Source organism: Lycium barbarum, chromosome 1 (assembly GCF_019175385.1).
Source record: "Lycium barbarum isolate Lr01 chromosome 1, ASM1917538v2, whole genome shotgun sequence".
NCBI classification, from domain to species: Eukaryota; Viridiplantae; Streptophyta; class Magnoliopsida; order Solanales; family Solanaceae; genus Lycium; species Lycium barbarum.
The window spans coordinates 169,608,819-169,679,682 of NC_083337.1; the positions used below are offsets into that span (position 1 = coordinate 169,608,819).

The 70,864-nt window shown below is 36.0% G+C and overlaps 7 protein-coding genes across 20 annotated transcripts; 3 read left to right on the top strand and 4 right to left on the bottom strand.

Moving 5' to 3' along the window:
* The first annotated feature begins 6,251 nt into the window (after positions 1 to 6,251).
* On the top strand, positions 6,252 to 12,457 carry LOC132607423 (uncharacterized). Of its 3 annotated transcripts, none has more exons than XM_060321393.1 (5): positions 6,252 to 6,408; positions 7,453 to 7,610; positions 8,481 to 8,547; positions 10,709 to 10,810; positions 12,106 to 12,457. In XM_060321393.1, the coding sequence occupies exons 1-4, from the start codon at positions 6,277 to 6,279 to the stop codon at positions 10,805 to 10,807; spliced, it is 456 nt and encodes a 151-aa protein (XP_060177376.1). In that variant the 5' UTR covers positions 6,252 to 6,276; the 3' UTR covers positions 10,808 to 10,810; positions 12,106 to 12,457. The 3 variants fall into 3 exon arrangements, with proteins under 3 accessions (XP_060177376.1, XP_060177385.1, XP_060177370.1); XM_060321402.1 differs by having other exon boundaries at positions 12,110 to 12,457; XM_060321387.1 differs by having other exon boundaries at positions 12,128 to 12,457.
* A 9,371-nt stretch (positions 12,458 to 21,828) lies between these two features.
* Positions 21,829 to 28,866, top strand: LOC132607440 (probable pectate lyase 8). The gene is made up of 8 exons (XM_060321413.1): positions 21,829 to 22,093; positions 22,546 to 22,599; positions 22,761 to 22,835; positions 26,928 to 27,098; positions 27,206 to 27,677; positions 27,801 to 27,904; positions 28,094 to 28,232; positions 28,373 to 28,866. The coding sequence occupies exons 1-8, from the start codon at positions 22,005 to 22,007 to the stop codon at positions 28,592 to 28,594; spliced, it is 1,326 nt and encodes a 441-aa protein (XP_060177396.1). The 5' UTR covers positions 21,829 to 22,004; the 3' UTR covers positions 28,595 to 28,866.
* A 5,454-nt stretch (positions 28,867 to 34,320) lies between these two features.
* Positions 34,321 to 34,692, bottom strand: LOC132617991 (uncharacterized). The gene has a single exon (XM_060333064.1). It carries the CDS (start codon positions 34,690 to 34,692, stop codon positions 34,321 to 34,323), a length of 372 nt encoding a protein of 123 aa, XP_060189047.1.
* An 11,368-nt stretch (positions 34,693 to 46,060) lies between these two features.
* On the bottom strand, positions 46,061 to 49,735 carry LOC132607445 (B3 domain-containing transcription factor ABI3-like). Of its 5 annotated transcripts, XM_060321448.1 has the most exons (7): positions 49,215 to 49,734; positions 47,549 to 48,867; positions 47,009 to 47,101; positions 46,819 to 46,922; positions 46,644 to 46,690; positions 46,472 to 46,548; positions 46,061 to 46,374 (listed from the first exon to the last, which is right to left on the bottom strand). In XM_060321448.1, exons 2-7 carry the CDS (start codon positions 48,806 to 48,808, stop codon positions 46,252 to 46,254), a joined length of 1,704 nt encoding a protein of 567 aa, XP_060177431.1. In that variant the 5' UTR covers positions 48,809 to 48,867; positions 49,215 to 49,734; the 3' UTR covers positions 46,061 to 46,251. The 5 variants fall into 5 exon arrangements, with proteins under 5 accessions (XP_060177431.1, XP_060177400.1, XP_060177408.1 ...); XM_060321417.1 differs by having other exon boundaries at positions 47,549 to 49,735; XM_060321425.1 differs by having other exon boundaries at positions 46,819 to 46,919; positions 47,549 to 49,733.
* Positions 49,736 to 52,842: 3,107 nt separating this feature from the next.
* Positions 52,843 to 56,797, top strand: LOC132607478 (B3 domain-containing transcription factor ABI3-like). Its single transcript, XM_060321459.1, has 7 exons — positions 52,843 to 53,339; positions 53,505 to 54,973; positions 55,713 to 55,805; positions 55,890 to 55,990; positions 56,124 to 56,170; positions 56,267 to 56,343; positions 56,442 to 56,797. The coding sequence occupies exons 2-7, from the start codon at positions 53,549 to 53,551 to the stop codon at positions 56,568 to 56,570; spliced, it is 1,872 nt and encodes a 623-aa protein (XP_060177442.1). The 5' UTR covers positions 52,843 to 53,339; positions 53,505 to 53,548; the 3' UTR covers positions 56,571 to 56,797.
* A 367-nt stretch (positions 56,798 to 57,164) lies between these two features.
* Positions 57,165 to 59,050, bottom strand: LOC132607486 (uncharacterized protein At4g13230-like). Of its 8 annotated transcripts, none has more exons than XM_060321532.1 (3): positions 58,854 to 59,050; positions 58,572 to 58,685; positions 57,165 to 57,582 (listed from the first exon to the last, which is right to left on the bottom strand). In XM_060321532.1, exons 1-3 carry the CDS (start codon positions 58,989 to 58,991, stop codon positions 57,388 to 57,390), a joined length of 447 nt encoding a protein of 148 aa, XP_060177515.1. In that variant the 5' UTR covers positions 58,992 to 59,050; the 3' UTR covers positions 57,165 to 57,387. The 8 variants fall into 8 exon arrangements, with proteins under 8 accessions (XP_060177515.1, XP_060177508.1, XP_060177499.1 ...); XM_060321525.1 differs by having other exon boundaries at positions 58,572 to 58,688; XM_060321516.1 differs by having other exon boundaries at positions 58,848 to 59,050.
* A 1,354-nt stretch (positions 59,051 to 60,404) lies between these two features.
* LOC132626688 (uncharacterized protein At4g13230-like) lies at positions 60,405 to 62,635 on the bottom strand. The gene is made up of 3 exons (XM_060341636.1): positions 62,485 to 62,635; positions 61,678 to 61,824; positions 60,405 to 60,921 (listed from the first exon to the last, which is right to left on the bottom strand). The coding sequence occupies exons 1-3, from the start codon at positions 62,551 to 62,553 to the stop codon at positions 60,715 to 60,717; spliced, it is 423 nt and encodes a 140-aa protein (XP_060197619.1). The 5' UTR covers positions 62,554 to 62,635; the 3' UTR covers positions 60,405 to 60,714.
* Positions 62,636 to 70,864: the final 8,229 nt, after the last annotated feature.

Below are 70,864 nucleotides of genomic sequence, written 5' to 3' on the forward strand. Positions count from 1 at the left end.
ATATATACGATGATGTTCGAAGCATTCAGTTGGTATATTCCCGAACGAGGTTCGAAAACAAAGCGATATGACTCAAGTCTTTGATAAACAATTCGATAGGTACATATGGTATTAAAGTCTCCATTTGGTTTGACCCATAATGATATCAGAAAGTTACCTAATATGTTTGTTACCTGAATTTCCAAACACGGCTTACGAGATGTCATTAGGAGGCCCCGTACTTCAAAGGTTCTATTTAGTAAGTCCCGAGATTGTCAACGATCTCTATTAGCATAGGGACACGAACATACGTAGTATGGTTAGGATTATGGAATAATTGAGTAATAAACTAAGTATAAGAATTCATGACTTTAAGATAATTTTGTAAGTATTAATGTCTTTAACCTTGTATACAATTTCGGCACTAATACGTTAAATCTGTGGATCGGGCTGCACGTACCGCAGCGCTGTATGATATCCTATGAGTATGCATGTATGAATCTGTTATATATACGCGTATATGATATATGATATCGGTATGTTGATATGACTAAAGTTTGATTATTGAATGCTAGCATGTTCGATTATTCCACAAAGGCTTTGACATACTTCGATTCGTACGTATGATTCCATGAGTTCTATTTGGTGTGACCCATATCCATGTCTAAAAGGTAGTTAACCTGATTACAACTTTGATTTTTCCAAGAAGAGCTTCCGAAACGATGGTAGAGCGTTCTGTACTTCAAACGCTCGTAACTTTTGTATACTAATTCCGATTGACCCGAAACTTGTTTTGGACCTTCATATGTCGATAAGTATGTTGTATCTCGGGTCTTGATTTACGAGTATATGGTTTCGTACTATTCTGTTCGTGCAAGCTTGATATGTCTATTCACTGAGCCCGGGCCAGGACATGTTATCGTGCGTACTTCTTTGCATTATTCACCGAGTCCCTCTCACTTGCGGGTCGGGACACGTTATATGTATATGCATGTGATGATATGATGATACAGGGGTGGTGGCCAGGATGGCACGTGATGACTTTATCCACCGAGACCCGCAATAGAGGGCCGGGACACGTTATGTACATATATATGACATATGACTCTACCATGCATGATTCTATCTACCGAGTCCCTTAGAAAAGGGCCGGGACACGTTATGTATACATATGATATATGACTCTGCCATACATGATCCTATGCACCGAGTCCCTCACAAAAGGGCCGGGACACGTTATACGAATGTATGGTATGTGATGTTGATATGGCTGACCTTATTCACCGAGTTCCTTACTAAAGGGCCGGAACACGTCGTATATATGCAATTATGTATATGTATGTATATGTATATGATTCATGACTTGCGAGATATTACTCCGTTACCTAAGAGAAAACGTAATGATGCTTTTATACAGTTTTACCGGTTCTGTAAAGTTTCCATTTCTGACTATGTTTCTTCGTTCTATACTTCATGCCTTACATACTCGGTACATTTTCCGTACTGACCCCCTTTCTTCGGGGGCTGCGTTTCATGGCTGCAGGTACAGGCACAGGTGATCCACCACTGTAGGCTCCACTTCCTGCTATTTTCGGAGTACTCCCTTTTGATCCGGAGTCTACTTTTGGTACATACATCTTTCGTTATGTATATATTTCTGTATATCTGACTATTTGGGTACGGCGGGGCCCTGTCCCGTCATATGATTCTGTCGGTCTGCTTAGAGGTCTGTGGACATGTTTGTGGGTTTGGGTCTTTCTGTTCGGATGTGTGTATATGATGTGTTTGGGCGATCCCATTCGCCGCGGCGGCCGGTCCGCATATGTTTACATGTTGCCTTGTTGGCCGGCGTGGCCTTTGCTGGTATTTTCTGTGCGCAGGGTTATTTTGGATAGCCTGTAAAACAAAGGAAACTCTGCCGAAATTTTTTTCTGGAAATTATCTAAATTTAGAATATAGCCTTGTCGGCTTCTGTTATATACTTGAATGCATTTGATAGATGGGTTTGGGTGCCTAGATCGGGCACTAGTCACGGCCTACGGGGCTGGGTCGTGACATTTTTATACAAATCTATAACATCCGCTCTACAATTACTTCTAGGAATACCCTCAAATAACGGATTATAACAACGTTGAATGTAAGTAACAAACCCCAAACCCGAGGGAAAGGAAAATGGTAAACAATCATAAGCTACCATTTTAACTATTTCTACACGCTCTTTTTTCTTGTCATACTTAAAATTTCTACCGATTCGTGGGTCTATCGTCATTTGAATACTTCTCACATTTGAACCCGTTTGCTCTCCCCAAACATCCATATGTTTCTTTCTCATATGACCATTTAGTGTACCCGTTCCACCATTCTTACTAGTTCCTTACTTAAAAGTAAATACTTGTCCACATAGGGTACATGTAGCTGATTGGTTTTCCCTATCCTTAGTCATAAATTTCCAAATTTTAGCGGTTGGCTAACGAGTTCTAGGCGGTTTGTCTTGTGTATGTGATTGTGTAGGACATGTATCTCCTATGGGATTTTCGTGGGGTTATGTTTCATCATCAATTTCATTAAAAGTGTCGGTAAAATGTTGTTGCGTTGCCTCATGACCTAAAAGTGGATTATTTGCACCAACATCAATACCTAAATTAAGTGTTTCTTCCACAAATGTTTCCTCATTAAGCCCACCTCTAACAATACCACTACTACTACCGGCACCAAGTCTAAATCTCTTTGCCATTATTAAATATAATTAATTTAAATCACAATCAAATAAATCAAAAGAAAATAAATTGCAACAAATTAAATTGCTAGAATTAAATTGCGAAAAATAAAGATAGAGTTGGAACGAAGGTTCCAAATTCCCGGATTAATTTCCAACAAAGTGAAGGCGGCTAGAATTGCAAATCCACCAAAGCTACTTCGGATTGTTGCAAAATCACCAACTCCACCAACAATCTTATAATTGAAAAATTAATAATTGAAACTAGAATAAGACTTTATAATATTTATTTGAGAGAAATTTAAAGTGACTAATTATTGCAAAGTAATTATAATTGAGAGATTGAGATTTGAGAGAAAGAGAAGAGTGAATTGGTGTGGATTAAAATGAAAATGAAGAAGGGTTTATATAGGGGTGGGGAATGGGTTAAAGTGTTAAAAAAAAGTTTGGGGGGTTGGGGCGGGGGGGGGGGGGGGAATGAATTTATGGCCGTTTGGCAACGACCATTTTTGCAAATGGACTGTTGCCAACGGTCCAATAACGGTCAGCAGCCCAGCAACGGATATATCTAATTTTTTTTTAATTTCACCGGTTTAACCGGTCCGGTTCCAGTTTCAAAAAAATCAAAACCGGACCGATAAGAAATAAACGGTTAACCGGTTCCGGTTTTACCGGTCCGGTTACCAGTTTGAACCGGTTAAACCGAACCGGTTGACGGGCTTAGGTGGCTATAATTGGTTTTGGAAAATGAAAATATCTTATATCAATAGTATTGGACCTATGGTTACTGATACGCTCAAATTACACCTATTAATGGCGTAAAGCGGATGTTGTCAAATACAGTAACCCAAACAAGGTTGGGGTCGAATACCACAGGGAATATGGAGAGAAAAGGTTACTAATCGTATGCGATACTAGTCTTTAAAGGCTTTAATCCTATTCCTGATAGTTTGAAATATTTGTTGAATAATGTAATTGAATACTTTGACTTGAAATGTACTTAATGCGAGATAGAGACTAAGGTTGTGTTCCCCAACTTGATTAGATATTATGCTTCAGGTTTCAATGTGATATATTTCTAATGGTTGTTCTATGAATATGCACTTGATCTCTTAAGGACTTCGTCATGTTTCCCAACAGTTAAGCAGTATTTCCTCTTTATGATTCTTCCGATTATAAAAGAGTTGCAATCGAAGAGCGACCAATAATGCCAATTTAGACTTGTTCTTATTCCTAAGTTAGTCTATTAAACGAGGGTTAACGCCTCGAGTTATTGTTATTCAATCTTACCAATATTGACTCTCTTTTCCAAGAAAAGTTAATATAATGGCTTCGGCTAATGCTTGCAATCATTACCCAACGCTAACACACAAAGATAGAATAAATAATAACAACCATTATGCATATATCAATAGTAGAAACCCATTCACATAATATCCATCATGGGACTCACAACCTTAGCGTTAAAATTGGCTACTCATAATTTTGGCTAACAAAGAAAGCTTAAAAGTTAACATAATATACTTACGATGCGAATACAATATGGAATGAAAGTGAAGTTGTTGCTTTAAATGCTCCAACCACTTCTAATATTAAAGACCTAGAGTTAATGCTCCCAAGAGAAATCTGAATAATGAAATTAAAACCCTACTTTAAGTATTTATAGGGACAAAAATCGCGCCAAGTTTCTGGACAAAAACACCCTTACGCGGCATCGTTACGGACCGTAACCTGTGTTACGGTCCGTCCTTCGTTCCGTCCCTTTGTCAGCATGCTGTCACTGCCACCATGCGACGGACCGTAACACAGGTTACGGTCCGTATCTCCCGACGGATCATGGCCTCAATCTTCAGTGGCCAATGCGTTACGCCATGACGTTATGCCCCGTAATTTGAGTTACGGACCGTCCTTCTGGGGCGTAACCTGTGACACTACTTGGCAACTTTCTGGAAATTTGAGAGACGTTACGGTGAGGGTTACGGTCCGTAACATGCGTTACGGACCGTCCTTCATAGCGGCACGTATCCTCTCTGGTACGGATCACGTTACGATCCGTAACATGAGTTACAGACCGTCATTTAGCTCCAAGTTGTCCGTTTTTCAGCATTTCTTATCATTTCCGATCCTTATTCGACCAACCCTATAAAACACAAAAATAACATAAGAAACGATGTAAAAACATTTAAAAACAAGCAACACTTCTTGTTACAAAGACATAAAATGTGCCGAAATTCACGGCACATCAGTTACTTGTTAATTTTTATGCTCAACTTAATGATTACTCCTCAAATGTACTGGAAGGAATGTAAATGAAGTAGCATGTTGGTTAAGAACCACGAATTTTAGCAAAGGTTAAGTTTCCTCCTCATGTGCCCTGCTTTGCCTTTTTATATTTGTGGTTGTAGTATTATGTATTATATGGGTTACTGATTTGAAGAGAATGCATGGTTGGTATGTAGAGATTGCAAACTCTAATTTATTTTTTAAGTAATCGACGTAATTATTTAAGTTCGAACGAGTTGGGTAATAGCTTTTTATTAATTTGTCTCCACAAGTTGAATCCACAGAGATTTATCATACGATTGGATTAAAATATGTCAAATATTGTAACCCAACGAATAAAACAACTTATACAAGATTAAATTTAGAAATTGCAAATTGTGTAAATACTCATCTAAAATTTCGATGGGAGTACTACTTATAAATTATATAGGCGTTATAAAGGAAAACTAACACTTCCACAGTTCCACTCCTCAAATATCGCTAATTTCTAATTTTGATCCTTATGTTTTTGATTAAGTATACTTTAGCTTTCAATTAATTTATATGTGCAGTGTTTATCCTTCTTACTATGAATCTTCACAAATTTAATGAATTATTAAGTGTTAGTATTTTAGTAACACAATTTTAAAAACAGACTAAGGGTGTGTTCGGTATACGGAAAATGTTTTCAATTTTCTCATGTTTGTTTGGTAAAAAATTTTGGAAATTTTTTATTTTTAGGAAAATAAGTTCCTTAAAAATGAGGAAAATGACTTCGTTAATGAAAGTAGGAAAAACAAGTGCCCCAAGTGGCACCCCACTAACCAACCACCACTACATAACCTCCCCCCCCCCCCCCCCCCCCCCTCTGCTAACTAACCGAACATGAGAAAATAAGTAAAAAATTCACATATTTTTCAATAACATATTTTTCAATAACACATTTTTCTCCGTACCGAACACACCCTAAATTCACTTTATAGGAAATTTATTACATAGATTAAAAAAATGAAAAATATTATGATTTAAAGAAGTAAAAAAGAAGACAAAAGTTGATAATGTAAGGGTAAAATAGGATTTAAAAGATTCAATTAGAAAAAAGGGTGAGAATGTCTATTGTTCAAAGTTGAGAGGGGGAGTTTGATTATTAAAGCAAAATTGAGGGGTGAAAATTGTTTCTAGTATCATAAAAGGACCAAATACACATATTTTAGCTAATTGAAGGTTAAAATAAAAATTTAGCAATATTTGAGGGACTGCAAATGAAATTATCCCGGTAAAATGTAAAGGCGTTTGTTTTGCGGTAGCATTTGGGCGTAATGGAGTACATATTGAGGACACTAACGAAGAAGGAAGAAGTAGATTCGATAATAACGGACACTATCGACAAAGTACTCGTCCTCCGTTTTGGCCGATCTTCTGATCCTCTTTGTCTCCAGCTAGACGACATCGTACCTACGCCCTTTCTTCCTCTTTCCTAACCTTGTTTTTTTTATTTGGTCCTCTTTTCTGTGAAATGCAATCACACTAATCAATTTTCTTCCATTAATTTCAGGGAAGTTAATGTTTAGTTCAATCTAGTCACATCGAACTAGTATAATATATGGATTTAAATTATATACACTGAAAGTATAAAGATTTATTTACACAATTAATACATTTTTATCAGATATTAATGATTATTGTAGAGATTTGCCGCTAATTACCTTATAAATGACATAATTATGTCAATAGAGTTTACAGTGTGAGTTCATAAAACTTAGGGGTCGTTTGGTGCGAATACAAGTTAGGCTGGGATTAGTTATGCTGACATTATTTTTTATTGACGGTTTGGTTTGTTGTATTAAAATAACATGCATTGCATAATATCTGCAATAGTACTGAATAGGGTGTATAAGTATAAGAATAGTACTGGTATTGTTAATGCCATGGTTTACTAGGTATGAGAGTGGTACTAAGTAGAGTGTATAAGTAACACTGGTATTAGTTGTACTAGATTTAAATTTGCAACCAAACATTGCACTACAATTTTATACCAGAATTATTCTACCTAATACACCCCACCAAACGACCCCTTAAAGTCTAACAGATATGCTCGAGGATCAACTGATCAAATGTCTAGTAGAACTACAAGTTATAATCTTTTCTTGGAGAAACTTTGTTTTTTGGGAGGAAGACTACAAGTTATAATTTTATAGTTAAAAAATATGTAAAGTGCAAAAGCTTTAGTCAGGAAAAAGTCTTTTGGCTCTGTATATAGCAATAGTTCTGAACAAATTTAATCAGAGGGAGTAAATATTTTAAAAATTACATCTAATATTTATATAGTTCTAGTTCCAAGCTATAGGTAGCTGTGGAAAGGTGGATTCACCCCTTATGCATTAGACACTCGAATTGTGTAGAAGTTGTGCCTTTTTCACTGTTGATTTGACATTACATAAGTTTCATCTTTTCTGGAGTGGTTCGTTTACTTTATTGCTTCTTGTTGGCTGCAGCTGTATAAATCTGTGAGAGAGGTATCCAAGTTTGCAACTGTGGCTTTAGTGGATATTGATTCAGAGGATGTTCAAGTTTATGTCAAGTATTTTGATATAACCTTAATACCATCGACCATTTTCTTCTTCAATGCTCATCATATGAAGATGGACTCTGGGTATGCTTTCTCACTGATCAGTTTTTCCAAGTGTTGTGCAATAGGCATGTTCGTTATGTTGTAGATGTAATTAAAGAAAGAGTTATTCGTGGTCTCATATCCCTTTGCATCTCGGGAACATCATGTTTTTAGTCCTTTTAAGACTGTAATCAATAATCTTGACCATATCTCAGACGCATTTTGTTGGCAAATTAAACTAATTCAAAATGCTGGAAGTTTTCCACAGCAATTTGAATAACTAGTTCTTTGGTCCTTCAATCAAGGGAAATCAAATGACATTGACCTGGCTCAAGCAGCTACTTGCAAGAGCCATATCTCTATTTATTTTATTTTTTCCGGGTAGAGGGGGCAAGAGACAAGTGTGAAGGTGTAACATGGTTTTTGCAAGAAGAAATGGGAAGGAGAGGCTATTTAAAAGGGAAAAAAGAAAGGAATGTGTTTTTCTATTGACTAAGTAAGATAACCTTCTCGTTGCCATATCTTCCTACTTGCCTCCTCTCTCATTGGAGGATATGTTATATTCTAACATGTTCAAGGCGAGTTTGCTAATTATTTGCTTCTCTATTTCTCCCTCAACCACTCGCTATGCTACCCTAATGTTAAACTTTTATCTCTCACTCTAATATTTCAAAAAGAAAGAAGCCGTTTTATCTCTCAGTCTGCTAATTGTATAATTATACTGCAAGAATTATCTATATAGCAAATTTGATAAGGACACTGCAACGATTATTAATTAATTACATGTAAACTCAGTTATGCATATGCTTAAGTACAGCTTGATGTTGTAATTCCATTCCTGTAATAATGTTATATCTTATGGACCTCTGTCGAGATTGAAGCTCTTACTTTTCTGAGATGGATGTTCTCCAGGAGTGCAGATCACACCAAGTGGGTTGGAGCATTTCAGAGAAAACAAGACTTCATTGATGTTGTAGAGGTATAGAATAATACCAAATTTTCTTTCTGGACCTTAGTATTTTCCCTGTGATCTGGATATATATCTATGTTGCAAAGTGCAGCTTTTCAACTACCTTATTCAACTGTAAATTAACTTTGAGTAGCACTTTCTAAACAGGATTGTTTAGTTAAAGTGTAAAATCTGATGGTACCATAACAGCCAACAGTATTGAGTGACTAGTATGCTGCAAATACTTGCATGAGGTTGATCCAATTTATGCCATGACTCTTTGATGAAATATAAAAGCCAGGAAGACTATTTGGCATAACAATTAATTAATATATGTGATAGTAATCTCGCGGTTGTGCCTTTGAATTAAAGTGATGTACTTTGGTTTATGGAGAATGGCTGAGATATCACAAGCTTCTAATTTCTTGATTCAAACTTCTGGTATATGTATGGAGGGGTGTCCAAACTTTGCTGATTAAGCTAGTTGATTTGATTCTGCACTTCTCTGAACATTAAGTTTGAACAACAGGAAACTTGATTAAATTTTTGGAAGTTGTGGAAGGGAGAAGATGCTGGTTATTAGTTTAAAGCTTCAGCTTGAATTAACTATAGCTGGTTACTAAGAGTTCTCATTCATTTTCTGGTGGATTTCGTCTTCCTGCCTTGGACAATAACTTAAACTTCAATTGCATGACTCTTTTGAACCTCCTCTATATGGATTTAAGAACTTTTTTTGGCTCATCTTTGAATTATGTGCAAGCATGACACGAAGAGATATGTTGTATAATTGTTGTTTTTACATAAGTTACTGACTTAGAGGGTTTCTCTGATTCTTCCTTAAAAAATAACAATACCCAATAAGACAGTGTTTCTGCCATAAATATCTGAAACTAGCCAATTGGTTCTTAATATTATTATAAAGCAGTACAACCAGATCTGTCAAAGAGTCAAAGGTACACCGACAAGCATATCTTGCAGCAACATAAGTGAAGATAAATGTTAAAATCTATAGTTTGTGATGGGCTTTGTTCTAGTTGTAAGAGCGCAACGCGTGATGTGTGGGCTAGGTGCACATGAGGGGTTCATGTACTGCCTCAGACAAAAGCCTGGTATTTGGGTGGAGAAGGGTAGAGGGGTGCGGCAGACCTACTATCCTCTGAGTTTCAAACTGTACGCCATTGGCCCTCAAGAATTTCTGGGTATCAAATAAAAGAGATAGTTGATATCCTTTTTCCGTAAGGTAAAAAGAACATATTTCTGTTTTCAAGGAGTTTGTTCCTCTAAGAAGCATAAAAGTCTATGCATCCAATTTATATGCATAGAAATCCTGAGATAGTTGATATCCTTTTTCCATAAGGTAAAAAGAACATATTTCTGTTTTCAAGGAGTTTGTTCCTCTAAGAAGCATAAAAGTCTATGCATCCAATTTATATGCATAGAAATCCTTACCTTGTCTTAATACTTGCATAGAGGCAAATACAATATATCATGGCACAGTCTTCATAAATGTCATCCTCAAATTTTGAGATTCTCGGATTTTTTGAATAGATTTTCACCTCCATAGAGGCATCGGGTGTCAAATAAAGCTCGACAAGTTTGGTTGAATCTAGTTGTGTCTCCAGGTTGTAAAGATTTCTAACTTCTTGACATCTGGAAGGGAGATCTCCTAATTTGCAAAGAGTGGCTTGTGAGTCTAGCAACTATTTCGTGTATCAACTTAAACCATTAGAGAACGAGTTTAGGTTCAGATAGATTTGGTAGATTGTTGGAGTTTTCTCAGTTAAATCACAATTGATAGAAAACCTGATTGTTACTTCAGTTTGCGTCTATGAGGTTCATAAGATTATGTTCTAGCCGGCTGTTTATTTAGGAACTAGTATACTAAAGTTTTTGGTGTACAACAACAACATACACAGTGTAATCCCACAAGTAGGGTCTGGAGAGGGTAGAGTGTACATAGACCCTACCCCTACCTTGGGAGGTTGTTTTCGATAGACCCTCGGCTTAAGGCACACAAATGAAAGCAGTTCGAAAAAAGAAATAATGAAAGTGAAGAAGCCAAGACACAATACTATAGTTTTTGTTGTATTTTCTTTAAATCTGCTGAGCTGATACATTGCTCTGATTATTTATTTACAAGTCTTGGATGTGAAATCCTTTTCAATTGCTTGGCATCCCTGTTTGTAAGCAGGCAATATTTAGAGCAGCGATGAAAGGCAAGCTCATAGTGACTTGTCCCCTTCCCCCAGAGAGTATTCCAAAGTTTCAGTTGCTATACAAAGATGTTTAGCAGGTATGTCTGTTTGTAATTTTGGGTTGACTAGTTCCTAGCTTGACATGTTTTCCAGCTTGATGAGCAACCCTTCCTCTTCATTATTCCTTGTGCTTGTTTCTCTTAATTATTGTCCTATTTTAGTGAATTATCCCATATAGTTGTATCATTGAAATATTTCTGCCACCAATGAGATTTATTTTATCTTCCTCCGGAGAGAATTCCTAAGGAGCCGTTTGGACATGGTTTGAAACCATGATTTGAAACCATGTTTGGACATGCAATTTGGATTTTTTAAGTTGTATTTTTTCTTAGATATAAAAACCCCACAAGTTGTGAAAACTATTAAAATATTCTCAATTCTTATACAATCTTACCAATGAGCAAGTCATAGTTCATAACAAAATTAATACGCTACCAGAAGACCTTTCTAAAAAATACAACATCAATTGATCAAACTTTAATTCAATAAAAAATAAAATTTAACATGAATAGTAATGTAACTACTCTTTAATATAATCCTCCCACATGGTAGACATAAATAAAGGTTTGTAAATGGTTGGTGGGAGTAATTGTTAAAAATATCTACCAACTTATGGGTCTTGTTTTTACAAAATATAAACTTATGGGTCGAGTTTTATATTTAAAAATTTCGAAACCATGTTTGAAATCTCAAATCATGCCTTTTTGGATGATTTGGGATTTGAAACCATGAAATGAAATGCGTGTCCAAACGCTGATTTCATCTCATGGTTTCAAATCGCATGTCCAAACGCCTACTGAGTTTCAATAGCTATACAAATGTGTTAGCTGGTATCTCTATATTTCTATTTTTAAGTTATATTTCTATTTTTAAGTTAACTAATCTGAAGTGACATGTTTCCTTTTGTGCCTTCTGCTAGTCTCTTTTTATTTTCTTTTCCTGTGTGTGTGATTTAGTCCATTAATTATGCCATTGGAATATCTCTTGTACCATAATGATTAAGCTGATTTAGGTTTTTCACATGGCTCATATTTTAGTTCATGAAATATGCAACCTTTGTTTAGTAATCATGTTCCATAACGATTAACATCAGAAGAATGTTTTAGGCTTTTAGCTACCAAGGAATCTAATAGGTCTTTTAAGTTTATCTTCCTTCAATTTCAGACATCCTAATTTTCTATGGGTTAAGCACCTATAGCTGTTGTGTTTTCCTTGAACTATCCTCCGACTTTGTTTTGCCACTTTTTCGTCAACAAAATTGCATATTACCAAAGTCAAGTGTCTCAGATTGATGTGGTCTATTTTTTTTCCCGAAATTATCTTCTTATTTCAGACAGTTGATCGCTGAACTGCAGGATAAAACTCAGCATCTTGAAAGCCGTTATTTCTGGACGAGTATATGACCATTATTAACCTGTAGAATGAAGATGAGCGGGTTTCAGATTTTCACTGAAACGGAGAAACTATATGATTAGTTTTATACGTGAGGAAGAGGATGGCAACAGACTGATGTAGGAGTCGAATGTACATGCATGTCTTGTTGAATTAATGTAGAATCAGGACATTTTACTTCCTACAGCTGTGTAACGATCAGAAAGCATCAATTTCTGATGGCGTAGAACAGTGCAAGTGATAAACCTGAAGAACTTTTCTCCACTGCTAATAAAATTGTTTTTAGACATGAATTTTACTTGGAAAAACATTGAAAATTTGTGAGGGAATATCATTATTTCACTTGAAATGCTCCTAAAACAAGTTTTTTTGATATCTCATAAGGATTTCAAATGCTGAAATTTATTAGCCTAGTATTGCTGAAACTCTTGTTCCTTCAGAGGAAATGACTTGCAATGATCTCATCGCTCCTATTAAACTCATATAGACAGAGGAAAAAAATACTCAAGAGACGAAAATCATGTTATTATTGGTCTGAATTTATGTGTGCTATACATTGATCGTATAAAAACTACATTGTCAGTGTAGTAAGATAAACTCGATTATAAAAAATGTTCCACAGAATTTGCGTCTTTCTTTACTCTTTTAAAACAGTTAAATGTATTGCTTAAATGATTATGGAGAAACGAAGAACACGAGGAAACATGGATTCAATGTATCATCACATGGAGGTTTGTATTCCTCTCCATGCAATTATATATGCCAGAGAGTTTCTGTAAGGAAGAACCCCATTTGGGCTTACATTAGTTATAAATCAATTTATGGACAAGTCATCCTTTTTCCCTTTTCTCAGAAAAGGGCAAAATAATAGACATACAATCATGCAAATCATAGACGCCAAGAAGCACATCATTATCATCTATTTCCACGATAATTAATCTTTTGTTTATTTATTTATTTATTCATCTTTCCCCTTGAATTCGAACTTCAATATTTTATTATCATAATTCATATTTTTGGCACGAGACAGCTTGAGTTGTACAAACTGGATATGACAAAGTGTTAAGTCAAATAATTGAATAAACCATTATGTATATACTTGTTAGCATTCCTAAATCTAGTTGGGGTGTTGAATTCAATGACTTTGCAGTTTTATTATATTGTTCAATTCCCACTGTGCTTTCTGATAAATACTTATGCGCACGGAGTGTTTATATAAATGAAGTAATTTAACCTTAGAAGTTAAAAATTAAGAATAATGCATATTACTCAACCATAGTAATGTAATGAATGTGTAGTACACTTTTTGTTTATTTATTGACTTGATATAAACACCAAATACAAGTAATTTTTTGCGGTGCATACCAAGACATGTATACTGATTTCATTTGGCGCACACACATATTCCCAATGAATTATAATGCTTTTAAGTTTCATCGCCACATTATTTCTCATTAATGGCTTATTCCACTAATTATTTCAGCACTTAGGCTGCATTTGTTTTCATTTAAATTAAGACGTCTGAATTTAAATGCACATCTGAATGATTAAGATGTTATCACTACATCTGAATATTACGTAATTAAGACCGTTTGTTTTTAACATCTGAATGAAACTAATGTTATTTTTATTTTTAAATTATACTCCATTTGTCCCAATTTATGTGGTATAGTTCAAATTTTAAGAGCTCGATTTCTTAATTTTGATCATAAATTCGAACACAGAATCTCTAACTTAAAAAAAAAATTACATATTTAAAAACTACGTAAAAAGTACTATACGTCACAATAATTAACAATTCAAAAAATTTAGTAGGCATATTGAAAAAATTGCACAAAAAAAAACTTGTTTAACTCTCGAAATTCGAAATGTAACACATAAATTGGGATTGAGCAAGTAATAAACTTAATTAAAAAAGGTGCTTTGAACTATCTTCAAATTCCACTAAAATCCTTTTCTAAACTCAAATTTCAAAGAGGAAATTGATACAATTTCTATTTGTTTATCTTCTCAATTTCCAAAATTCATTCAACAGACCCATCATTTTTCCGTCCACTGTCAAGGTGGGTTTTCTAAATCTTGTTCATGATCGTTTTCCATGTATTGATATTTGGTTATATATTATTGGTAATTTTTGAATTTCAATTTTTTTTTTTTTTAAGTCAGTGGAGGAGTGATGAGCGGGAAGAAGCAATTTTAACAATGGAGATTATTTCTTGCTTCCTTTGTTTTGGGTAATTTATTTTTTCCACTGCTCCGATAACAGAGGAGAGAAATGAGATGAAGAGGCAGGTCCAGAAATCCTTATCCATGGTTTCTAAAATTGGAGGATAAGGAAAAGTTTAATAGTAGAATTTAATAATATAAAATTACACGAGCAAGAGAAGGGTCTGAATGATTTTCAGATGTGTCCAGATGGATTAAGTGGCCAGATTTCATTAAAAACAAATGATTGAGATCTGAACCATTCAAATTAAAATCTTCATTAAGTGTAAACAAATGGGATCTTAAAATATATGCGTTTACATGTGTTTTATCGATCAGCTACCTTTTGAAAATGTACGTTATTGCAATTTAGCGCGGAATGTTAGAGCTCCTTTTAATTACATGATCTTTTTTACATATAAGAGAGAGGTAAGTAAGATACAAGTAATTTTTATAGAGTTATTTTCTTCAATTCGAATTTTAATTGATTATAGAGAATCATTTAATTTTCTAAAAAATGCCCCCCATTCAAATGTCTGACCAGTGGGACGTAGATATGCACGATAATTAAAAAGTGGAAAGTCAAATACAGAATAGTAAATTCATTAAAGAGATGATGTTGACTTAGGTCTGAGATTGGAACATATTTGCACTTTATCTGCCAGAGTACTTGACTTTTTTGTAAGTAAAATGTGAGCGACAGTAAATTACACCAGAGCAAATGAGTTTTTGTCGACGTGTAGCGAATGTATAATATAATTTACGGGTTCTACTGAGTTTATTACCTTTGACACTGATCATAAATAACATGTATAAATAATATATCTCAAATCTTGTAAGGTATCATGTTCTAAAATTTTAAAATCGTATAGTTAAAATTCTGAATCTGCCTCCATTTTGAACCATATTGTAAACCAACACCCTTAAATTCAACCTTTGCTACAACAATTACAGTGTAGATAGCTTTTGAATTGTATTGACTTGTTGTGGGGCATTAATAAATAAAACGCTTCTTCGGACTAACTAAAAATAGTTCAAAACTTTAGGCCCTTTGTCCCAATAATGGATCACATTGTACGTACACTCTTCAGCATTTAACAATGTTTTGTACATATATGCACAATAATTCAACTGGTGCGTGATTTTTGAACTTTGACTGCAATAATAAAGTCATATTCAGCTGGTAAATAATTTAGGATTTAAGTTATAGGTATAATAGCACTTTGGTCCCTAAGTTATTAATAAAATTTTCTTTTAGTCTTTGTAATATGTGACTCAACAAATATAACCTTTAATTAATTAAAATATTTGTTACGGGTCATTTCATGTAGAATATATGTTATATTTGATTATACATAGAACTACATTATCGTTAAATATGGAGTCTAATCATACAAACTTAACGTAACACATGGATAATTAAGTGGTGGAACGGTAAATAATTAAAGTAAATTTGTGCAAAAGATTCACAAGTAATGAGGTCAAAAGTACACAATTTAATTGAATATTTAATATGCTTAGTCAGATATCGTAGGGATTAGAATCAAAAGTTATCAATAAATGAGATACCAAAAGTGATATTAATCCTAGGATTTTTATACTAACAAATACTCATTAATTGATCTATTCTAGCAGACCCTTTACCATATATCTCAAGTTATTGTTAAATGTTTATATTTTTTTAACCACCGTTAATCATAGAACTCATTAATTTATGTAATCAGAATATTATTATTTTTTTTGGGGGGGGGGGGGGTTGGGGGGGTTGGGTTGTTGGGGTAGATGGGGTACCTCCTCCCTTAGTATCGTGCTAACCCATATTGCAAAGCATGGTAAGAATTAAATTTAGCTCATAGAAAAAAGAATGAGATGATTTTTCCAAAAGTATTCCCTCGTAGGTTCGTCGGTGACATTCACTAATGGATACTCCATCTTAAAGAGATAAAATATTGGTGTATTGATGAAGCTGTGTCTCCACTTTATGCCTGAATTATTCATTTTCTACTCTCAAAAGTTTTGCTTTTAAATTCTTCATATTTACCCTTGAACCATGAAAATTTGCTAAAGATTCATATTTGTCCTTGAACTTACAAAAGTCTAAATTTACTTTTTATGCTACTGCATTAGCCCAAAAGGGCAAAATTAAGCCATTTTGGTAACTACAAAAGGTAAAAGTTTAGAAACTTTTTTAACAGAGGGTAAATTTATTCTAAGTTGTATAGTTCAGGGGTATATTTGGTTCTTTTCCTTTCAAAAAATATATAATGTTTTTGAATGTTATGAACTTAAATTAAAAATGTATGTTATATATCATAATAGTCTTTCAACCTTATAATCTTAAGCAAGCTCGGTAAACTATTGAAATTAGAGTAACTGCATACATAAAAAGAGATATTTATTTTAAAATAAAATAAAAAAATTAAATTAAATTAAAACGGAGTAAGTATATTTTAGGTATCAGGGCAAAAAAACATCTATGTACATAGTAAGAGGATATATTTACAGAACATGACGATATTTTTCAGTTTACAAAATATGTCAATAGATTTTTTACAAAATCTATACGAATCAGGTAAATTAAAAAGAAGTAAATAAAACACATTAAATAAACTATTTTTTTATTTTATCCACTTTTCTCTCTCCATTCAAAATTAAGAGATATTATTCCTGATTTTCTCCAACTTTTGCTCTTTTATTTCATCCACTTTTCTCTCCCCATTCAAAATTAAGAGATATTATTCCTGATTTTCTCCAACTTTTGCTCTTTTATTTCATCCACTTTTCTCTCCCCATTCTAAATTAAGAGATATTGTTCCCTAATTTTCTCCAACTTTTTCAAAAAGTCCATTTTAATCGGTAATTTTTATGTACAAAGTCCATACATCAGAAAACATATATGTATAATCTTTGTATGCAATATGTATCATTGTATAAATTCGTTATAATTTTTATATATGAAACATGTATAAAAATCATATGTGTATTTTGATTATGATAAAGTACATTTAAATTGTATAAAATATAATCAAAGTATTTTATAAATTTTAATCAAAGTATGTATAAATTTTGAGAAAATATGTATAATAAATTTGTAATTGATACAATCCAGATTTCATACAAAGTCTATACACCACAAAATAAATATGTATAAATTTTTGTATGCAATATGTATAACTGTATAAATTCGTTATAATTTTTATGTATGAAATATGTGTAAAAGTTGTATGTATATTTTGATTATGATAAAGTACATATAAATTGTATCAAAGTATGTATAGATTATGAGAAAATATATATGTATAATAAGTTTTCTGATTGATACAAACCAGATTCCATACACATTTCATACATTAAATCATATCAAATTTATTCGCATTTCATACACATTGTACCGCATATATCTAAATGATATATAGCTGGTTTCATACACATTTTATACATATACTAGTTTTCAAAGTTTTTGAAAACTACAGTTTATATAATATATAAAGGTTTCAAACACACAATGATCACACATATCTCAAAATGATACAAACCAATTTTTATATACAATTAATACACAAGTCTGTAATAAAAAATACTTTGTAATATTGATTTGAAAATTTATTCTAGGAGAGAGATGAATTTTAGATCTGAAAATGGTGTCTAACATAGAAGGAGAGGGGGGGGGGGGGGGGGGGGGGGGAGAGAGAGAGAGAGAGAGAGAGAGAGAGAGAGAGAAAGAGAGATATTTAAAAAAAAAAAAGAAGTTGATTGTAACTATCCTAAAATTAAGCCCATATTCAAAATCAGATTCTTTTCCTTAAAAAAAAAGCCTAAAATCGTGGGATCCCATTAAACTCAAATCTGGTATACTTTGTAATTTTGTTGGTATATTTTGTAAATAAAGAAAAATATCCTTATGTTTTATAATATAGAGTCTTAAGTAGTATTATTAGGTCATTTGCTCTATATTTTTTGTGTGTAAAATATTTTCTCCGCCACTATCAACCAAATCTCAACTTAATACCAATTTAAACAAGTTACTCCCTCCGACCATTTTTACTTATTCTATATATTAAAAATAGTTGTCAATTTTTACTTGTTCAATTTAAAAAATCAAGAGATAATTTACCATTTTATACCTATCTTACCTTTATTATTAATTATGGGCAATTCGCAGAATTGCCCTTCTTTTGGGGTGGTATTTAAATTTTGCCCCTCATATTTGTGGTCTTTAAATTTTGCCCTTCGGCTAAAACCCATAGGTTCCGGGTTCGAACCCCCGCTCAGTCAAAAATTTAAAAAAAAATTGCAAAGCAGAGTTTCAATTTCGCTATGCCCCTTCCGGCAGACTTTTAGTTATGTTTAACTAAAAGTCTGCCGGAGGGGGCAGACTTTGCCTTGAATCATATATATGTATTTTTTTTTTAACTTTTCAAGGTAAACTTTTAGTAATGCCTTAACTAAAAGTGTGCCCCATAAAACATAACTAAAAGTATGCCCCATGAGGCGTAAGGTTTCTTTAAGGCAAAGTTTAAATTTTGCTATGCCCCCTCCGGCAGACTTTTAGTTATGTTTAACTAAAAGTCTGCCGGAGGGGGCAGACTTTGCCTTGAAGCATATATATGTATTTTTTTTTTTAACTTTTCAAGGTAAACTTTTAGTAATGTCTTAACTAAAAGTGTGCCCCATAAAACATAACTAAAAGTATGCCCCATAAGGCGTAAGTTTTCCTTAAGGCATAACTAAAAGTTTGCCTTATAAGGCAAAGTTTAAATTTTGCTATGCCCCCTCCGGCAGACTTTTAGTTATGTTTAACTAAAAGTCTGCCGGAGGGGCAGACTTTACCTTGAGGCATATATATATATATATTTTACTTTTCAAGGTAAACTTTTAGTTATGCCTTACCTAAAAAGTGTGCCCCAAAGACATAACTAAAAGTATGCCCATAAGGCGGAACTTTTCCTTAAGGCATAACTTAAACTTTGCCTTATAAGGCAAAGTCTATGCCTTAAGAAAAGTTCTTGCCTTATGGGGCATGATTTTGTTATGCCTTAACTAAAATTCTGCCCCATAAGGCATAACTAAACTATGTCTTAGGAAAATTTTTGCCTTATGGGGCAGACTTTTAGTTATGCCGGATCCGGCATAACTTTAGCTTTTCCTTAAAGATTGTATGCTGGATCCGGCATACACTCCCCAGTCCTGCCTTGCGATTTTTTTTTTTTTTTTTTTTATGTCTGAGCGGGGGTTCGAACTCAGAACTTCATGTATTCGCCCACCTTTCCAAGCAAAGGGCAAAACTTAAAGACCACAAATATGAGGGGCAAAACTTAAAGACCACAAATATAAGGGGCAAAATTTAAAGACCACCCCAAAAGAAGGGCAATCCGCCAAAAAAATGATTAATTATTGGGTTGGAAAGTTCAAGAAATTTTTAGTAACTGCACAACTTCTTGTTCAATTTGAAAAATCAAGAGATAATTTTCCATTTTATACATATTTTACCCTTATTATTAATTATTCGGTTGAAAAGTTTAACTTTTTTTTTTAGTAACTGAACAACTTTTAAATATATTTATTAACTTTAATCATTACGTTATATAGCAATAATTAGAAATAATATATTAAAATTGTTAATTTTATATTTTTAATAAGCGTGTCAAGTAAACAAGTAAAAATGAAGGAAGTGAGTAAAAGTTTTTACCACCGTCATCATCCCCCATTTATAAGATTGGTGGAGGGGCTAAGGCAAATAAATAGCTGAGGTGGAAGACGTGGTGGTCCCCAAAGCTGATGCGGTGGAATTTAATTTGTCAGACAAGCTTGCGAGGCAGAGAAATGGAACTGTTTAACATTTGCAGTGTCCCGCACGTGAGTGACCGACACATTGCCACGTGTGACAACACTGCAGTCATATTTTAATCACAAACTTTATTTGAAAGCTACTACTCCCTCCATTGCAATTTATATGAACGCATTTAACTGGGCATGACATTTAAGAAAGAGGAAATACTTTTGAAACTTGTGGTTCAAAATAAGCCTTGAAAATTTATGTGGCTGTAAATCATTCATAAAGTGGATTTGTTTTCAAATTAGAAAAAAAGTCATTTATTTTGACACGAATTAAAAAAAAATAGATTCAAACAAATTGAAACAGAGGGAGTAGTGCTTTTATATATATATATATATATATATATATATATATATATATATTAAGATTTCCTGGGTACTTTTCTTCTATTTTATAATTTAATTGATAGTAGAAAGATTTAATCTCTTTTTAGTTTACGAATATTCTAGAACATTTAGTTTCCTTGTAAGTCTAGTTACTTACATTAATTATAAAATATTTAATTTTCTTTTGATTTAGTATCTATAAGGGAAATAATATAATTTTCTCTTATTTTATTCTTTTTATTCTCTATAAATAGAGATGTAGTATTTTATTTTTTAGTACAAGAAACAATGTAATAAATTAATGCAATGAGTTTCCATTCATACTCTTTTCGATTTTCTCTCTAATTTTTTCTATTCCATGACAATTTGGCCTTATCTCCGAATACAACACATGATAAGACTCTTATCCTACGCAAAAAGAGCGAAGGGAAAGCTAACATAGAGTTTAACTTCAACTATATATGGAATTATGTAAAAATAGTGTACAGTACCATATAGTCCCTATATTCACTTTTATTTGTCCACTATTCCAAAAATAAATTTTCATTTTTGCTTGTGCACTTTCACATATCAAGAGACAAATAATTTATTTTTTCATGTTTTATCTTTAGTAGTAATTACTCATTCCAAATTATTTTTCAACTCCATTAAACTTATACACCAATTAATATGAGTATCACAGTAAATTATGCATTTTATTTATTATTTCGTCCATAGTGAACAAATAAAAATGAACGGAAGAAATGGTCTGTCTACATTAAGTATAAGTCATTGATGTGGAACCAAGGCTACTTGTTGGAGTTGCTTATATTATACTGAGCCTAAAAATATCTTTTTATATGGTTAATGAATAAATTTAATTAATTAACCCAACCTCATTAATGGTTAATAAGAGTTAGTAGACTTGAAGTATAAACATGTCTGATGCCACTCCGATCCCAAATATAGAAGGGTTGGCAACTCGAATTTGTCTCAAAATATTTAACGTAAATTATAATATATAATTTGCTGTCCAAATCTCTCTCTAATAAAGTAGTTTGTTACTTTTACAAAGAAATCTATTTTGAACGTTAATCAGGTGAAACGTTTATAGTAGAAGATATAAAAGGTTTAAACAAAGTACTTTGCAGAAACCTTAAAATACAGATGATATAGATGATGGATCAGATAGCGTATAGTAATAAATTATACTGGAATGGATAAAACTTAAATTAACTAATCTATTGAACATGTAAAAATTGACAAAAGTTAGGTTTATTAGCCTATCTTTCCAATAATGAACAATATCAAAGTTGGACAACTAATGAATGGTACCTCTGTCTCTCCCTTGCAGCCCTATAAAACATTTCCTCCATTGAGGCTTTTTCTTTGACTCATTTCTCTCCACGTTCATTCATTTTCATAATAAAATCAGTCACATTGTATCACATTTTGCTTTGCCAAAAAAGAAAGAAATTCTAGAGATACATCTCCATGGCAGCTGCTCTAAGATCATCATGTCTGTGTTTTCTTGCATTGCTAATTGTGATGATGCTATTCAGCAATTCTATTGCCCAGAATAGGTAATTAAGGCCTATTCACTGTTCCAGTAGCTAAGTTTTCTGCATTGTGAAAGCAAATTAGTTTGATTAATCATTCGCTTGATCAAATTCCTTCTGTTTAATTTTCGTATTTGAGCTCCAATGTAGTTTAATCCGATTCACTTTATCATCTCTGATTCTGTGACTTTTGTGTTAGTTTTGCGATTTTTCTGTGAGAAAATATAGTTACGTGACTTTTGTGTCAGTAGAGTAAAAGTTTTTTTTTTTTTGGTAGAAATGTTGTTACGTGACTTTAGTGAAAAAAATCATAGTTATTTGACTGTAGGATTAAGTTAGTTCAATTCCAGACATTCTGAAATGTTCTCCATTCTTATTGACTCTGTTTCTGTTTCTCTTTCTGCTTTTCGATTCGACGATGGAGCTAGTTTTTACTTCCTGCTTTATGAATTGGATTTCTAAATTTTCATTGTCAGTATTGAAGAAGCAAAGCAATTTCAGAGCTTAAGGAACTCGACTGTAACGAACAGGTTAATTTCGTATTGTTTTCCCGCATTATCACTATCATTAATTCTGCGTGTAATGTAGTAAGTCTGCAATTGAATGAGAGTAAGATTTAGATTGATTGAACAGATCCAATTTTCCTTTGTTTTTTTTTTTTTAAAATTTTTAAATGATTTAAGTTTTTCAGGTTAAGTGGAAACGATGAACTGAGGCATGAACATGCTGTAGATGATCCAGAAGCCATTGCTTCCATGGTGACTATGTGAGTTAATTATGTCTTTCGCTATCACACACAAAAATGTTAAGTACTGTTTTAGCATTTAATTAATATAAAAATATTCCTCATATCACAACAACATCACCTCCTCTTCCTTTCAGCATTCATTTGTTCTCAGTAAATGATCTACGTACTATTTTAAGAGGCTTATTTAGTTATTTACTCCTATCATTATTAAAGGGCGTTAAATATTAGTACTCTGTATCACTACTCTTTTGTAAAAACCAAGTACGAACTTATAGGTACTTTAGGGGGAATTTTTTTTTCCAAATATATGCTACACCTCATGATGGAGCTAAGTTTAATAAAGCATTTCAACTGAATTTCCTTCGTCGAAAAATATGCTACGCAAACAGAGGCGGATTCAGGATTTGAAACTTATGGGTTCCTAGTAAACTCAAATTAATATACAATAATAATCGAAAAAGGAAGATATTTAATATATACATAATTATATATGTAATTATGTATATATACTATTGAAAACTTAAAGATAGCTAACTAAACAACAAAATTCATCGCTAATCCTATTTAGCGACGGATTAATGATAAGTTATCAAAAATTTCTGTTTGCTACTAGCGATTTAGCGAAAGATTAATGATGAAATTCATATCTAATTCTTAACTTTTTTTGTACACAGTGAAATTTCAAGACAATGGTTAAAAAAAATTAAGAGAAATTGTAATACAATAGAAAGAAAAAAAAAAAAAAAAGAGAAAGAATGAAGGACAGCAAGTTTAAATTTGGCTGTGGTCTTTTTTTAGTTTTGACTTTTGGGGTTTTGTAAAAGAAAAAGTGAAACAAAGTACTCTACTTGGGGTGATGTTTTTCTAAAAAACAAAATGCAAGCACAGGGCATCCATCCGTGGTGGATGGTGCAGCAGATCTTTGGCAGGCTTTCTCTTTACCGCGGAACCAACGGCACAACTTGGCAGTGGGTTCCCATCTATAATTACATATACATTCAATGGGTTTCACTAGCTAAATACAAGATCTACGATAGCAGGTGTGGATTCCCAGGAACCCCCACCCGCTAGATCCGCCCATGTATGCAAATAGATAAATGATATTTTCTTTGCATGTATATAATTATTGAATCTACTTTGCGATAAGGAATTCTTTGATATAACGGCAAAAGTGATTCAAAATTTGACATGTAGTAAAATTTTTTACATCTGATATTCAGAATTCACCGATCCAACTAATTCGAATTCGTTACATATATAGGGTCTTTTAGACGGGAAAACTTCTTACTATAATTTTTTTTTTTCATTTCTAAGGTTCGAGCCTGAAACCATTGGCGTTGAGTAAATGAAGAACCCTCACATCACACATGATATGTACATCACCCACAAAATTAAAAGCAATGTCATAGTTTTCTTTAATGTCCCACCTACTGAACCTTCCCCTCGCAGTTTTCGGTCCTTACGTTCTTCAGCGATTCCCTTTCCAATTTCATCTCCCGCTCCTTTTCCCTTTCTGCTGACAGTCAAAAGAAGTTACGTATTGATTATCTGAAGCTGCCTTTGAGGAATATTGCACATGCAATGGGACAGGCTCTATGGCTATCGCTGCTTTTATCTGCGCCATTAATTAATTAATATTAGCATTATTAAATTAACTCACCAATCCTGTGAGTTTATCCCCTTGGATTATGTGTTGTATTATCTACTGTAGACATTGTTAAGTTCCACATTGGCTCTGTAGGGATGAGATGACCTCTTTATTTGATCCTGGACAATCCTCACCTTGTGAGCTACCTTTTGGTTCAATTAGACATATTTTTAGTCAATTCTTGATTTACCTAATGTAGGGCCCTATATCATATTACCTAGGCGTGCAGAGAGGGGATATTGAGTTCCCATGTTGTCTCTTTAAGGATGAAATTGTCTCTTATAAGATGTTGAACTTTTATCATCGTATGAGCTAACTTTTAGAATTGAGTTAGATTTAGGATCCATTTCTTTATCAAACATGCAATTGGTATGATAATGTTCTCAACAGCGTAATGATCCTTATAAACTCGAAGTTCCTTTTAGGATCAATGTTGATAATCACGATTAGAAGGAACATGTTAGCATAAGTTGCATTTCCTTAATTCCTTCCCCTAATCCACTTGGTCTCCACATGCCCTTGTTGGGACATTCGCTCATTATAAACTATCTCGTGTCTTTTTCTTTCATGTGTTATCCATGTTCCAAGTAAAGATTGAGGGTAGCTTTACTTGCCGGTGCATTGTTCAAATTATATTGTTTGTTCTATTTTGGGTTTGCTTATCCTTTGTCATGTTACTTTCCTCATAATAGTAGTTTTATAAAAGAATTTGAATTTTATACATTAGTAGTGTAAATAATTTTTTACACCATCAGATCATCCGAAGAATATCTATAAGCAAACTCTTTTATAGTTTTCTTTTTTCTTTTTTCCAACTATATACATTTTGAGCTGAAAGCATGGGTACATTCACATCCACTGCCAACAAGTGGATCAACCCATTTCGGTAAATCATTTTTTCTCTATATTCAGGGTAACTAGATCATCGCTTCAAAAAATTACCCTAATTTTAGAACAAGAGTTTTTATGTTAGAAATTTATATGCTAGTATGTTGCGAATTTCTAGCACTAAAACTTGGAGTATTATAATATGGGCTGAGACAAATTTAAACACAGCAACATACATAGATAATGAGAATTCATATAACGGAACATTATTTCTACTAATTTGCAACTAAAACGTAATTATTGTTGTCAAATTTTATAGAATACGAAGGGGAACTTTAGAGCAATGACACAATAGTCTCCATGTGACCTATAATTTACGAGTTCGAGCCATAAATATATTTGTGTAAGAGTAAGCTGTTTATATCCTATTCCTTAAGGTGCGGCCCTTCCCCAGATCTACATGAACACTCCAAACCTACGTAAACGCGAGATATTTCGTGCATCGGACTGTTCTTAATATTATTTATAGAATACACTCTTGGAGCCATATGCATAAGAGGAGCCGCTTACAATGATCTTTGACGATGAATTTGGGCCAATTTACATCCCCACTTATCATAGGCCACATAAAATTTTAGGTCATTCTGTCTTTATCCCCTGTCCCAGCCTGGCAAATGGCATAAGAAGTAGTGTGAAGAGATCAGATCGGGGCTCAATTCCGGTAAATTTAGGGATGCAATAGCCTGGCTGTACTGACAAAGCCCATCACCTCTATATTAAATGACTTTTGGCCAATCAATAAATAGTTTCTCCTACCGATATCTGCCCACCTTAGCTTGTGCATTTATTTTAGATATAGATATTTTTATATACATGGAATGATGGAAATAAGGAAATAAGTACTACAGTACTTATTTCCGTATTGACCGTATTCCTTTTATCAACTGTGTATTTATCAGATAGCATTATTTAACTTTTCCTTAAAAGACATGTTTGAGGGGGTTAGCTTGCTCCCTCAAATAGTCTTATACTATACATCAAAAGAGTCACAGACTCACATGTGAACCTTAATTTTGTTTGTTTAATTGTTTCTATTACATAATTTGGAGTACAATTTAAAGAACCAAAATACCGTACAGCTAAATTATTGTTCACTGCCTGGTAAATATTGATCGACTGATGGAACACCTAGAAATTAAAGTAATCAATTTGAATCAGCCATGAAGCAGTTAGTGAGAAGTTTTATGCTCCTACAGTTTATGAATAGAAATGTAAGGCTTATTTTGGCTATGGTATTCAGTTCAGTTCAAGTAAATACTTATCCCATCCGGTGTTTATATTAAACTAAACAATTTAATCTTAACAGTTAAAAATTAAAGTGACAATGAACATGTATGAAAGCAAATATCATATATTCATTGGTTTGGTGTAACACTAGGCGTGGACAAGTTTTTACAATTTAGTACTCTATTTGTCCCCTTATTTTATGACAATAACAATTGGGATTTCACGCTCTGAAAATCATTTTTTTTGGACGGATGATTCTATGCTATCTTTGATAATATTAGGTAAAATATTTTAATGCGGTAAAATTCTTCTTTGAGTTGATTAGTCTTTCTTTTATTTTTATACAGGAGCATTAGGAATAGCACAGAGAGGAGGAAATTGGGCTACTTCTCATGTACAACAGGAAATCCTATTGATGATTGTTGGCGATGTGATCGCCATTGGCAACGTAATCGCAGACGCTTAGCTGATTGTTCTATTGGCTTTGGACGCAATGCCATTGGCGGCCGCGATGGCAGGTATATTCTGAGGCAAATCTAAAACGGGTTCTGTGGTTCAACTGAAATCTTTTGCTTTAATATTTGTACTAAAACTAAAAAAATCCTGAATCCGCCTTTGTGTGCAGGTTTTATGTTATAACTGACTCAGGTGATGACGACCCTGTAAATCCCCGACCAGGAACACTTCGTCATGCAGTAATTCAAGACGAACCATTATGGATAGTGTTCAAAAGGGACATGGTTATCACCCTTAAGCAAGAGCTGATCATGAATAGTTTCAAGACAATCGATGCTCGTGGTGTGAACGTTCACATTGCGTATGGGGCTTGTATTACTATCCAATTTGTTACTAATATCATTATTCATGGACTTCATATTCATGATTGTAAACCAACTGGTAATGCCATGGTTCGAAGCTCACCATCACATTATGGTTGGAGGACTATGGCTGATGGTGATGGCATTTCCATTTTCGGTGCGAGTCATATCTGGGTTGACCACAACTCTCTTTCTAATTGCGCTGATGGCCTTATTGATGCTATCATGGGTTCAACTGCAATTACCATTTCAAACAATTACTTCACCCATCACAATGAGGTTAGCTTTCAACTACGCCTTCTAATGTGTGACAATCTTGAATAGTTAATTTTCATCTCTTTATTGCATTCTAGGGTGTGAAATTTAGTTCAAATAGTACTCATTAGTCCAACTTTTGTGCAGGTGATTTTATTGGGGCACAGTGACTCCTATGTCAGAGATAAGGTTATGCAGGTTACAATTGCCTTCAACCATTTTGGTGAAGGTCTCATCCAGAGAATGCCAAGGTATCAATGTGACAATATTAGTCCTTTTTCAGTTCCTCTGATTTAGTAGATGCACTGATCTAAATCTTTGCCAAGGATTCATATAACTAACTCCAACATGCTTGGAATTTAAACATAATTATTGTATTTGTATCTGATGATTGTCATGTCGTCTTGGACTAACAATTTTAGGACATAATTAATATGCAGATGTAGGCATGGCTATTTCCATGTGGTGAACAATGACTACACACACTGGGAGATGTATGCCATTGGTGGCAGTGCTGCTCCAACAATTAACAGCCAGGGCAACAGATACCTTGCCCCAGTGAACCCTTTTGCCAAAGAGGTTAGTACATAACTAAGCATAATTCAACTGATATTTTATGTTGTAAATAAACCACTCAGGCACGGCACAACACAGTACACGTAAGGAGGGCCAAACTTACCTTAACAAATTATTGAACTTTATGGAATTGGGGCCAACAGGTGACGAAAAGAGTGGAACCATGGGAAGGAGGATGGAAGCACTGGAACTGGAGATCAGAGGGAGACCTTATGCTGAATGGAGCATACTTTACTGCATCTGGACGTGCCTCTCCAGGCAGCTATGCAAGAGCCTCAAGCTTAGCTGCTAAATCCTCTTCCATGGTGGGAACTATTACCTCGAATGCTGGTGCACTTTCTTGTCACCGAGGTAACCAATGTTGATGTCAAACACATCGACACATCTAGTGATACAAACCGCATCATCGAATCACCTTTACCTCTCCATTGAATTCAGCAACCTAGCCAATTTTCTATAGTTATCTTTCTTCTCTTAGTTTGTGTCCGTTCCTGAGCAGGGGCGGACCCATAAGGATGGGTTCCATTTAACCCACCATTTTCAGCTTCAAACCTAAATATATATATGAGAGAAATCCTAAAATGTTGTATAAATATTATATTCTGAACTCATATATCAAAGAATGCACAATATTGAATCTGCCTCTGCTCTTGAACATAAGGTTTTTTGGTACACTACATTGTTTTTGCACCTGTTTGTCCATTGTTCCACTTTTCTTTATGTGGCCCGTGCTCATCCTCCCCGACTCTATTGGAAATATAATTTGAGTGTCTCTAGAGTAGGTTCTGATTAGTTGTCTTCTTTTTCTTGTCCATATCCTACACACCATTTCATCAGTTTAAGAATCTGTTCACCAAAATTATATCTCAGAGGATCCAGATATGGTATCAGAAAGATTGTGAAAAGAAAAAAAGAAAAAAAAAAAAAGGAAAAAGATGAAATCAATTTTTAGGTTGCTTTCTTGTTATAAATGTTCAGCTTCAAAACAATATTGTTGTAATTGTTATCCTTATATAATTACTATGAATTCTGCTTCAGATCGATTCATAACATTTTCTGCATGTTGACTTATTATGATGGTAATTGCATTCTTTCGATCGATTATCCTTGTTAATCATTAATCGCTTGGCATAATCAAATTAGTGGATTTCGTAATTCAGCCTGTTGAGACGAGTTTGCACCCATTAATCGAATACAAAAAAATGAAAAGTAAAGCAAAGCCAAGGGGTCATGCTTGCTTAATGGAGTAAACAATTTGATACAATTCAGCCCGCTTTAAACATCTTTTTTCACTATTTTTAGTACTATATCGCGCCCAAGTACTACTTAATGCCCCTTATTTGTGCTGAGCCCGCGACGCGGGCTTGAACCTGAGTGAGAAGTTCTGCAGCTTGACACTTCCGTTATGGACCCGCGACGCGGGCCTGGAACCTGAGTGCCACCTCGTGTTACATCCGCGACGCTGGTGTGGCACATTTGTGCTCAATCCTTCCAGAAATTCACCTAAGTGTTGCAAGCTTCTCTCGTTCACTCGTGTACATAAGATCACCTCCAGAATCAACCAAAACTGCTCGGTTTCCCGTCGTTTGTCTTCATCGTAACTAGACACATGAAATATGACGACATAAGCTCAAATACGACGATTTCATCATATATTAGGCGATAAAAGTCTTAAGAATGGGATGTAAAATGACACGAAACATGATATTTGTGCCAAATATCACCACCCCTCACTTAGACTTTGCTCGCCCTCGAGCAATCACGAACCAACACCAGACTGCATTTCTCATTTACCTCATTCAAACAGGTCTGCAACGAGATTCGGCTAGTATGGCTATCTCAAAGGAAAGATTTCAAAACCAAAACAACGAGCCAAGTTACGAAAGCCATGCCAAAGGTTTAAAACAATATTTTTAATAACAATGACCATTTTCCTGAAAAACACGTCACTATTAAAAACAATTGACCCAACGACACCACTTTAAAGCATGTCAGCATTATTATGACCAAGAAATCAATCACTTCACCACTCTATTGCTAATTATGTGCCCTCACCAAAAGAAAGTAGTCTATATCTCTCAAGAATTACACATGTATAAATCAATGGACATAACATCGATAATTATGCTCACTCTCACAAAGAATATCACACGCAAAGTACGACGTACCATAGGCTTGCCCGCAGTGTAACCACTTTACTAATACAAGTAAGACGAACCTAGAATCAAGTAGGACTTCGAGGGTTGTAATGTAGGCTAAGGGACGGGTAGGAATTATTTGAATAGTGACTATCCTCGCTAAGCACTTTAATACATATACTTCTATCATTCTTGCACGACTTCTTTATTAGCCCTTATTCAACACCAACCAACCTTTAAATTTCTCCCAATTCACCCATTTTTCTTTGTTTTAAGCACCATTCTTTTAACAGTGACACAAGTTAGAAGGGATTTTTTTTTCCCGCTACATCTTTATTTTCCTTTTTTTTTTCTCATTCCCCACTAACAAGTGAATTGGTTCTTTTCATGCGGTGCTCCATTAGTCTTCCTAGATTACAATTAACAACCACTTCCCCTTTTTCATTCACATCCCAACTCCTATTATATATGCAAATGATTAAAGTGCTCATAGAGTATTTGGATAAAAAATCGAGTTTTATAGAACGAAGGGGTGAAGGCTAATTAACTGTTATCAAAAGAAAAGGCTAAAGGCTCAAAAGGGTTAACTAGGGTACTATTTACAAGTTGATAGGATAAACATTTTAGGCTTTTTAGTGACTAATCAAAGAAACGCCTCTATCATTTTCTAGGCTTAATCGAACTTCATTTCGCTTCGCGAACACACAAGAAAAGTTCTAGACGTCAATACCAAACATGGATCAAAGTGCAAAACCTTACACACACATGACACACAATCAACGTAAGAGGGATCCGGTTGTCCCTCGAATCAAATAACAACAAGAATCAACAATGCCAAGTGGGTCATAATGAGTCAAACACAAAACCATTTGTAGGTGCTTTCAAGAGAAATGATAAAAATTCAAGGCATGCTTTCACAAAAACAAATTTTTAGATCGCTCATATGTCAATACTTCACCTAATCCGTGCACTTAGCATTTGAATACCCCTATCCTAAGGACTAATTTTCCCTCAAGCAAGTTGTCATCCACCTGTCATCAGGAAAAGCCCTTTCTATGACTAAGAAGTAAAAACAAAAAGAAAAATAGAAATCCTAACATATGACTCATGCCACTACTGAGGGTCTACTCTAAAAACAAAATCTTTTTTTCTTTTTCTTTCAAGTAATCCTAAACTAAAAAGAAAGACTAAACTAAAGTTAGATCCTAAAAAAAAACAAGTCCTAAGGCCTAAGCATCCTCTATCTCGAGACGTACTCCCACCCCACACTTACTTTCATGCACTGCCCTCAATGTATATGAAAAGGTAAAAACAATAGTAAGGCAAGAGATACTTCCTGGGGCCTACTAGGGCCTAATCATCCTCGTCAAAATCATCAGCCTCGCCCTCCTCAGGTTCGGCTTCTATCTCAGCATCTTCATCATTCCCTTCCTATGCTATATGCGACTCCACCTCTTCACCAGCGGCTAAGTCGGCCTCTATCAAGTCCAATGAATTCACATCCTCATCAGCCGGCAGTCTGGACTCTTCACCCACAAGAGCCCGAGAGTATGGAGTGTGAGGGGCCTCAGCAAATATACCCGAGAAATCCACATCAAAATTTTCGCCCGCGCAAATTGCCATCTTGTATAATTGGGCCAGCAAAGTGGACTACCCTGCTCTCTCCTCGGCCAGGGTCAGTTGCTGTTTCCGGCTGAGCTCAGGTGCTTTGACATTCGAAATGTCATGTACCTCCTCTGGCGCTCCTACGACCCTGTCATGTGGCCTAGACAAGTTCTCATCAAAGCAAAGTATGTATGACGTGAGGGTATTGCCAAAACTCAGCCTCAGAGGTAGGGTCTCACGAACTTTCTTCATTTCTTGCATAATCAAGTGCCCTATGTTGACAGGCTGCCCCGTCATTAAGAAGAAAACAATGCACACTCTCTCTTTTTGCACTTCAGAATAGTGCTCCAACGGCAAAATGCGGTAGTTTAAGAGACGCAGCCACACTCTGGCTTCTTGGAAAAAATTGCTTATCCTTAAGAATTTGTGGCGCCTATACTTGCCTGCATAACGGGCCCATGAAGCTCTCGAATCTGGGCCACACAATGTCTCTCGGATGGCCTTGTAATCAGGTCGTTTGATGAACTCCTCCAATGGCTCAGTGGGATAATCTGGGACCCCAAGATGTGCACACAATGTGGTCGCCGAGATCGGCACCCCCTCTCCCCTCAAGTAAACACTCTTTCGCCATGTATTGTCATGATGGAACCGGATGTTAGCATAGAAGTCCAATACCAAATCAATGTTGCACGACCCTGGTGAGTTAAAGACTTTTACCCACCGCATCTCCACAATCTTGTTGTAGACATTTCGGAATCTGCGCTCCAGAGTGGCTGGGTTTATGGCCCACTCGTGCATGTACCCCTGTGTGGGTTGGAATTGAGAATACCAATCCTCAGCATGCGGAAGTAGGTCCGGCTGAGGTCGCCCAGGTGGAGGACGAGGAATAGGTGCACTGAGCTGTTTACCCCCCGAAGAGAATTTTACCGATTTCTTCCTTTGTGTGGGATTTGTCAGGGTTCCCTTTGTTCCTTAGGATGTAGAGGCGGCTTTGCCCTTTCCTCGTGGGTTGCCCATTGTTTTCCTGCATAACAGCACAATACCAAACATGAATCAAATTCCAAAACAAAAGGGGTCATGAATGACCCCACACTTAATTTCTTTCCATATTTTTAAGTTTGGAGTTGTGTGGCCCCCTTTTAAGATTTTTGGGCCTTTTTATGACTAACACCTAAGTTGGGGTTGAACCGACCCCACACTTACTGCTAATTACATACATAAAAAGAAAACAAAGAAGTTAACTAAGTTAGACTAGAATCAAAAGAAAACAAAAATCAAGAAGTACTAGTTCATGTGTTAGGACTTTGGGTTGGTGGTTCATGATTTTCTCAACCCAATCCACAATTTGGTAGGCACAATTGATTTCCAACGGTTCGTACGACTATTTATTGTCATATTTCTACTCAAGACTTCACAATTCCACATAAACATTCATTCGAGCATTTTTACGAACAACTTGCGGGCATAGAATCGTCTCTTTGAATTTTAAGCAACAATGGTGGGTTTAAACCTTCCCTTCTACAACGGGAGTCATCTTCTAGACCTAAACATCAATAATCAAACAAGTAATACCAATCCCTGACCCAATTCACCCAAACCCATCCACCCAAGTTTTCACACCTTTAAACATTCAAGAACAAGGGGGAAAGACAAAGTTTTGCATACCTCTTGAAGTTTTAGAAGATGATTTCACAAGTTCTTGAAGTGTTGTGGGTCTTGAATGGATTTTGGGGAAGGGAAATTGAAGTATGTTTATTTTTAGAGAGGGAATAGGGAGAGGGATTTGAGTTTGAGATGGAGGAGTGAAATAAAGATATGGGAGGGTCCGACCCTTTTAACACTTACAATTTGTTTTTAGATTTTGGCCCTAAATGTGCTAGACTCGCGTCGTGGGCTCAGCACGGAGGATTCCAATTGCGGAAACTCTGTTCTCAGGTGCTAGAGGCGCGTTGCGGGTCTGGCACGGACAATCCCACTCTCTGCTAATCTCAACTCAGGCGTTGGACCCGCGTCGCGGGTCCATCACATATCAAACCTGGACGATGATTTTTCACGTTTTTCGCTTTTTTCCGCGTCCTAGTCCTATTCCGAGCCCTGCAACATGAACAAATATGACATATATTCATAAAAAAATGTTGGGTTGCCTCCCAACCAGTGCCTTAGTTAAGGTCGTGGCACGACACTTTTCATAATTTTCTCATTTTTATTATTATTATTATTATTATTATTATTATTATTATTATTATTATTATTATTATTATTATTATTATTATTATTATTGTTTTACAAACAAGGGTTGCCTCCCGAGAAGCGCTTGATTTAACGTCGCAGCACGACGTAGGCTTTTCTCAAGCCTCCTCTAGATCCATCGAGGTCTTCTCCGGATTGATGACCTCTCCAAAATAGTGCTTGACTCTCTGCTCATTTACCAAGAATGTCCGCTCTGCATTCAGCAGCTTCAGCTTAATCGCCCCATGTGTGGTTACCCGAACGACTTCAAACGGCCCTGACCACTTACTTTTCAACTTCCCTCCGAAAATCTTCAGCCTAGAGTTATACAACAAGGCTAACTGTCTGGGCACAAAGTCACGAGGTTGGATGCGTTTGTCGTGAATTCTCTTCGTTCTGTCTTTGTACATTTTCGCGTTCTCATAGGCATGATAGCGAAATTCCTCCAACTCGTACAACTGCAACAGTCTCTTTTCTCCAACTTGAACCATGTCTAAACTCAGCTTCTTTATTTCCCAATATGCTCTATGCTCGAGCTTAACTGGTAGATGACATGCCTTACCAAAGACGAGCTTATAGGGAGATGTGCCAATCAGAGTTTTGTAAGCTGTTCTGTATGCCCACAGAGCATCATTGTCACGCCCCGAACCATGGCCTGGACGTAACACGGCACTCGGTGCCTGACTGCATGTGACCGAGCGAACCACATGGCTTGCTGAACTATCATGAGGCATACATGAGCGGAAATATAACATGAATGCATGATGAGCCTTTATAAAACGTAATAAGTCATAATACTTAATAAAAACACTTGTTTAAACATGAGTGCGGAAATAACATGAATGAGCCAAAAATGGCTATACGACTCCGAATGTCTGACATAACATAACTGACTTGTCTAGTCTATGAAACCTCTATCATGATCCGACTGGAAAACATACTTACTGGGACAAGGCCCCCAGCATACCTTAGATGCATAATTAATCATAAAACAAAAGTTGACTAAACCCCGAATGAGATGGGGCTCACCAATAAGCTGATACGAATGTTGTCCTACTGAGCAGATATGTCGTCCTGTGTATCAGTACCTGCATCGTGAAATGCAGGCCCCCGGGCAATAAAAAGGGGACGTCAGCACATTGAATGTACTGGTATGTAAAGCAACCGGAAGAAGCAACATGGGACATGGAATAACATGATAAGAACTGAAACTGAATACTTGGACATGAACATGAGCATGAGCATGAGTACACATATATATATAACATGAGTAAAACATGATAAGTAGGGAGAGCATTTCATAAACCGACACATGATATCACCACGTGGATACGTGGAGTCTGGTACCTCGCCGGACCAGCAGAGCCCCTATACCTTGCCAGGGTATAAGGTAATAACGTACCTGATGGAACCATTCAGTGTGAAATTAAGGTATCGTCCTAACTGGGCGGAGCGATCCTTGTCCTATGGTGGCTACATAGTTTCAGGCTATCTGAGCCTTCTCGGTAATTCGTGCAACTCCCAAAAACATGAACATAATATAATTGGCTAAGAAGCCCATGATTTTCGTGAATTAACTTGTAATCATGATTCCACGAAATAACTTGTAACATGGTTTCGTGAATTAACTTGTACTTGTCTTGTAATCATGATTTCACGAAATAACTTGTAAACATGGTTTCATGCAATAATTTTGTAAACATGGTTTCATGAAATAATCTTGTAAACATGGTTTCATGAAATAACTTGTAAAATAGTTTCATAAGATAACTTGTCATAATCTTGCAAACATGTTCTTGATTCATGAGTAATAAGAATATTTCGAAATCATATATATAATTGACTTGAAAACATGCTTGTAACTCGCTAGATAAAATCATAAAGTTTCATATGAACATAATGAGAACACACGAGGAGGAATTCATGATTCATGGATTAAGCTAGGATTCCTAATATCAATAATGGAAGATTAGGAATACAATAACGAACATAGATACGAAATTTGTGTACATACATACATAATTACGGGCTACCAATATGTTGGATTTAATGCCCTAGGATTTGAACTTCATAGATTTTTACTGTCACGCCCCGAACCATGGCCTGGACGTAACACGGCACTCGGTGCCTGACTGCATGTGACCGAGCGAACCACATGGCTTGCTGAACTATCATGAGGCATACATGAGCGGAAATATAACGTGAATGCATGATGAGCCTTTATAAAACGTAATAAGTCATAATAATTAATAAAAACACTTGTTTAAACATGAGTGCGGAAATAACATGAATGAGCCAAAAATGGCTATACGACTCCGAATGTCTGACATAACATAACTGACTTGTCTAGTCTATGAAACCTCTATCATGATCCGACTGGAAAACATATTTACTGGGACAAGGCCCCCAGCATACCTTAGATGCATAATTAATCATAAAACAAAAGTTGACTAAACCCCGAATGAGATGGGGCTCACCAATAAGCTGATACGAATGTTGTCCTACTGAGCAGATATGTCGTCCTGTGTATCAGTACCTGCATCGTGAAATGCAGGCCCCCGGGCAATAAAAAGGGGACGTCAGCACATTGAATGTACTGGTATGTAAAACAACTGAAAGAAATAACATGGGACATGGAATAACATGATAAGAACTGAAACTGAAAACCTGGACATGAACATGAGTGCATACATATACATATAAAACATGGTAAAAAATATCATAAGTAGGGAGAGCAATAACTTATAACCGATCCATGGTCTGGTGCTTGCGTCCCGCCAGCAGAACACTCAGTCCTTGCCAGGGAACATGAGATTTAATAAAGTATGAAAGGATCCAGTCATTATGAGAGATCGTCCGGGACATGGGTGGAGCGATCCTCATCCTACGGTGGCTACGTAGTTTCAGGCTATCTGAAGCCCTCCTCGGTAATTAATGCAACTCCCAAAACATGAACATGAAAATAGTGGCACTTGCTGCCCATGGTATATCATGAATCATAACTTGCTTGTACATAGTGTTCATGAATCATAACTTGCTTGTACATAGTGTTCATGAATCATAACTTGCTTGTACATGGTTTTCATGAATCATAACTTGTTTGTATAGTTTCATAAGATAACTTGTCATAGTCTTGCAAAACATGTTTTTGGTTCATGAGTAATAACAATAGTTCGAAATCATATATATATATACTTGTCTTGAAAACATGCTTGTAACTTGCTGGATGAAATCATAAAGTTTCATATAAACATAATGAGAACACATGAGGAAGAATTCATGATTCATGGATTTAGCTAGGATTCCTAATATCCGTAATGGAAGATTAGGAATACAATGACGAACATAGATACAAAATTCATGTACATACATACATAGTTACGGGCTACCAATATGTTGGGTTTAATGCCCTAGGATTTGAACTTCATAGATTTTACGAAAACGGATCATGGGGAAGAACGTAGAGATTCCCACATGTGGATGGAAGTTCTACATACCTTAACCTCCGCCTTTGAGCGTATCACAATGTACTTCAACCCCTTCAACTTCAATCTATAGCAATACAAGTCATAGGGATTCTATATTAGCAATCATATCCATATTTTGTTCATCTAAGCATTTTATCAAACACTTGGTGGGCATGAAGCTCCACAACCTTCATTAATGGTGATTTCTTCACCCAATTCCCATTCTATTACTTCTAGGTGATTCTACAATCTTAATTAGATGTAACTAACATCATCCTTCATCACCCATATGAATACAACAATCCCAAGTCAACAATCCAAAACTCTAGCATTGTTCATATAATCCTCTTTATCAAACCCATTTACTATTCTCCCAAGAACTCATCAATTCACAACTATAAATGTTCAGAGAGTAGAAACATTACCTTTTCGAAGTCCAATCCTCTTGAGTTCGGGTTCTAGGGTTTTCACCTCCACCTATAATGTTCCAATCATAACTCTATAGATTAGAAGGGTTTACTCAAGTTAGAACGGGATTAGGGACTTGGATTCAATCTAGAATCATGATAGAAACTTACCTTGGAAGATCTTGAGATTTGGGACTTGTTCTCTATGAGTTTAGAGAGTATTTTCGTGAATGGGGAGGCTGGGGAAATAACCCCAAGTCCTAAATATAGCTTAAAACGCGTAAACCCGACTTTTGACCCGAAAACGTACTTAACGGACCAAACGACGGTTCAAACGACGAACCGTCGATCAGAACGACGGAGCGTCAATCTGCTCCGTCGAATTGGTCAAATTTCCAGTGAACAATGCACAATCGACGGTTCAAAGGACGAACCGTCGATCAGATCGACGAAGCGTCGATCTGCTTCGTCGAATTGGTCAAATTTCCAGTGAACAATGCACAATCGACGGTTCAAAGGACAAACCGTCGATCTTCCCGTCGAAGTCACCCATTTTCCAGCGAAGACAAGCTTCAGTAAAATGGGCATAACTCTTTGCAAAGATGTCCGTTTGACCTCCATAATATACCGTTGGAAAGCTATTTCAAAGGGCTACAACTTTAATCAAGGATGTTTTCCCAAATTCCAAATTAATAATGGGGTTATAATCGTTGGAAGTAATACCATCTATAAACTCACTTGCAAACATGCCCCATAGAGTGGCTTCCAACTTTTCTTTGCTCAAAAACATTTCTTATGACATAATTGGTTTTCAAAACACTTCCTATAACTATCATATTGGTTCCATTATATTATCATCTTATGAGTCAAACTTTTCGTCCGAAGTTACGAGGTGTTACATTTACGAAACAGATCATGGGGAAGAACGTAGAGATTCCCACATGTGGATGGAAGTTCTACATACCTTAACTTCCCGCTTTTGAGCGTATCACAATGTCCTTCAATCCCTTCAACTTCAATCTATAGCAATACAAGCCATAGGGATTCTATATTAGCAACAATATCCATGTTTTGTTCATCTAAGCATTTTATCAAACACTTAGTGGGCATGAAGCTCTATAACCCTCATTAATGGTGTTTTCTTCACCCAATCCCCATTCTATTACTCCTAGCTAATTCTACAATCTCAATTAGATGTAATTAACATCATTCTTCATCAACCATATGAATACAACAATCCCAAGTCAACAATCCAACAACTCTAACATAGTTCATATAATTCTCTTCATCAAACCCAATTATTATTCTCCCAAGAATTCATCAATTCACAACCATAAATGATTAGGGAGTAGAAACATTACCTTTCAAGAGTAGTAATCACGAAATCAACACCCCCAAGTCCGATCTTTAGCTCAAAATGACGACCACCACTTGTACTACAATTTATCCTTCACGAGCTTTGGGATTCGGGGCCTTAAACTTGGTTGATTTTCTACTTTCTCTCTCTAATTTCCCCTCTCTCTCACTTCCTCTCTCTAAAATCTGAATTTGGAGAAAAAAATGGGCTGCTAGGTTTATATTTCCCTTATATACCAAGGGGAAATGGGTTTGACCCAACTTGAAAACGGGTTGGGACCTTTCTGTCTTAAAACGTCCATATCTCCCTATCCCGACGTCGCCTGTGAACCCACAACCTATGGTTGGAAAGGTATTTCAATTATCTACAACTTTCGTTCTTTGGGTTTTCCCAAATTCCCAAGTTATGATAGGGTTATGGCCTCCCGAAGTCAGGTGACCCGAAACGTACATACGGACCAAGATACGGTCACTGTTACGGTCCCGTAACACAAAGGACGGACCGTAACTTGGTACCGTACCTTGGTGAAAATTTCCAGTGAGGTTCTGGAAATTTTCGGGACGTTACGGTCTACTGTTACGGCCCGTAACACGTGTTACGGTCCGTAACGTCACCGTTACTCTGACAGAAATTTCCAGCGAACATGCTTCAGTAAAATGGGCATAACTCTTTGCACCGATGTCCGTTTGACGCCCGTAAGATACCGTTGGAAAACTATTTCAAAGGGATACAACTTTAATCAAGGAAGTTTTCTCAAATTCCCAACGGATTTTCATGAAATTTGACTGGAAGGCAGACGTATCGAAAACTTAGCCGATTCTATAGGATTTCAAGTGCCTTACTATTAGCCATATTGAGACGATCATATCTCCTTGCTCCGATCTCTGATTGGCTTGATCCTTATATCGTTAGAAAGGTATTTCTACATACTACAACCTCATTGGGGTTACTTTCCCAAATTCCAAACCGATCAAGGAGTTATCGCTGCCCGAAATAGGCCTATCAACCATTTTCGCAAAACGTTCAAACCTTCCATGTTTCCACTAGAACTCTAATGATATGAGCTTAAACTCAGTCCCAAAATGCGGGGTGTTACAATCATCGAGCTTCAGTGACCAATCTTTCCTACTCATGCTCACAGTCTTCTCCAAAATCCTCTTAATTTCTCTGTTCGATACCTCCACTTGACCACTCGTCTGAGGATGATAAGCAGTCGCTATCTTGTGTTTCACCCCATACTTGAGCAACAATTTATCAAAGAGTCGATTGCAAAAGTGCATACTTTAATTAGTATAAACCTCTCGTATTGGATGAATTATTATTAAATCAAATATTTAAATTTGTACATTCAAATATAATAAAACACTTAAATCAAAACCCTATAAATATTACAAGTTTCAAAACTTGCTTTGGGGCACTTTAGAACCCCTAAAACGACGATCCAAACGTTTAGGTGGACTTGATGTAATGAGCCGACATTATTGTACGCAAAAAAAGATATTAAGTTTTATATAAAATATTGATATTTTGGGATTTTAAAACATGATTAATCTTTGCCCAAAGTATGGAAAAAAACGTGATTGGAAAGGTAACGCAAAAAAAAAAAAAAAAAAAAAAAAAGTTGCACCATTAACGCACAAAATTCGTGCGTGAAAGGCCCAAAGTGCTTTGGTACTCTACTGTAAATACTATGCATGAGTTAAAAAGTTAAAGAAGGGACACTCTGTTATGTTATGTTTATTCACAACATGGCAAACATAGCCCTTATCTTGCTTTTTCTATTGCTTTTGTGCCTTTTGTTGTTGGAACTCAAGTTTCTTTCTTGGTCTAGTCAAATGGTGGATTGCTCTGTTCTCGTTCCAACTGTCTAATAATGCTAACTACTTAACCAATCACATGTGTAATATTTTTCTGCACATGAAGTGTAAAAATACAACGGGATTTATTGCAATTTGGTCCTTTCACGCACGAATTTCGTGCGTGAATACTATTTATGTGTTTTTTTTTTTCCGTACTACTTTGGTTCAACTTTTCTTTTTTTGTACTACTTAAGTCGCGGATTCACCATACTAGCATCGTTAGTGGGAAGTGCAATGGCTTCCACCCACTTCGAGACATAGAGCCCGTTTGGATTGGCTTATAAGTTGTTTTCAGCTTTTTTGAGTGTTTGGCTGGCCAGCTTAAAGTCATTTTGTGCTTAAAATAAGCTCAAAAAAATAATTGGGCCCATTTAACTTAGCTTATCTAAAGCAACTTATAAACTGAAAACAGCTTATAAGCCAAAAAAATAAGTTAGACTACCCCAACTTATTTTTTTTAGCTTATAAGATGTTTGCAGCTTATAGGCATAAGCCCATCCAAACAGGCTCATAGTCTACAACAACCAATATGTACTTATTTCCCTTGGACGGTATGAAGGGACCCATGAAGTCGATACCCCACACATCAAATAGTTCAATCTCTAAGATGCCCTTCAAAGGCATTCATGATGCTTGGAGATATTTCCGGTTCTCTGGCAGCTATCGCAGGCGCACACAAATTCATGAGCATCTTTGAACAAAGTGGGCCAATAGAACCCAGACTGAAGTATCTTCGCAGTTGTTCTGTCACCAGTGTGATGTGCCCCATAGGGTGATGAGTGACACTTCTCAAGAATCGCGGAGACCTCTTCCTCTGGAATACACCTTCTGATCAGCTGACCTGTGCCAACCCTATAGAGATAGGGCTCATCCCATACATAGAAACGACTATCATGCAAAATCCGCTTCTTCTTCTCCTGATTAGCACCAGGGGGGTAAATCTCACTTACTATAAAGTTCACCATGTCTGCATACCATTGCACCTCAGCTGATTGAAGAGCAAAGAGTTGTTCATCAGGAAAAGTCTCCTTAATCATCACTGCTTCATCTACATGTTCCCGATCTTCCAATCTCGATAAGTGATCTGTTACTTGATTTTCTGTGCCTTTCGGTCAAGAATCTCGATGTCAAACTCTTGCAGCAGCAATGCCCAACGAATAAGCCTCGACTTTTGCATCTTTTTTCGCAAACAAATAACGAACTGCAGTGTGATCAGTATATACAATCACCTTAGTGCCCACAAGATATGACCGGATTTTGTCAAAGGCGTAGACAACCGCCAATAACTCATTCTCTGTGACTGTATAGTTCATCTGGGCTGCATCAAGTGCCTTGCTGGCATAATAAATAGGATGAAAAATCTTGTCCCTTTTCTAACCAAGGACAGCTCCCACCGTAAAATCACTTGCATCACACATCTAAATAAACGACATAGACCAATCGGGTGCGATGATAATAGGAGCAGACACTAACCTCTGTTTCAACTCATCAAAAGTCGTCAGACAGGTTTCATTAAACAGATACTTCACATCTTTCTCTAAAAGCTTGCACATTGGATTAGCAACTTTAGAGAAGTCTTTGATGAACCGTCGATAGAAGCCTGCATGCCCAAGAAAACTGCGCACTCCTTGAACTGAAATGGGTGGTGGCAATTTTTCAATTGCTTCAATCTTCGCTTTATCAACTTCTATTCCCTTGCTCGATATCTTGTGCCCAAGAACGATGCCCTCTCAAACCATGAAATGACATTTTTTCCAGTTAAGTACCAAGTTCGTTTCTTCACAACGAGCTAACATGGCATCAAGATGGTTCAAGCAGTCATCAAAAGAATCCCTAAAAACAGAAAAGTCATCCATAAATACCTCTACATAGTTTTCCACCATATCAGTGAAAATAGCCATCATGCATCGCTGGAAAGTACCTGGAGCATTGCACAAACCGAAAGGCATCCTCCGGAATGCAAACGTACCATATGGACATGTGAATGTGGTCTTCTCTTGATCCTCGGGTGCAATCATGATCTGGTTGTAACCCGAATAGCCATCCAAAAAGCAATAATAATCGTGCCCAACAAATCTATCGAGCATCTGATCCATGAAGGGCAAAGGAAAGTGATATTTTCTGGTGGCATTGTTCAACTTGCGATAGTCAATACATATCCTCCAACCAGTAACAGTTCGTTGAGGCACCAATTCATTCTTCTCGTTTTCTACCACAGTCATGCCCCCTTTCTTCGGGACACATTGTACAGGACTTACCCATTTGCTGTCAGAGATGGGATAAATAATGCAGCTGTCAAGCCACTTTATTACCTCTTTCTTCACCACATCCTTTATGATCGGGTTCAGTCGTCTCTGACACTCAACACTAGGCTTGCTGTCTTCCTCCAATAATATTTTGTGCAAGTAAAACGAACTACTAATACCTCGAATATCAGCTATCGACCACCCAAGGGCTCAGATTCGATCTCTTAGCACTCGTAACACACGTTCAACCTGCACATCAGTCAAATAAGCAGAGAGGATTACAGGCAATGTGTCTGCACTACCCAAGAAGGCGTAGCGAAGATGAGGAGGCTATGGCTTCAACTCAAGAACTGGAGCCTCTTGAATAAATGGTTTCGGCTTCTTCCATGACTCTGGTCTGTCTAACTCCTCAAATGGTGTGTTTGCTCGTAAATAAGCACATGAAGTGTCAAGGATGCTAAGACACTCCTCGACTTCTGCATCAATCATCAAGTCTTTCCCGTACACCAAAGCTGTCTCCAAATGATCTCGCGAAGCTAGAAAGTGATTTAACTCTGCATTAGTGAGCTCGGGCTCCACCACGGAAATCATCTTCAATTCCTCATAATGGGATGGAAGCTTGGTAGCTTTAAACACATCAAAAGTCGCCTCTTGTCCATCAACTGTCATGGACATCTTCCCATCTTTCACTCGGATCACAGCATCAACAGTAGCCAGGAATCCTCTCCCCATGATGAGAGGAACACTCTTATCTGCCTCATAATCAAGTATCACAAAATCGACCGGCAGAATAAATTGGCCTACCTTCACAAGGACATCCTTAATAATACCATCAGGATAAGCGAGAGATCGATCAGCCAGCTTCAATGTAATAGTGGTTGGCCTAGGCTCACCCAAGCTCAACGTTCGGAACACAGAGGTGGGCATCAGATTAATACTAGCACCCATATCACACAATGCTAGCCCAACTTCAATGTTGCCAATAGTAATCGAAATCGTGAAGCTGCCCGGATCTTTCAACTTTGGAGGAATTGTACTCCTCACTTTAGAATTGCACTCCTCAGTAAGCGCAACAGTCTCAAACTCTGTCCAATGCCTTTTATTCGCAACCACATCTTTGATATACTTAGCATATTTTGGAACTTCTTGCAAAAGCTCCACCACAAGTATGTTGATGTGTACTTGTTTTAAGAGTTCAAACTAATATTTAATAATATAAATGTTTTCAAACTAATATTTAATAATATAAATTTCAATATTTTTTCTGATAATGAAATTCTCCATTTGGTCCATTTTACTTGTCATGTTTTTCCTTGCACGCCCTTGAGGAAACTTAACCAAAAAATTAATTTGACTAAATTATCCTTATTTAACTAAATTATCCTTATTTATTCTTTGATCTCAATTGGATACTGCTTTCTTTTTCACTACATTAATCTCTCTCCACATTTATTGAGTAAGGATAAAGGTGAAAACTAGTAATTTCTCCTTTTTATGTGAACCTAATTGACTTGACACGAAATTTAACAAAGAAGAGAAGACTTTTAAACTTGTGGTGTTAAATGAATCACATTATTTTGTGTGTCTATAAATCATTGCCTAAAGATAAACTGTTTTCAAATATAAAAACGAGTCATTCTTTCTGGCACGAACTAATAAGAAAATAGATTTATATAAATTGAAATGAAGGAGTAATTGTATCTTGATTTTTCAAAATGATAATTATTTTGTACCGTTTATCTTTAGTACAGAAGGGAGTAATATTGATGTCCAAACGGAAATAAGTAATAAGTCCTCCTGTACGAAACAAAGACTTGGTGCGGGAAAAAAGAGCGGGAAGATGCATAAAACCCGATTCGTTGAATCGCCCGACCCAAAAGATAAACATCATATACTAATTTGTTACCCTAATCGATTCAAATACTGGTAAATACGAATATCCCGAAAATGTGAAGAGAAGATGGATGGAGCAAGGATTACAGAGACAAACATGGAAGTTCCCAAGATAAGAGGAAAGAGAGAGCAGAGAGTAGCAAATATTGGAGACGATGAGAAGAACATGAAAGCTAGGGTTTCTGAGAAGAAGAAACCGGAGGATGATGAACAAATTAAGAGGGGCAGATTTGGAAATATAGTTTTCATGAAAGATATAATGGAGAACCCAACTGATAGTATCCAAGATGCTTTATGAATTTGTGTCATCTTTGTGTACTGTCAACATTTTGATGTTGCTATTGTAATGCACATACGGACTTGGTGTTACTGTAGAAATCTGCACGGCTTTACTACTGTACTGCTATTGTGATTTTGTTAGCACCTGGGAACTTTGATTGATCAACCCCATGTTGCTTAATCAACCTTCATCGCCAATTAGTTTGTTTAATCGACCGTGATGGAGTTGGATTAATAGAACAAGAAGGCTGACTAATAGACAGCAAATTAGCTAAACTAATTAGCAAACAGCAACTCATATCTTTCAACTAAACTGGAAACCATATATCCTCCACTGAAATTGAGCTGATGTAAAAATCAATGTACCGTCAATGTATATAACTTAAATTAGATTACAAATGATCGTCATTGCATTGCTAAACACAGTAGACAGACATACAAGACCACCAGATTACAACTTAATTACACACTTCTCTACATTAGACAGCCATATAAAGAAGATGAACAGCAACTTCTCACTTGTTGAGATGAATTAATTTCTCTTATGCTCGAATACCAACTGCTTGTGGAACTGGAGATGACAAATTACAAAGGTTTTTCTTTGGTGGTTTCTTGCCCTCTGATTTTGGTCCATTCTGCCTCACTTTTACTCCGCGTATCAACTGCTATACATAATTCAACAATTTTAACTCAAATGACGAGATAATTACACGCATAATGTGATAACAAAACTAAAGCACTATAATACAAATATGGACTTACATATTTGCCACACTTCATGTCAGCGTATATTACAATGAAATCGCCTTCTTGCAGTCCATTAGCTCTAACAAAATCGCCTTTAATGAAGAATGGAAAAAAAGATGCAATCACAAATTAGTAATTATATTTTAATGAATTATGCAAACAAGAGCGGGATTGATTGTATCCATACCTGTATTCTCAAGAAGGTACATCCTGCTTTTGTTATTTGGCCAAAATCTGAAAAAACAAAACCCAATACAACATTTATATAAGAAGATGAATTAAATTAAACAAAAGAAAACAATTGAATCGAGCAATGTAATCAAAATAGCTTGACCATGGAGAATAATTTTGAGTCCACTTACCTATATTTCATGTTCCAAACGCGAGAAGTTCCAATGTCTTCCATGGCAACAGAAATTCCATCTCTTGATTCAAGATGTGGGAGATGACTTTCTGCTTCTTTCTGCTTATACAAATTTCAAGAATCCACTTCAATCATACTTTAATTATAAAAAAAAACAGATCACAATTATGACGATGTAACTAAAGTACCTTCGGCAACACAATTCTTCCTAGATTGCCAACGTCACTTTGCTTCAGCACTTTTTGCAGGAGAAATTTGAGATTCTTCTCTGTCCTGCAAGCCTATCAAAAAACATCCATACAAATTTAAAGCAACACACATATATATAAACAATCTTTATAAATATTAGACGATTGATTACAGTACCCATTAGGAAAAGAACTTAATATACACGACATGTGAAGGGTTAGCCTCGCTTGTTACAACGGAACTTTTTTCAACAATATTCCCAGAGCTCACCTATATCCTATTTCTCTTCTAGCTGGCGAATTCTCTTTTTTTATAGATTTCGTAAAGAATTTTTACCTATTGTAGTGGATTCTCTCTTGTATCAATTTTGTTAAGAATATTTACCTGCTATAGTAGGTAAATTGCCTTATTTTCTAGGTTATTAATTCCACTTTTCAATGGACTACTTGTAGTTATATTTTAGATGACTAATCATTTACATTATTAGCGTATAAAAGTTGAACTCGAAAATATTTTGGTCCGGAACTATAAAAACCAACCTGTTTTTTGTTTGTAGAGCCATGCTTATGATGGTTCTGTGATTGCAGGGCTGGCCTGTCTATAGGAAGTGCTTGCGGAGACTTAGCCTGTGGAACCATCGCCATTGGTGGAACAGTAGCAGCAGAAGGCCAATATACCCAATTTCCTGGATTGTTAGCTCGAGACATTGCACAACTAATCTCTCCACCCATCAGTACACTTTGCTCATTAGTACTAATTTGTCTTTGATTCTGAGCTTGGTGGCGATAATGGTGCGACGGTAATCGTCTTTGCCTAGCCATTCTATTCTTCCTAGCCTCTTTAGTAACAGAAGAGCCCAACCTCGCCAATCTCTCACCATTCCCATCGAAAAGTTGGTACGGATATTGACTGAATAAAGCTTGAGACTGATCAGTTACATCAGTAGCAGCAACATTATTAGTACTATCATTATCAGGAAATTGATTGTATTGAGAAGCAGCCGCCATTGTGAAGTGCGATGGAGTCCAGGATTGAGAAGTGTCCATGGGTTGATATTCTGTTGTAGCTGGTGAACTTGCATTACCACTCATTGTTTGATTAAAAGGAGGCCTAAATAAAGATCCATTAGAGTAAGAATCACCAATGTACCCCTGTACCGGCCCTGCCATTACAGGGGTCGAATCGGGGAAAGGGAATTTATAAGCCGGATTTGGCATCCACTGAGAGGGATAAAAGCAAGCATTTGGATCAAAGTTATAATTAGGGGCAGAGTTTTGAATAGTTTGTTTATTAATGGCTTCTGCTTCTCTCATTTCTTTCTTTTGCAATCGGTGTTGTTCAACCCAATCAAGAATGAGTCTCAACAACTGTTTTTTCCCTTCTTTTGTACTTCCCAACCGTTTCGAAGCGCTTTCAATTGTTGAACGTTTGAGCTTAATACTCCTCATGTCTTTTGCAGAAATGTAGTCTTTGTTTTGCTTCAGCCATTCCAAGAACATATGTGCCAGCTCACTATCCCCTTGAAAAATAGATACCTGCTCTTCATTCCCTTCTTCGTTTTGTTGTTGATTCTCTTGTGGATTTTCACTATGGAAAAAAGAGATTGGACCAAGAAATTCATGATCACCATCGATTAAATCATTATATCCAAGATTCTCCATGACATTTAGACATTCTTGGTTGCCAAATCTGTCGATTTGCGTGTCGAAATCTTGTTCAGCATCAGATTTTAGGACTGTCCAAGAAGATGGATCAGATTCAGTAGGAAGGGAATTGGAAGTTGAGGATGAAGAGGACATGCATTGAAAATCTTGAAAAGTAGCAAAATCAGTGGAGAAATTTCCATTGAGCCAAATATCTGTATCATCCATTGGGTCAAAATCAGTAGGCTGCTGCTGGTACTGCTGATGAATATCATCATCCACTGATGGCACCATATTAATATTATTCTCAAATCCATGCACATCTTCATTATTATCACCATAATAAAGCTCATTTAACTCTCTTTTCATTCTTGATTTTGACTTGGCAACTTGTTTCTAGCAAGCCTCAATTTGCATGTACAAGATTCTTCAGAACTCAGCTGAAAAAATAGTACGAAAACAGTACCAATTTCCAGAGGAAAATCCTTCCTTTATTTGCAAGGCTTTCGTTATTTACGAAGCAAGAGCAAAAAAAAAAAATTTAGAGAGATGGGCAATGTACCTGATTAAGGAAGCAAGCTAAGTTACAAGGGGAAAAGGGTCTTCTTATTTCTTTCTTTTAAGCTCATCAAGTGGTTTTTGCAACATAAACCATCTGAGAATATTTGGAATTTATATATCCAATCCAACAAAATACTAATAGTACCAAATCTCTAAAGAAAGCGACTCTGCTTGGTTTTTGTTAGTTCCTTTAACTAACACTCAGTAAGTACAATATAATTACTTTTGCATCAAACAAACTCTATAGTACTAAAATTATATAAGACGGATTTCCAATAGCAATACCACTCTCACGTATCATGCAAGAATCTTCAAAGTATAATAAGTGAACTTATGTATTCTTCTTCTGTTTAAGAAGACAAAAAACACTACCAAACTTCAACAACCCAAAACAACAACTATGGCCTGTTTTGAGAAGTTGTTTCAACACTCTTCTGCACATAAAAACATTTTTTTAAAAAGAGAAAGAGATAATTACAATATATAGCGGTTTTAAATGTGAGAGAGAGAATAGAAAAGGAAAACCACCGAAGGGAAAACTTGGTGCGGATATATAGTTCCTCCGATAAATAAGGCCATGCGTTGTAAACTGATCAATGGTGCAATCCAGCGGTCATTTTTTATACAAACAAAAATGAGAATGGTTACATATTTTCCATTGATGACACAAGCAGCTCAATTCTCTTTCTTATAACATGGCTAAACATGGAAAGATTGGACCGACTGCATGGGATATTTTTTGTAATGTGAAAAAATTGAAGTGAAGTAAACAACACTTCTTTTCTTTGCTGTGCTCATAGGGGATTTGTCTCTATTCGTGGGCGAAACGGCAGATTTCTTCTTTTGCCGATACGTGTCTCTTCCCTTCTGACCAATCTTATTAACATTAGCAAATTATAAATAAAAGATAAATACATGCATTATCAGAAAATCACCAATTTCCAACATTATCTATAAGCATATCGCTCGTTAGTCCTCAATCAGAGGTCTCGAATTCGAATCATGATATGAAAATTTTTGACAGGGAATTTTTTTGCCGAATGAACCCTATGCAGCACTAATTCAGATATAATCGAACTCCAATATCGAACACTGGATTGGAAACCAAAAGAGAAATATAGCTTGTTAGTAACATTTTTGATGGATTTCTCATTGAAAATTTCTTACCGAATTTAAATTTTAATGGAATATTTGTCGAAAACTAGCAATTTTAGGTAGAATCAAAATTTGTAATTTATGAATTTTTAATGATTATCAGAGATCTATAGTTCGTTTTAGTTATTGAGTTCCCATTACAACATAAATTTGGAATAAAATTTCTATAGGTTATCGAGTTTGTATCTAGTATTGTTGCTGCGCTCTTATTAACCCACATGAACCAATCACAACGGGTTGTGATGGAGTAAGTACTCCTTCATCCTTAATAAAAAAAAAATTAGGGTCGAATCTCGTTGGTACGGACTAGCCTTTATTAGGGAGCTTATAACTTCAATGTGGGACTTATCGGAGGCAATTTCAATTTAATCGAGCCCCAACATAAATATCAGACACGAGATTTTATTTTTTTTAAAAAAAAAACACATGAACCTTATTTATCTCTGCTAATTACGAATTCCGCTAATAAAAGCTGGAAATTGGAGAGAAATGAGATTTAGGAAAACGACATTGTGCAGACATGCAAAGAAAAGTAACCAATGAAAGCTGTTTTAGTTTTCTTCTCTGCATCACTGCATGGGACAAAATCCATCTTCCCAACCTTCTTTTCCTCTTTTGAAGTGTGATGAACAAAGTTCATTTAATTCCCTCTCCAAGTAATCAAGTCACCCTCAGAGATTTTCTCCATTTTCCAGCTTTAACAGCATTGCATAATTCGCCATTGGCATAGTAAAAAGGTCCATCTGTTCATTACTTATTGGATTTAAGTTATTAACAATATATCTAAAGTTTCCTAAATTTGGCGCGTGTTTTATTTAAATTTTTTTGGTCCTATTTACTTTATCTCATCAAACAATAGTTGATCTCAAATACTTCCTGCACTTCGCTTTTCTATAATCCAAGTGATTTTAAATAAATATTGGTGCGTGAAAGTGTAAAATAACAACAACATCTTATTAATTTAATGTGTAAAAAAATCTAAAATATCATTTTCTATTATATTTAGCCATTTCAATGATTTTTCCTCATCTTCTTCCCTATATCTTCCCTATTCCTGTATTAAAATATAATCCAACTTTTTCTTCTTTTACAATTTTTGTTTTGAGGGAGTCATAATTATAGAAAAGCCAAGCATATGAGGTTATTACAAAGGAGTAACGATCAGAGAAAATTCAAATATATAAGGCTAACTAAGACCAAGCATGATGATAAGTTAGTGTTACATTCTATGTTTTGATGATTTGTCAAACAGCTGGAGAACCAGAGAGGGACCTGGTCTACTATGTGTTCTCTCTGTGCATCGTACAGTCAAAAGTAACAGTTGTAAAGCTGCACTGCTCACTGCACACAAGTACAACAGAACTGATGCGGCCGTATTTTAAGTCAAACGTGGGATGAGTGGTCTCTATCTCATCTCACATGCTCCCCAATATATATACAACATGTTACAACACATTAAGTATCACTTGAAAAACCTAGAATCACTTTAAAGTGCAGCCATCACGAGATTCTCCAAGTGTTCAAAACAAAGCTGACCACAAACTGAAGAACTTCTCTTAGTTTGTTTTGAGCTTTGTTTATGTTCTTTAACTTGTAAACCTACTCTTCTCTAAAGAAGCTGTTGTAGGTAACTTAAATTCTCAGTAGTTGTTTGTAGGCAGTTCACCTATATATTCAATCTATTAAGTGGTACCCTTGGCTAGAGTTAGTCAAGGTGTATTAGTTGATTTGGCTAGAGGTAATCAACCTTAGTTGAGTGTGTGGCTAGAGTTAGTCATAGTGTGTAGCTTACAATACGGTATTGTAAGGGTGATGGATTAAGGGTTTAATTCCTAGGTTACAACAGGTTGTAATCTGAAGTTGCTCAGTGTAGTGGAGTTGAAATCCTACGGGATAGATCGTGGTTTTTAATCGCTTGAGTAAGAAATTTTTCCTCGCAAATATTTGTGTTATTTACTTACTGCACTGTCTGAAAAAATTGGTAGACAACCCTTCATATATTGTTTGGTGGACGCAGGTTTCTTCACATGATTTAAGGGGATTTGAATGATTTTTAGGTATTCTGCAATTACAAATTATGTAACAAAACAATTATTATAGGGATTATTACAAAGCTTTATCTGTAGATTTTTCTTAAATGATCAGATAACTTGAAAAATTATTTATGTTACCAGCTTGGTGGAGACACGTATCAAGAAAAGAAGAAGTCCACCGTTTCAGTGACGATTAATGGAGACAAATCCCTCCCCTATGAGGAGAGCAAAGAATGAACCTGCATTTCAATTTCCCAGTCGGTCCAATCTTTATTTATATTTTTAGAAAGAGAATTGAGCTGCCTGTGTCAACCATGGAGAATTTATAAACATTTTTTGCATAAAAAGTAACCGCTGGATTGCACCATTGAGGTGTGTTCACGTATACATGGCGTAGAATCCGGTAATAATTTTGAAACTATCCGCACCAAGTTTTCTACTGGTGGTTTCCTCTTTATCTCTTCTTTCTCATTTTATTTTTAAATTTAAATAAAACCGCTATTACTTATCTCTAACTTTTCTCTCTCAAAAATTTTCTGAACTGTCCAGAAGTGTTGTTTGGTTTTGGTGTATATCCGACAATTTTAGTTTGTTCAAGTTTGGTAGTGTTTTTTGTCTACAAAGAGAGAAAGAATAGTTCTTTGCCAATTGCCACAGTTCACTTCTTTGGCTTCTTCAAATTTCGACTTTCATTCACAACTATTTGCCATACTTCACTTCTTGGTTGATGAGAAAGTGATGGTACTTTAATTAGTTGAAGAAGAGCATATATATATTAATCAAGATTCTACAAGAGTTGCTTTCTTCAGATTTGGTTCTACTATTCTTTTGTTGTGTATAAATTCCCAAACTTCAGATGGTTTATGTTGCAAAAACCACTTGAAGAGAAATAAGAAGACCCTTCTCTCCTTTCTAACTTAGCTTGCTTCCTTAATCAGGTAAATTGTCCGTCTTTCTCTAAAATTGTCTTCTTCCTTTTTTGTTGCTCTAGCTTCGTTAGCAACGAAAGTCCTGCAAATAAGGGAAGGATTTTTATCTGCAAAATTGGTACTACTACTATTTTTGCAGCTGAGTTCTAAATAACCTTGTATATGCAAACTCAGGCTTGCTAGAAACAAGTTGCCAAGTCAAAATCAAGAAAACAAAAATGGAAAGAGAGTTATATGAGCGAAACAATCAAGATGTGCATGGATTTGCGAATACTAATATGGTGCCATCAGTGGATTATGATATTCAACACCAGCAGCCTACTGATTTTGATCCTATGGATGATACAGATATTTGGCTTAATGGAAATGACACTTCCATTAATTTCTCCACTGATTTTCAAGATTTTCCATGCATGTCCTCTTCATCCTCAACATCCTATTCCCCTCCTACTACTGAATCTGATCCCTCTTCTTGGGCTGTCCTAAAATCTGATGCTGAACAAGATTTAGACAAGAAAATCGACAAAATTGGTGACCAGGAATGTCTAAATGTGATGGAGAATCTTGGTTACATGGATTTAATCGATGTAAATGAATTTCTTGATCCTATCTCTTTGTTCCAAAATGAAAATCCACAAAAACAACAAGAAGAAGAGGATCAGGAGCTGTCTATTTTTCAAGGGGATAGTGAGCTTGCACTTATGTTTTTGGAATGGCTAAAGCAAAACAAAGACTACATTTCTGCTGAAGACATGAGGAGTATTAAGCTCAAACGTTCAACAATTGAAAGCGCTTCGAAACGGTTGGGAAGTACAAAAGAAGGGAAAAAACAGTTGTTGAGACTCATTCTTGATTGGGTTGAACAACACAGATTGCAAAAGAAACAAATGAGAGAAGCTGAAGCCATTAATCAACAAACTCTTCAAAACTCTGCCCCTTATAACTTTGATCCAAATGCTTGCTTTTATCCCTCTCAGTGGATGGCAACTCCGGCTTATAACGTCACTAATTTTCCCGATTCTACCCCTGTAATGGCAGGGCCGGTACAGGGGTACATTGGTGATCCTTATTACTCTAATGGATCTTTATTTGCGCCTCAAACAATGAGTGGAAGTGCAAATTCACCGGCTTCAACAGAGTATCAACCTATGGAAACTTGTCAATCCTGGTCTTCGTCACAATTTACAGTGGCGGGCGCTTCTCAATACAATCAATTTCCTGATAATGATAGTACTAATAATATTGCTATGGCTGATCAGCCTCAAGCTTTAGCTCAATATGATCCGTACCAACTTTTCGATGGGAATGGTGAGAGATTGTCAAGGTTGGGCTCAAGTGCTACTAAAGAGGCTCGGAAGAACAGAATGGCCAGGCAGAGACGATTACGTCCCCACCATTATCGTCACCAAGCTCATAATCAAAGACAAATTACTAATGAGCAAAGTCTAATGATGGGTGGAGACATTAGTTGTGCAATGTCTCAAGCTAACAATCCAGGAAATTGGGTATATTGGCCTTCTTCTGCTGCTGCTCCACCAATGGCGATGGTTCCACAGGCTGATGCTCCACAATCACTTCCAGCGGAGAGGCCAGCTCTGGAATCACAGAACCATCAGAAGCATGGCTCGGCAGACAAAAGACAGGTTGGTTTCTTTTGTTTCGGCGCAAAATCCTTTTCGAGTTTAAGTTTTATACGCTAACGGTGTAAATTCAGGCGGTCCATTGAAAAGTACAACTTAGAAAATAATGCAAGTTACTTAGTAAATATTCTTTACGAAATCGATGTAAGAGAGAATGCAACTGGTAGACCAGAATGATAAGAAAATGGACCTTGGACTTAACTCAACCCAAAATGCTAGCTCATGAAGTTAGCATTGGCTTAAACCATATAAAGATACCAAAGTTCCGCATCCTACTCGATGTGGGAACTCAGGACCCTCGATGGTTACACCCAGGACTGAACATCTGGTGTATGGAAATATTAGATAGGGGCCAACATCGAGTAAATTATGAGAATTTGTATGAGTCTTGCTCTGATAGTATGATTAGAAAATGAACATTGGGTCTAACTCAACTCCAAAAACAAATTCATGGAGTAAAAACTCTGCACAAGAACATATAAGGAGATCAAAGTTTCGCACCCCACCAATGTGGAACCCACTCGACTGAGAAATAGGAAATAGTCGAGCTCAAGGAATATTAATGTTGAAGAGAGATCCCTTGTATAAAGCTGTTGGCTCACCCTCTCACGTGCACGTCGTGACTATAATTTAAATCATTCTCCTAATGGCTATTGTAATAAATCGTTTAATATGTGTTAAGATTAACTATATATGTGTCATGTGAATGTTCTTCAAATTTCTTGTGGATGTTCTTCGATAGGCTTACAAAACGGAGAAGAATCTCAAATTTCTCCTGCAAAAAGTACTGAAGCAGAGCGATGTTGGCAATCTTGGAAGAATTGTGCTGCCGAAGGTATTTTAGCTACACCATTATAAATTGTGATCTATTTTCTAAAGCATGATGTAGGGGATTATTGAAATTTTTGTTAATAAGCAGAAAGAAGCAGAAAATCATCTCCCACAACTTGAATCAAGGGATGGAATTTCAATTGCCATGGAAGACATTGGAACTTCTCGTGTTTGGAACATGAAATATAGGTGTGTGAACCGAAATTAATCATCAATGGTCAAGTTATTTTTAATTACATTGCTCGATTCAATTGTTTTCCTTTTGTTTTTTTGGTCAGCTTGCTTTAATAACTACTATTGGTTCTTGTGTTTTGTTTTTCAGATTTTGGCCAAATAACAAAAGCAGGATGTACCTTCTCGAGAACACAGGTGTGGATACAATCAGCCCTGCTCTTGCGTTGCTTTGCATGATTCATTAAAATATAATATACAGTATTTGACCGCATTTTTAAAAAAATCTTCTAGGTGATTTTGTTCGAGCTAATGGACTTCAAGAAGGAGATTTCATTGTAATATACGCCGACATAAAGTGTGGCAAATATGTAAGTCAATATTTTTATTATAGTGCTTTAGTGTTATCACTTTCAGCGTGTAATTATCTCGTCATGTGAGTTAAAATTGTTGAATTATATTATATCAGTTGATACGAGGAGTAAAAGTGAGGCAGAATGGACCAAAAGCAGAGGGCAAAAAACCAGCAAAGAAAAACCTTCGTAAGTTATCTGCAGCAGCTATTAGCTCATCTCCAGTTGCACAAGCAGTGAGATAAGTTATCTCATCAAGTTTACAAATTGGTAGGCATTTTGTAAACTAGAATTCTCTGGAGATGACCCTGATTCATGCAAAGACATCTTAAGGTGTTTGTAATTGTTAATCGGGGCAACTGCCTAATGTAGATAAATATGTAAGTTGTAATCTGAATGTGTTGTATGTCTAGCTGTTTTCTAACTTTATGCAATGTAATGACCATCATTTATAATATAATTTAAGTTAATATACACTGACGGTATGTAGAATTTTTGTACTATTAGCGGCATTTCACTTGACGCAGACACTTTTGCCCATCGATTTATGACTAGTTAGCCGTGGTGGATGCAAGTACTTTTGTCTAGCTAGTTCAACCGAACTCAGAATTTTCGACAGTAGAGTAGCTCAGCAATAAAACACTTAAGGTCGACGAACTCATCAAATTTAAATCCTACAAACAAGATATGGAGTCATATTCCCAACTACAGAAATACATCAAACTCGCAGACACTTTTGCCCATCGATCTATGACTAGTTAGCCGGGGTGGATGCAAGTACTTTTGTCTAGCTAGTTCAACCGAACTCAGAATTTTCGACATTAGATTAGCTCAGCAATAAAACACTTAAGGTCGACGAACTCATCAAATTTAAATCCTACAAACAAGATATGGAGTCATATTTCCAACTACAGAAATACATCAAACTCGCAAACTTAGATCTGCGTTCTTTTTTCTTTCGAAACATCAGAAAAATAAGAGTAGACAACAATTAGGAAGAGATAATGTCTCACAGTTTATTGAAATAGAGTAAGTTGAAATTCAGTTTTTGGTGACATTATCTTAAACACCCTCTATGGACTCTTGAGCCTTTTCCTCCACTGTGTCTTTCATTTTTTGGGTGTTTTCCTTAACTGAATCCCATGTTTCTCCTGCTGTGTCTGTTGCTTTGCCGGTCATGTCTTGTGCCGCGTCCTCTGCCTTTCCGACCATGTCTTGTGCTGAGTCCGCCACCTTACCTCCGGCTGCTTTCATTTTCTGGATTGCCTTTCAAAACACACATTATATTGTCACCGTATACAGTCAATTAGACAAGAGTCGAAGTTTTAAACAGTCTAACACGTATTGTTTGATATGCAAGTATGTAACATTATAACATGTAAAGTTACAAGACAAGAAACCTTGGTAAACCATTCCCTTAGCTGTGAACAACTAGGGCAGCCAAGGCTTGTTATGAATTTTTGGAGAGAGATGCAGGCAGTAAGGTAGAAAAAAATAAGAACGAAAATCTCTCTCTTATATTCATCAATTGCGGGTCTTTATATAGGCACAAAAAACAAAGGCCAACTTATATATACAACTACTTTCTATGAGTATCTTATCATTAGCGGCTACCATTTTCCAAATTACAATTTGTAACTTACTTTTAAGCAAAAAGAGAAGTTAGGGAAAAAAGAGAACTTCGCCCAATAACCACTTCAGCCACTTCAATTTTATGTATCTTGGTGTAGCTACAAATACAAAATTACTATAGCTACTAAATATAAAAAAATTAAAAGGTAGTTATTCTACACAAGTAGAAAACAAATTACTCCCTCCGTACTAAAAAAATTGCCTTAATTTAACTTGACATAAAATTTAAGAAATAAAAAAAGGCTTTTAAAATGTGTGATCCAAAATAAATCTTAAATATTTATTTGATCGTAAATTATCTTATAAAGTTAAACTGTTTCTAAATATAGAAATATGTCAATTTTTTTAAAATAAATTAATAAAAAAAAGAAATAATCTTTTTGAGATTACTCCTAAAGCTAAAGTATTAGACTCTAGCACGCCGACAAACGCTTTCTGAGGACATGAAGCTATTTCTAATTTATTTATTTTTGGTCAAATATTCGAGCAAAGTTTTCTTACACTGATAATAAATACACCTAAACCTTTTATTAAATAAATAAATAAATTATAAGTTCATGATAATCGGCAGTAGAGACGAAAAGATTGTGTAATAGACATTAATGGCGTCTCACCTCATCAGCAGCAGACTGGGTAGCATCAACCGCATGTTCTATTGCATCTGCACCCTTTTCTCCTATGTTATGTGACTCATCTCTAATTGGCGTCGCTAGTTGACGATTTTTTGTCTGCTGCAGAAATTAGTTTCAGATTTGACTTTGTAAATATTCACTAAATATATGTGACTAGTACTTTAAGAAAGTTAATATGAGTATACATATATATATATACATGTATAGAAAATAGTTTTTTTCATACCAAACAAAAAAGTTGAAAAATGCTAAAGCCACCCTTACGATGAGTCTCGTGGTGGTTGTCTTGTTGGAGGAGAACAATAACATAGTGGAACGAGTAGTGTTAGTGTTGTTGGAGGCAACATTAGGAGTTGCCACCAAAAAACTTGACGCAGCAAAAGCCATGTTACAACTTGCCATGTGGTTTAACTTTCTTACTTTTTTTGTGAAATTTACTTTAAGTGTTGATGATGATGATGAAAACAAAACTATAGTATATATAGATGAAAGTTAAAGGAGTATCTTTTTCACGGACGACGAGTGAACATGTGGCGTCCAGCATTTGCTCCAGCCACTAGCACGCCGCCACGTAGTTAACCATATCCCATTATTCTTGTTATTTTACTATTTTACTATCCCTCCATCGTGAAGGTATTTTTCTGACATGAAATTTAAAAAATAAAAAAAAGCTTTTAAAATTTGTAATTTAAAACAAAGGATAGAAATTTATATGATTACAAATCATTTTATTAAAGTTAAATTGTTATCAAATATAAAAAATATTATATTTTTTATCAAATATAAAACAGAAAAGAGAATCACATAAATTAGAATATATAAGTACTAAATAGCACAAAGGTGGCGGTCGACATGCTTGTCGACAGAGAGGTAATTTTGGAATTTTGCTGTGTTGTAAATTGTAATGCACCCACGATCTTTCGTCTAATTCGCATTGAATCCTTTTACTGGTAATAGATTGCATTGCCGACCTCTGGAAAGTCTCAATTTGCATAGGAACTTGTTACAATAGATACACGCGGACACAGTGCTGTATTTTCGTAAATCTAGCAAATATTGGAGCCTCTTTTTAATGACTAAAGAAGGCATTAAACTGCTGATTTGGAACTGACACCTCTAAGATATTCCTATGTGTCAGCTTCACCTTTTTTGGGCACATGTGCTCTTGATATTATTTTTCATAAGAAAAAATATAAACTTCTTCTTTTTTTTCAGAAAAAAAAAATATGAACTGCTTCACATCTAAAAATTCTCAAGTAATATCATCTTTCGAAACTATTTTAAATATGACCGAGGAAAACAATAGGGATTAAAGACGAGTGCTTTTTGTTTTTCCACGGCAAGTTGGGCTTAACTTTAATCTAACAAAAACTACTTTGCCCTTTAGTTAATTTAGGGAAAACTATACGATATACCTGCACGCCCCAAGTACTTATCCATCCATCTATGACTAGTTTTTTTTTTTTTTTTTTTTTTTTAAAAGGCATTCTTTAAATATACACCTGCAAATTTTTGACACATTATTTAACTATTCACCTGAAAAATCATTAAAATGATGCCAAATGAAATTTGAGATGAAACTTAGCTAAAAATTAAGTTAAGCTAAAGCTATTCTAACGAGAGCTAAAAGTTGATTTCCATTGATACCTCGCAAATGAGAATAAACACGGTATTTATACAATGCAAAAAAGAACCCTAGAAATATTGAAATGACAACATTATCCTAATAAACTGACTTAGGGTGCTAAAGAAATAGGAAATAGAAAATTGGATTAAATTGTAATATGTAAATATGCTACTTTTGAGACCTCTTGGTACCTGCAACCTGAAACGTCAAGAAATTTTAAATATAAACCTTTAATTTCATACGTACAATGAATTCAACAATAAAAAATTTAAAGGTTGAGAAATCCATCAAATTTAAATTCTAGATCTGACTCTTATATATTTCATATTCTAAACTATAGAAATACATCAAACTCGCAAACTTTTGTCTGCGGTTTCAGCAAACTGAAAAAGAAAAAAACAAATCTTAATTCTTTCAAAATATCAGAAAAAAAGAGGAGAAAATATACTCCTAGGAAGAGATAATGTCTCTGTGTATTGAAATATAGGAAGTTGAAGTTCAGTTCTTGGTGTTCATGCTCTTATTGACATTATCTTTTATAGCTTCTGTGGACTCTTCAGCCTTGCCCTTCACAGTATCTTTCATTTTCTGGGTAGTTTCTTTAACTGAATCCCATGTTTGTTGTGCTGAGTGTTTTGCTTTTCCAGCCATGTCTTGTGCTGTGTCTGCCACCTTATCTCCCACTGCTTTCGTCTTGCGCATGGCCTTTCATAATACACATTATATTGGCAACATATATAGTTAGACAAGAATCGAAATTTTATATACTGATAGTATAAGAAAAAAATTACTCTTACTCTATAATAATTAGATCGTTGAAATTGCGGTACTTGTCGATCACCAGATATAACAATTACTGATTCCCTTAGCGCATCCACCTCGCACCCCAGCTCAACTGGAGAGGCTTAGCCGATCTAAGAAGTGCTAAATAGACGCTAACCTCATTCGGTTAGACCTTAGTGATCATTTTATTAGGGGTGCTGGATGGCACACTCCAAAGAGATATACAGAGTCAAAATTGAAGTAAGTCCTTATAATTTGATTCTTCGGCCTACTATTCTTTTTTCAAGGTTAAGCTTTGACAGGCTAAATATTAATAACACAGTAGCATAATTAATACTAACCTATCCGAGGTCTCTAGAAGGAAGGCATTTTTTTGGGTCAAGAATAAATAGAGACACAAGGCGCTTCAATAGAAAAGTCATTTCAATTCAATTCATTCTTTTGATCAAATAAATTCAAACAGGATACGCCAATGTTCTAGCACGTCCATAAAGCACTTTCCTGACATGCATATATTTCTAATTCTCTTTTGGATTCATGTAAAGGTTTTTTCACACTGCTAATAAATATGCTTAAACCATAAAGAAATATATGTATGTTACAACCCCATAGAGGTTCATGATAATTAGAACTAGAGATGAAACGATGGTGTAATAGTAGACATTAATGGCGTCTCACCTCATCAGCAGCAGAGGCAGTCTCATTTTTAACTTCATGGCTGGCTCTCTTGGCAGCATCAGCTCCCTGTTTCATTGCATCTGCACCCTTTCTTACTGTGTTTTGAGCCTCATCTCTAAATGCTGTTGCTAGGTGACGATTTGTTGTCTGCTACAGAAATACAACCACGTCACATATTAATGCTTAAAAAAAGAAACACATGCAAATTGAATTGTCACAATAGACGACCAATATTACTTGCACAGGATCTTACGTACACTACTGAACAATAACAATGATCATGAGTAGTGTAGTCACAGACAACGAAGGATGGTTAATTAAACTTATTTTATCGGAATAATATAGTGTATATAAAAAATATACACTAAATATTGGTCAAAGATTACTATTTTTATAAATATATAAAAATCTTTAAAACTCTTAGCGAAATTCCTAATCTCGCCACTGTGAGAAGGATTGTATCACTAGACGAATTCCAACCTTCTCAAGAACTTATGAACTTACCACCCGGTCATACGTAAATCTGGATCTAGTGGTCCGTTATTGTTTTATGTATCTTAGTTTGATCAGTCACATAGTTTAAGAAAGTAAGAAAAATTATTAAATTTTGTGGTCTTAAAAGAAAAATTATTATATTTTGTGGTCTTAAACTAAATTTGTTAGATACTAAAATAACTTTTTGAGTCTTATGGTCTTAATTAAACATATCATATTAGATGTTGGAATTAAAAAGTTACAAAACATAAAAAGTACGACACATAAATTGAAACTGAAGGGTGCAAAGTTAAATTGGAAGGTTAAAATCACCTTGAAAGGTCTGAATGCTCCACTAACAAAAACTCTATTAAGAGCAGATGTAAATCCCATGCTTGCCATATCTGTCTTATTTGAATATTTTTTTTTGTTTCTTGAAATTGTTTTGCTTCTTCTTCTTTTTAGCAAGTATAATTCTAGTATAGGGTTATAAATAGGGGAAGAATTTGCCAATTTTTTCTCTGCTTTCATGGCTGACAGAAATTCCCTTAGGATTTGAGGTAATTTCATTGCCTTTTTTCCCAGTTTAAGCTAACCATCACTAATTAAGAACCTAAAAAGAGCAATACACGGATCACTGTCTCCTTCAATGCCACTAATCTTTTTATTGGAAATTAAAGAAATACGAGTAAGATTAATACCATAAGATTAATACCATAGACAATTCGACTATTAGAACAATTTTTTTCTTCTTTTCGGGTTATTGCTAATTTGCTATAGCCAAATCTATTGGATTTACATTTTATTGGATGCATAATATAAGAAAAGGAAAGCAAGATGAATACCCAAAAAATGTCTATCTTCTGCTCTCTCTTTTTAGTTGCAAAATAAAGAGGCTATACCATGTAGATGTGATCTAATGATGTAAACATTTTTTGCGACGGTATATATAATTTAAAATCTAAAATAAATAATGATGAGGTTTTGTTTGTTTTCACTTAATGGGGATTTGTATTTCAATGTTTATATTTAACTAAATTAAGTGTACTTCCAAAAGATGTGGTGCAACGGATGGGGCTGCTACTATCCTCCCCAAATCCCACTTATGGGATTAACTGGGTATGTTGTTGTAAATATTCTAATTTGAAAAAGGTTTTTTTTTTTGGGAAGAATTAACTAAATCCCAAAAAGGAATCTTTGATAGCTATATTGTCAATCGAAAACGATTTGTTAGAACAAATGGATTATAAACCAGTAGTTAATGACATCACATCTAAAAATCTAGAAAAGTAGGCTTTAAATAAAATTATGTATGAATTTTTCCTTTCTTAAAAAAAGAAAATAGGGTTTCTTTGTGAAGTTTGGCTTTGGGCTCCAGATCTTGTTGAGCCAGCTCGGTAAGAAGATTCAATTGATTCTCCCTTTATAAAAAAAATTATATTATACAAATAGAGTAAAAATAAATTACTACTTTTAATTATATAAAATTTGTTGAATTCTCCAACATAAGGAAAGATTATAGAAGGAGAAACAGTACTGCAAGTTCATCACCACGATAAATCATAGAAAATAAAGATTTGCTAAAATTGAATTGGACTCATAGAAGATGAAGATTTGTTGTTAATTAACCATAAGGAATTCTATAGATTTGGAACATCCAAATACTGTGGAGAGTACAACTTATTCATGAAACAAAAATCACCATAACTTGCAGTAAAAAAGTAAATTCACTAAAGTGATGCACAGTAACAACCCAAAATCCCAGCACCAATCTTAGTACAAGTGCCATTCTGATATCCTGCCTTCATGCAAGCTGCATTACAATCTGGGAATTGATCACATGGTCCTAAAAGGACTACATCAGCTGCTTGACTTGAAATCAAAAGAAGAGCCAAACAAAAGAAACCAATTAATAGAATGGATTTGTTAATAGCCATTTTCTCAAATCAAAGGCTTTTGTTTGTCTATATGATTATCTGTCTGTCTTGTTTTGTGTACAGAAATGTGTATCTTGGAGTGTCTATTTATACAAAAATATTGTCCCTTTTTTGGAATATTATTAATTATGATAGATTTTGTTCATGTTTTGAAAAATCAAATGAATTGACCTTCTTTGGAAATTAATATATTTACTTGCTATATATTATGATATTCTATATAAGGAGTTGAATGTTATAGTAACTTGTTAATGTACCAAAGGCACCTGACTATATGCCTGTCTCGTCCTTTGTACAAGCATGTAAGTTTTGGAATGTCTATTTATTCGAAGATTTGGTACTTTTGTTAAGACCGTGTATTATGTTGATATTTTGAAAATCAACTGAAGAGCTCTATGGAAATTTATATATTTACTTGCTATGATACTATAATTTTCTATATAAGGGGCTGCGTCTGATCTTGCTTGGTCAATTCAGGTTGTTATAGTAACATAATAATGTGACAAAGTTCTGCACTGGCGATGAAAATGCTATACTTATCAACAATTTTGATAGGGTAAAAACTTACCCACACGGGGTGTTTACACCCGGCCAATAAACGCATAATACATGTCATTTTATTTAACTATAATTCTTAGTGTTTAACCACAGTTAACTATCATATAGTTCCCAAATAATCTTGAATAATGATATTAAAAGTATGTATTGGTCTTGCAAAGCTCCGTTCTACCCTTCACTGTAACGTCATTGGATCAACACAAAGGCCATCACTAGCCATTATCAACATAAAAGTTTCCCTTCTATTAGCTGTAACAATCATTAGTTATATAAATATTTTAACTTTGAAAAGAAAAATATAAATAGTTTAATCTTAATAGAAATATATTTAAAGTTTTTTAACACGTCATGGATAGTAAGTATTTTTGTCCCAGTCGTTTAGGGAAGAGAATATATTTTAGCGAGAAAATATAACGGGATCCCTTTGAAGTTGTTTACCCCAAATTTGGATAATCAATTAAATTTATGAGTGAGGTATAAGATATGTGGTTGAACTTTGATCTATTCTTTGATTAAGAGAAAATGATTTAATATAAGCTATGAGTAATCTGAATAGTGATTGATGGCTTGTAACAATGCGTGTATTAAATCATATATGGTATTGCTTTATGATCAAATCTAAGAACACAATAAATCCGGACCAAAATCAGATAATAAGTGGGAGAGTTTTGTATATTTTGCTATTACAAAGATGTTCTAGATTTGGGAAGCCAACTCCTAAAAGTAGGGTAATGACCCCTATTTATAGTTTTGTCTCATGGGCTTCATAAAACATAAGGCCCTAAAGAATAAAGAAAAACCCTAAAATGGATAAGGTTGGTCGTACGGTCTGACACCCGTACAATTGGCAGTATAATGTGGCAGAACGGTATTGACGCGTGGCAATTGTGTAACGGATCACCCGGACCAACGACCACGATCAAACGGACCAACGGCCACGATCAACTCGGCTATGGAGAAATCGGATCAAACGATGTTCTTCACTTTCTTCGGTTCAAACACTCCCCCGGTCCTAAAAGAATCTATATGGTCGTACTTGTTTCTTTCTTCCCTCGGTCACCGGTACCACCGGTCCAGCATATATCCGATTTTTACCGTATACAGATAGTCCCCACACTTTCCGGACCGTAATTTTACCGGAGTAACGGGAAGGGATGAATCAAAAACCGGTGGTTCCGCATGCTCGTTCTTATCTTTTCATTTTGGCGGGAACAATTGCGTCACGTCACGTCTGTCATCAGCCACGTGTATCATCCCGGGCGGTCAGCTCTGACAACCGCCGTAACGCACGTCGTTTCAAGTCACTTCTCATTAACTATGGGACACATGGCTCTCCCCGGTTGCCTGGGATCTGTAACTGCCTCGATCCCATACCTATATAACGTCCTTTACCTCTTCATTTTAACATTTTTACCTCTTCAACTCGCTTCTTCTCTGTTTTCAGTTTTTCACTTATCATCTTTCAACTCACATTTCTTGTTGATTCGCTGCTTATACTACGTAAAAAGGAACGATTCTGCCAACTTCTCCACTAGTCGTTCTTGTAAGTGTGTTGCTGCTTCTTTCTCTCGTTCTTTACCATTTTGAATTCTTTGATTGTTCCCTTACTCCACTTTTTAACTTCTTTTTCGAATTCCCCCATTCTCTCTTTTCCATATTTTCAAATGTCTGCCAACACCGAAACCACTTCCCATGATGTTCCCTCAGATTCTTCTCAAGGAACCGAGCCAACCTCTCAACCCAAGGGGAAGGTCACCTTCGAACCTGTAACACCCCGCATCTTGGAACCAAGTTTAAACTCATATCATTAAAGTTCTAGTGGGTTGACAGGTCTATTTCGGGCAACGATAACTCCTTGATCCGTTGTGAATCTGGAAGAACTTCCTTGTTGAAAGTTGTAGCCCTATTAACAAGATTTCCAACGGTATATTATGGGGATTAAATTTATATATGTGCAAAAAGTTATGCCCCATTGACTGAAGCCTGTTCGCTGGAAAATCGCCTGCGTTACGGTGACGAGTTACGGACCGTAACTCGTGTTACGGACCGTAACAGTGTACCGTAACACAGACGAAATTTCCAGAACCTCACTGGAAATTTTCACCAAGATACGGTCCCAAGATACGGTCCGTCCCTTCGCGTTACGAACCGTACCTTGTGTTACGGACCGTAACACAGGGAAAGTTTCTGGAAATTTTCATCAGGGTACGACGCGACGTTACGGTCCGTACCCTGTGTTACGGTACCGTAACGTGGGCGCGTTTTGGTCCGCATTTGAGATTCGGGTCAACTGACTTCGGGAGGCCATAACCCCATCGTAAGTTGAGAATTTGGGAAAACTCAAAGAATGAAAGTTGTAGATTATTGAAATATCTTTCCAACCATAGGTTGTGGGTTCACAAGAGACGTCGGGATTGGGAGATATGGACGTTTTAAGACAGAACAGTCCCGACCCGTTTTCAAGTTGGGTCAACCCATTTTCCCTTGGTATTTAAAGAAAATGAAACCCTAGAAGCCTCATTTTTTCCCCTCATTTCAGATTTTAGAGAGAGGAAAAAGAGAGAGAGAAATTTAGAGAGAAGAAGGAGAAAATCAACCAATTTTAAGGCCCCGAATCCTAAAGCTCGTGAAGGATAAAGTGTAGTACGAGTTGTGGTCGTCATGTTAAGCTAAAGATCGGGCTTGGGAGTGTTGATTTCGTGGTGACTACCCAAAAGGTAATATTTCTACTCCCAAATCATTTATAATTGTGAATTGATGATTTATTGGGAGAATAATGATTGGATTGTTGAAGATAATTATATGAACTATGTTAGAATTGTTGGGTTGTTGATTTGGGATTGTTGTATTCATATGGATTATGAAGAATGATGTTAATTGCATCTAAATGGGATTGTAGAAATGACTAGAAGTAAGAGAATGGGGATTTGGTGAAGAAAACACCATTAATGAGGGTTATAGAGCTTCATGCCCACTAAGTGTTTGATAAAATGCTTAGATGAACAAAACATGGATATTGTTGCTAATATAGAATCCCTATGACTTGTATGCTATAGATTGAAGTTGAAGGGGGTGAAGGACATTGTGATACGCTCAAAAGCGGAAGGTTAAGGTATGTAGAACTTCCATCCACATGTGGGAACTTCTATGTTCTTCCCCGTGATCCGTTTAGTAAATTCTATGAAGTTCAACTCCTAGGGCATTAAACCCAATGTATTGGTAGCCCGTAATTATGTATGTATGTATGAACATGAATTCCATATGTATGTTCGTTATTGTGTTCCTAAACCTCCATTTCGGACATTAGGAATCCTAGCTTAATCCATGAATCATGAATTCTTTCTCATATGTTCTCATTATGTTCATATGAAACTGCATGAGTTATTTTTACAAGTTATTTCATGAAAATATGTTTACAAGTCCTTTCGTGAAAATCATGATTTCAAGACAAGTACAAGTTAATTCACGAAAGTCATGGGCTTCTTAGCCAACTATATTATTTTCATGTTCGGGAGTTGTAATAATACCGAGAAGGCTCAGATAGCCTGAAACTATGTATGCCAACGTAGGATAAGAATCGCTCCGCCCAGTAGGACGATTCCTTTATATGTTCCCCATTGAGGGATTTGGATCCATTCATGTTATGTTCATGTCTCGTGCCCCGGCAAGGTACGAGATGGCTTAGCTGATCGGGCAGAGATCAGACTCCACGCTCCTCCCCGTGGTGGTTTATGTCGGTATTACAGATTATTACAGATTATTACAGATCATTTCAGATTATCTCATGCTTACAGTACTCATGTTTTATGTTCAGTTTCAGTTTCAATTCTATGTTATGTACTCATGCTCATGCTCATGTTCATGTCCCAGTTTTCAGTTTTTAGTTCCTATCATGTTATTCTATGTCCCATGTTGTTCTTCCGGTTGCTTTACATACCAGTACATTCAATGTGCTGACGTCCCCTTTTATTTCCCGGGGGCCTGTATTTCACGATGCAGGTACGGATTTACAGGACGACGCTTCTGATCATTAGGATTTGCTCGTGCTAGCTTATTGGTGAGCCCCATTTCATTCGGGGTTTTAAGCATTGTCTTCTCTATGTAGTTTTGCATGTAAAGGTATGCTGGGGGCCTTGTCCCAGTACGTATGACTTCCAGTCCAAACTCAAAATAGAGGTTTCATAGACTAGACAAATCAGTTATGTCATGATAGACATTTGAAGTCATATGGACATTTGGGCACACTCATGTTTAAACAAGTACTTTATTATGTAATATGACCTATTATGTTGTACAAAGGTTCATCATGCATTCACGTCATATTCCGCTTATAATATGAAATCATGTTAGTTCAGCAAGTCATGTGGTTCGCTCGGTCACATGTAGTCAGGCACCGAGTGCCGTGTTACGTCCAGGCCATGGTTCGGGGCGTGACAAAGCTTGGTATCAGAGCCTAGGTTCAAGTGTCTTTAGGGAGTCTATGAAACCGTGTCTAGCGGGGTCTCTTTTATATGTGTGAGGGCCCCACACATATAAGCAGTTGACCACCAGGACATTCAGGATTGTCTCATTTCTTTCATATTCTAGATCGTGCAATTAGAGCAGTATTTTTAGGATGATTTCCTAACTCGTGCGTATACGTGTTTTCAGAAAATGCCTTACAAAAGAACTTACAAGAAGAAAAACACAGCCACTAGCCAAAGGGCTGCCGCCGAAGTAGCTCACGAAGATACTGTTCCGACTCAGGCAACAGCACCAACCACCTCTATTGTTACACCTCCGAATGCTTCGGATAGGGATGTTAGGAGTGCTATCAATATGCTCACCCAACTAGTAGCAGCTCAGACCCAACGTCAGGAAACTGGGCCAAGTTCAGGAGGTAATGGGGAGTCTTCTAAGGCAAAGGACTTTCTCAGAATGAATCCCCCAGTATTCACGGGAACGAAAAAGGATGAAGATCCTCAGGACTACATTGACGCTCTCCAAAAGATCTTCAGGATTATGACAGTTACCGAAACAGAAGCAGCTACTTTTGGAGCTCATCAATTATAGGGCATTGCTAACACGTGGTATGAATCTTGGGAATTGTCCCGAGGTGAGAGTGCACCTGATGCTACATGGGATGAATTTGCTAGCGCATTTCTAGACCACTTTATGCCAATAGAGCTCAGAGAGGCTAAGGCCGAACAGTTCCTGAAACATAAGCAAAATGGCAGGCCAGTTCAAGAATACTATTTGGAATTCGTTAGTCTGGCAAAGCATGCCCCACACATGGTACCTGATATGAAGGCAAGAGTGAGAAGATTCGTGGGAGGTCTTGATTCCCATTTGTATGATGGAGCCAATATTGTTGCACAAAATGGGACCATGACTACTTCCAAGATGGTTGCTTTTGTGCAGGGCAAGGAGACAAGGCTAAAGGAGGAAGAAGCCTTACAAAAAGAGAAAGACAAGGAGTACAACAAGAGGGTCAAATCTACCGGACAGTTCAGCGGGAACCGAAATAGGAACTTCTTCAAGAACAGGTCAGCAGCACCTGCTCCGTCAACAGCAAGTGCCCCACCCCCTAAGTTCCGCAATGATAAGAGGCAGAATTTCAGGCCATCAAGTTCGTACTCTCAAACTAGTGGGGGTCAGTCGAACTATAATTATCCGATATGCGGCAAATGTAATAAGAAACACTTAGGTGAGTGTCTCATGGGCAGGAATGTATGTTATGGTTGTGGCCAGAGGGGCCATATTCAGAAAGATTGTCCATCAACTAGGCAAGGTACCGGAGGTAATGTGACGCAAACCACAAATTCAGCAGTCCCTTGTAATAATCAGGCCCAGCAGGGGAGCAATGCAGTTAGGGCTGGGAACGCAAGCGGGGGGCGAAACCGCATGTATGCATTGACAGGCCGTCAGAATGCAGAGGCTCGGGCAGATGTTGTTACAGGTACTCTAACAGTTTTCACTTTCGATGTATATGCCCTTATTGACCCAGGATCCACCCTATCTTATGTAACCCTTTTTGTTGCTAAGAAATTTGGTATTGAACCTGAAAAATTGTATGAACCCTTTGAAGTGTCCACCCCCGTTGGAGAATCACTCACAGTTAGACATATGTATAGGGGTTGCCCAGTTTTAGTCTACCACCGCAGAACCATAGCTGATTTAGCAGAATTATGGGTATGGATTGGTTAGCTTCATGTTATGCCACAGTCTGTTGTAGAACT

Bases quoted from the DNA above. Each gene is read 5' to 3' on its own strand.
- LOC132607423 (XM_060321393.1), top strand. From the start codon at position 6,277: ATGGAGTACATATTGAGGACACTAACGAAGAAGGAAGAAGTAGATTCG. The intron at 6,409-7,452 runs GTACCTACGCCC...TGTTGGCTGCAG, and splicing joins GTCTCCAGCTAGACGACATC to CTGTATAAATCTGTGAGAGA. The intron at 8,548-10,708 runs GTATAGAATAAT...GTTTGTAAGCAG, and splicing joins ACTTCATTGATGTTGTAGAG to GCAATATTTAGAGCAGCGAT.
- LOC132607440 (XM_060321413.1), top strand. From the start codon at position 22,005: ATGGCAGCTGCTCTAAGATCATCATGTCTGTGTTTTCTTGCATTGCTA. The intron at 22,836-26,927 runs GTGAGTTAATTA...ATTTTTATACAG, and splicing joins ATTGCTTCCATGGTGACTAT to GAGCATTAGGAATAGCACAG. The intron at 27,678-27,800 runs GTTAGCTTTCAA...ACTTTTGTGCAG, and splicing joins ACTTCACCCATCACAATGAG to GTGATTTTATTGGGGCACAG.
- LOC132607445 (XM_060321417.1), bottom strand. From the start codon at position 49,021: ATGAAAAGAGAGTTAAATGAGCTTTATTATGGTGATAATAATGAAGAT. The intron at 46,549-46,643 runs GTATGGATACAA...TCTTCATTAAAG, and splicing joins GTACCTTCTTGAGAATACAG to GCGATTTTGTTAGAGCTAAT. The intron at 46,375-46,471 runs GTAAGTCCATAT...AATTATGTATAG, and splicing joins ACATGAAGTGTGGCAAATAT to CAGTTGATACGCGGAGTAAA.
- LOC132626688 (XM_060341636.1), bottom strand. From the start codon at position 62,553: ATGGCAAGCATGGGATTTACATCTGCTCTTAATAGAGTTTTTGTTAGT. The intron at 61,825-62,484 runs GTGATTTTAACC...TTTCTGTAGCAG, and splicing joins GAGCATTCAGACCTTTCAAG to ACAACAAATCGTCACCTAGC. The intron at 60,922-61,677 runs GTGAGACGCCAT...GTATTATGAAAG, and splicing joins CTGCCTCTGCTGCTGATGAG to GCCATGCGCAAGACGAAAGC.
- LOC132617991 (XM_060333064.1), bottom strand. From the start codon at position 34,692: ATGGTTCAAGTTGGAGAAAAGAGACTGTTGCAGTTGTACGAGTTGGAG.
- LOC132607478 (XM_060321459.1), top strand. From the start codon at position 53,549: ATGGAAAGAGAGTTATATGAGCGAAACAATCAAGATGTGCATGGATTT. The intron at 54,974-55,712 runs GTTGGTTTCTTT...GTTCTTCGATAG, and splicing joins GCTCGGCAGACAAAAGACAG to GCTTACAAAACGGAGAAGAA. The intron at 56,171-56,266 runs GTGTGGATACAA...AAAATCTTCTAG, and splicing joins GTACCTTCTCGAGAACACAG to GTGATTTTGTTCGAGCTAAT.
- LOC132607486 (XM_060321473.1), bottom strand. From the start codon at position 58,991: ATGGCAAGTTGTAACATGGCTTTTGCTGCGTCAAGTTTTTTGGTGGCA. The intron at 58,689-58,847 runs GTGGCTTTAGCA...TAATTTCTGCAG, and splicing joins CCACGAGACTCATCGTAAGG to CAGACAAAAAATCGTCAACT. The intron at 57,592-58,571 runs GTGAGACGCCAT...GTGTTTTGAAAG, and splicing joins CCCAGTCTGCTGCTGATGAG to GCAATCCAGAAAATGAAAGC.